The following is a 72,089-nucleotide window of genomic DNA, read 5'->3' on the forward strand; positions in this document are numbered from 1 at the left end:
ATTATTATTTCATCAAAAGAGTGTGCAGAGTTGACAGTGTTTAACTGCATTCCACGCGCACTAGCGCTCACATGAATATTAGAACATTCCAATAGTTTTTCCAGGCTGATCGAACTGATTTTTGAGACATTCGTTTGATATGAAAACTAATAGAACGTATTCAGTTTTTGTCTCTTATCCTGTATTCAATATTACTTCAATGCAATCATTTTTTTTATCTCCCATGGGAAATAACGTTACTACAATGCAAAAAACAAATATTCAAAAACAAGGATATTATATAGAATGAAAAGTATATTGTTTTTAAACATTCACATAGAAATCTGAAAAAGCCGCCAAAACAATGCAGATATTGATTATTTAAACTGTAATGAATATTCGATTAGCATTCAAATAACGAATTAGAATATTCAAATAGTAAAGGTGGCATTCGATGTAACCACTATATCAGCTTAAAATAAACGAAAGGAAATGGGGTTTAACGTCCTACTGCTGCACCGACTAGGCTGATGAAGGTGGGAATTAAAATAAACCACTGCCTCTTACTTCTTTAATTAAAGCGCGGCCCTAACGTTTGTAGGTTAAACATTTAACTTGTTTTATTTTATTCTATAAGATTGGTGCCACTAAAACCATCACAATGATTCGATTCCGGTGTTCCTCGGGATTTTGTCATTGTCATTTTCTCAGAAATACACAGGACGAAGGGGTGGGGTGGGGCTGGCTGTCAAGGAACATCGACTCATTTTTCGGACGGGACAAAAGCCACCCCACGCCCTCAACCCCAATTCGTACGTCTATGCGCGTAAACACTGACATGCACGTAAAATTAAGATGCACAGAGCAATCGAAATTTAACAATCTCAAGCAAGTCTTGTGGGTGCTCTGGACAACTGCCTGATGCAGACCTGCGGCCAGGTGTGGCGTGTGTACCTGCCATCCGAGGCTATGAATTGGTTATATATAATATCAGTACGGCCGCCTGTTGTATAGCAGTAAACCGACGACAGCCACTTGTTAATATTAAGTACTGTTGTATGTAAACGATAACTAGTGTAAACCGGGCTGCAGAATAATTTGGAAATACAGTCAAATATATGAATGTAAGTTTTGTTTGCAATTTTTAAACAGTTTATATAACAGAAGCTATGAAATTCAGGTGTTATTTCTTTCGGGTTGTCCCGGTATAGTCTATACACACTATGTAATGTTAATGTTCTATTGTTCAGTGCTGGCTATTTTATAAAAGTCAACCATTGTATTTCCAAATCCTGAATAATTTTATATCTTGCTGGCATTGCCAATTGTCTTTTAAACGCAAACATATATATTGACCTACTTGATTTTGTTTTCTTTTTCTTTTCTTTCAAATTAGAAGGTGAGCACTCATACAGGTGTCCATTTATATATACTCTTATTTCGAATTTGTACATATACTGAGGTAGAATGATACTTGCAGGGATGGAAGTTATTCTAATATATCCCAAAATTTTTTCCACAAAAAGCAACTTAAATTTGCAAACTTTAAGATTTTGAACAAAGTTTTTTCTTTTTACACAAGATTCTCTAAAATACAATGTTTACTCTGTGTAGTGTAACCTATTTTTTTTTTATTATGATGGTATATTTTCCATCACACCTCAATAAACAAATTATCTTGTTGAAAGATTTTTAGATATATCACAGCTCAGCTTTACATCGAGGTACTAGAATGTAGAAAATATGAAAACATAGGTTTACAGGAAACAATTTAAGCACCTATGCATATATGCTACAGGGAGATGTCTGTTTAGAATCTTATAAAAAAACACAACACAGTATCATTTGCACTGTGATTCAGGATGCTGGAATGGTATTTGACGGGCATTTTCATGGACATGGTTTATTCAGCAGCTCGATTTCATTCATTGTCCCTATTAACACCGGCCCCGCATAATACAGTGTTTAAGTGATTTCAATTTTTGTTTTAGAATTTCCACCATATTTTCAAGTTTTAATATATACTAAGAAACATTTGTATTAATATTTTTCTTTACTAGACATATATCTAACAAGGGTGGTTTTTGTCAGGTGGGCTAGCTATAGTAGAAAACATGAATAAATGTAAACATATAAAGGAATTTGTAGAATGTTGGACAATTAAAGTGTACTAGGGACACTAGGGTGGTAAGATAATAGCCCAGGTCAAGGCAAACAATAGAAAGGCTATCAAATTGTACAGTATAGAGCCATTATGGGGTCATGGAAACTGATACATAGGTGTAGTTGTACAAATTATGGTCCAGATAAATTTGTAGACAATTAAAAATATAAAAAAAATGTTTTTTTTTCTCTCTAATGCACACTGATGGTTTTGTCTAAAGAAAGTAAAGAAATTTAAAGTGTGACACATCATAGATGTAAAATATATTTAATTTTTAGATGGTATCATTATCAATGGACTATTTCAAAATGTGCAAATTGTTTTTTTTTTTTACATATACAGGGTTCTTTACCACACAATATACACCATGTTTGTACCAAAAGGCATGACAATTTAAAAAAAATTCAAACTGAAATTCCCAGCAAGCTCACAAAACTGATGATGTTTTTGCTACATTCACATTAGTGGCTGTGTGGGGGTTCCGAGTTTATTCATCACACACCCAATAAAGTTGTTCCTATTGAGGCTGGGACAGGGCAGCATATCACAATTTTAGTACTGTACTCCCAAGAAATAACAGGTGACCTGTCCTTTATTGCAGTCCCCTCGATCAGTTATTCCAGGTTTGCAGACTATCTCTGGCCAAAGCCCGATTATTTAAAGTGTCTGTATGTCTGATACATGTAAGGACTCATGGATAGCCATGAGTATAAAATTACATACAAAAGTATAAATTTTGTAAATCATCACTTAATTATGTATATTTATATGAAGAGACCGCAATGATTAAAAGATTCATATTCTGAACACAGCATATTGAAAACATCATTTATGACTATATTTGACATTTATTCTGGCATGTTGCCATTTATTGATTGCTGTTACCAAATTCAGTGAAAATTGAATTTATTACATTTTTATTATAAGTTAGATTAGAATGTCATATTGTGTATGATAATTGTGTACACATTTTTATTTAATGATAAGTAGTGTCGTCCACCTGAGAACAGATTGTATATTTTCAATATAAGGAAAAAAGTTCGATGACAAAAAAAGAAATACACACCTATTTATTTTACCACAGTGAGCTACAAAATATATTTATATGCAATTTGTATAAACTCTTAATCTTTAGAGCAGTTATTATCAAAGAGACATTATCGATACTTAACCCATCCTTTGCTGATAAATGAAACAAATTATGGAGCGGATTGTAAGAAATTCTTATTTCGGAAAGGACACATGGTTGTCGGCATGACTAAGATATGTTTTGCTAGGTTGCGTGCTGTGATATGATTGGGAGGGCCAGATATTCCGGTACTAGGGGAAACTGTGATGTGGGCTCACCAGCTTCTATCGGAATTGTTCGGAACTCATTCAATGCATTTTACAAAACTGACATTTGTTGTGTAGGGGTGGGGTGGGCGGATGAAACCTGGGGCTCACACCCTCCTAGGCCTCATTGTCTTGGAGACATTATCGTCTTGTAGATCCTTTTTTTTTATTTGCCCCGATAAGTAGGCCAGTTTGGTGATTTTCTATAATTAGGCCAGTTTTGTGGGTTTGTTATTCCATATCAAAAAAAGGCCAATAAAACAAGTCAAATTTGATTAGTTTATTGTTGCCTTTAAGAAATATTTTATATAATATTAATTCAGGGAGAATAGCTAAAATTCAAAAATAAATGAAAGCAAAAATAAAACGATATTGAAATATTCACATAAATTCTAGAGATCTGGAAAGACACCTGGTATCCAAATATTGATCCTGTAAATTTAGTTGAATATTTGAATATATATTCAATTATTAGAATCATCATTGGATATGTGATGACTAATTTTGAATATGATATTATTTTCTGGTTACTGAAATACGGGTGAATGTACATGGAACAAGAACCACAACCATGTTGGAAATGTGATGTGACATGCAAAATATCACTACATCAACATGCCTCTTTACAATTAATCTCATTTGTGCTTTTAGATGTTTTTATTGTAAATTTATTCACAGATGTCATCGTGACTATAATGTGACTTAGTCTCATTAGATGTTGATATCACTTTTACCCATACACAATACTGGCCAAATTAAAATATTTCAGGCACTTCTATATTAATTAAAGGATGCTTAATTATAGTCACAGCTTCCGCTTGTGCATTTTGTGTACAATATTTAATTGATTATTTATCAGAACCATTATATCAATCTCTTACCTTAGATTCAATCTCATTTTTACCCAGTATTTACAGCTGAGATCAAACTTTCCCAATATTTTAGTTTACAAGGTATTCAAAATCTTCCCAATAACAATCAGCATCTTTAAGAAATTATCAAGATTAATTAATTGGTTTGTTTAATTTAGTTTTTGGTCAGTTATGTGTCCAACAAGTCAAAGGGATTACATTTTGCCAAAATAAGTAAAAGATAAGATAAGATAAGATAAGATGTTTATTGCATCAAAACGTCCATTAAAGGATGACTAGACGAACATAAAATTTTGCTTTTCGAACAATATAGAAATCTACTTTAGAAGTTGATGTTGATATTTTTGATTGTATTATAATTTTAGTGAATATTAATGCTGTTAAAAAGATTAAATGCACATCACATCACAGTTTCAGGTGAATATGTTACTTACAAGTGTAGTTGTTCAGAGAGAACCATTGACCTGAGAGAATTAAGTGACCTATGGCAAATAGGGAAATAGTATCCTCTAAATATTCAGGCAGTCGCAATAATTTGGGCAAACATTGCAATTTATTCCACTGAACACTTTTTGAATCTTACAGGTCAAATTAGAGCAAGATTCTTCAAAACTCATATTCCAATCTATGCTACCAAGAATCTCATATTAAAATACTATTAATATTCATTTTCTTAGAAAAAAAATCCCTTTGAAAATCACATTATTGCATATTTGGTCAAAAGGGTTGATAATGAGAGAAAGAAATGGGGTTTAATGTCAACTCGACACAGGCTAGGTCATTTTAGGACTAACATCTAGTTCAATTTTACTTCATTAATTCACTTGCGCTTCGGGTTCTTAGGAAAGGGGGAGGAAACCGAAGTACCTGGAGAAAACCCACGAGTTTGGACAGGTGACCCTACTCCTTGTTACGTACAACCAGGGAATTGACAGTAAGGGTTAGACTCAGTGACAGACCTGATGATGCAATGCACATCGGTTAACCATTCGGCAACCCAACCACCCAAAATGGTTGATAGTTAGTTATATTCTGACAAAAGTAGAAAAATTTGGGTACCTGTCACAGGATGGGAGAGTTGTGACCACACTTGGGAATAAATAAGACTAAACACAAAACTAAGAATTTACTTTATACCCTACATCTATTTTAGTGTGATACATTGAAGTCTTTCACGGTTCGTGCACTGAGTAGACAAGTAGTCAATGACAGCACATACAGACCAGCAATAAAATTGATGATAACATTCATTGGCGACCATATAAAACAGTCCCATACAACGTTTCTGACTGAACTCTTTATATTCAGCTAACTAAGTATATAGACATGTTGATAATGTACTGTTTAATAAAACAAGGATTATAAATGATATCATCCATCTGTGACATTGCTAGAGTTGTCTAAGCTCGATTGGAGCAGGTGAGACTAAATAGAATCAACCTATTCTGGGAGAATTAACACAGTTGTGACCAGTGTGCACAGTCTGAAAATCTGGTGACCTCATATCATTTGAGTAAGGTAATTACACTAGATAAAATTAATTTGACTGCAGTCCATTCACTTAATTTGATATGTTCGTTTGTTTGTGATTTCTGCGTATTGTGTCTTGTCCGTAGATTTGTTTTTTTTGTGTAAATTATGTGTGGTGCAGTCCCCCTGCACTTACTATTATAATCTGAGCATCTGCTGACTTCATATTAGGTAATAAAGACAGAATTAGTGTAGTGGCTGAAATAGACACAGAAACTAAAATAGAAGCAATAAGGGTTAGAGAGACAGAGAGAGAGAGAGAGAGAGAGAGAGAGAGAGAGAGGGGGGGTTAATGTCCACTCAACACAAACTAGGTCATTTCGGGACTTACATATGGTTCAATTTTTATTTCAATTATTCGTTTGCATGTAGGGGTCTTTAGCAGTGGGAGAAAACCGGAGCACCCAGAGAAAATCCACGAGGTTGGGCAGGCCTAGGCCTTTTGATGGTTGATGCAATGTATTGAGGGTGGTACGGAGCAGCATACTCATTATATTGCAATTTTTTTACTGTTTCGCTCGTGTTTACTTGCTACACATTTTTCATCAATTGAAGTTTATATGCATCTAATGTATGTACCAATGTAGCCAATTATAATATACTCTTCAAAAAAAGAAATGCACAGCCCATTTTCATAACTTGTTATTTGAACGGGATTGTTGTTTCCATAAATCTTACTTGTTTTTAATGTCATTATGTAAGGATAAAAGAAATTCATTATTGGTTTTAAATGTAGGGTCACTAATTGTGACTGGTCATACTTTTTGCTGAAATTTTTTTTTGCTTAATTGCACCAAGACACATGAGTTTAAGAAATTCGCAAGCTTTTCGCATGAAACCCAAATCTAAGGCCTTTAAAATCCTGGGGTTCTCGGTTTCAAAATCAGTTACACATGTAAACACTCAACGAGCCAAGTGATGCCACATCTGAAAGGAGACCAATGCAACAATGCTATCGGTTGGTTACAAGCAGGTGAATACCAGACAGATGTAGCCAAGCTATTAAATGATTCCCAGAATACCATTTCTCGCCTTTGGGATAGGTACCGACAGCGAAGATCAACAAGTGACCACCCAAGATCAGGCCAAACAATTGTGACACCACTTGCCCTGGATCGTCACATCTGGTTACGTGAAACGGTTCACAACAGCGACCTCTACTGCAGCAGCAATTCCTGGACAGCGTAGGATCTCAGACCAGACAGTCCATAGACGCCTACGTGAAACCTTATTACGAGTCAGATGTCCCCTTAGAGCTGTTGTTTTGAAATACGCTGACACTGTCAAATCCGACTTCAATGGGTTCAGACACACAGGGTATGGCCACAGCAACACTGGAGAACAGTTTGGTTCAGCAACGAGTCACGGTTCCTGTTGCAATGAGGCGATAGTAGGGCGAGGGTATACTGACGACGAAATGTCACATTGCGTTTCTTTACTTGAAGAGTATATTACAATATCCGTTATAAAAACTGAGAAAGTAACTTTCTGGTAAATTTGGCTAACAAGACAAAATCGGAAATGTCATTTTTGGCATGATTGTAGGCAGGACACATGTAAAATCAACAACCCATGGAGGCCATGCCAACACCAACGCATGGAAGAAACAATTATTAAGCCTCTAAAAGACTGCTTGAGGGATCCTTCTTCACTCTCGTTGCAATAATGTTGCTTTCAGTGGCCTCTTGAATTAACAATTAATACAGAAATGAAATGAAATGGGGTTTAACGTCCTACTGTTCTGCTCCGAACTGGGCTAATGAAGACGGGCATACGCCATACAGTGTGCTACTCTTATATCAAATTCCAGCTGTCAAGGGATCTTTTATGTGCACGCCAATGTGTACACAGTACCTCAGTTTTCCGTCCCATCCAAATGAGCAGACAGCTGTCCTTGTCAGGCCCTCCGTCCTGCATCACTGACAAGGGGGAACCACGCCGGAAAATCTGGATGAACTTTCTCAGCCAATGCAGGAATCAAACACCCGACCTCCAGGCTAGCGAGCCAGCATCTTACCCACTTAGCCACCGTGACCCCAACAATTAATACAATGATGTGTTCTCAATTATACGATTTCATAAACAAGTAATAAATGAATAGGATTTAAATGTTAAATTCCACACCACATGGAATGTACTGGGCACAAGTGATAAGCAAGTAATCATCTTATTTTAAAAAGTATATTAATTCACCTCTTTCTACATCTGTAATATAAAGTGGTACCACTTGCATACACAGACAAGTGATTAATTTACCTTCTCATATGTTTGTAACACTATGAAACATTCCAGATACACTTCTATTACCATGTTTGATGGAAAATACAAGTCAATCAATAGAAATCTAATATTAAATTAATTGATCAAACAACACTGGATGGTAAAGCTATTGATATTCTATGTCATTTTCCTACACTGGTACGTTTTTTTTAGTTATGGCTTTCTTTTATATTTGCAACGATTCGATTAACACAGTCATTATTAATCATTTTAAATTGAAGGCTTGTTTTATATTTGTCTTTGTGTTTCTACAATATCTGTCATCAATTTCAATTAACAAAATTATTGGATAAAATAAAGTTTCTGTTTGATTATGCAGGAATTGAATGTTATATTGTTTAAACTGGAACTGTGAGATAAAGGTGCATATTATTTCAAATCTGTTACCTGACTAATTCACCCCAGCACCAGATTACCCTTGGGGGTGAATTAGACAATGATATATGACCCAGCAGTTTTGATGAACCCTGGAATCTGTGAGGAAAACACATTGGTGACTGTAGTTTAATGTAGATTTTAAATATATTTTGTTCTCCACTTGACTCTATGATGTATTCTGCAATTAACCCAATATACTGTACAAAGTCTTTTCTATAGTAAAACATAGACATTGCCTTATGTGGCCAAGAAGTTCCTTAAACGATGTCAACAAATCCTGCTTAGCAAGAGGGAGAAATTGGGTATAACATCCACTTGACACAAACTACCGTAGGTCATTTCGGGGATAACTTATGATCGATTTTATGTCTTTAATTTACTTGCACATAGGGTTCTTTAGCAGTAGGAGGATCCGGAGAAAACCCAACCGCGAGGTTGGACAAGTGACCACTGACCATACTTGTCACATACAATGACTCAATGACAGACATTATGATCTAAAGGCCACCCAACCCCCTGTTTAAGAATCCATGTAATCTTATGATGTTCACAAGCATTGGAAGTCAAAATCTATGCTTTATAATTGAAGAAATTAGTTTTTCTTATTCCTTTTTTTCTCAGTGGACAATCTCACCAAGTAATACAAAATTACATAAAGAACTTCATCCAGTATAACTTTCACAAATTATAATGGTTGATTCACAAATGATAAAAAGATAATTAAAAAAAACGTGAAGAATGGGCTAATTTGGCGTAAACGATTGTCGTTCACTTTGGACTGTTTGCATATTTCACCGAACATAATTGATTAGAAATTACAATTGTTTATTAAGAAATTGAATATAAATCACTTAATATATATACTCAATTACATTAATATGTGCTTTTAGACCCATTTACGGTTACGAAAAATAAAGTCATACACCCTTTAATCAATCTTCAAAAGACATAGCAGACTTTCATGTATTATCAGATTGTGCAGTTTTTGTGCAAAATTTGATCTTTTTAAAAAGTCTTTCACCTTGTGCAATGGTCTGGCCTTATATGGTAATAGAGATCATAGCTTGATTGGTTGAGGAATGACAGAGACCTATTTTCATGCAATTTCATTGGAGAATGCCAGGTTCCCTGCGAATTTCAAATTGTGTCTTGGCAAAATGTAGAAATATGTCAACTGGTGGTTATTAAATGCTGATAATAGAGAATGCATTTGGATGGATATGCTTTTAGAATGCACAGCATATTTTGTTGCACCTGTAATAATCAACACTTTGCAATTGAATAAAAAAAAGAGATTGATTTATGATACCTAGTTGCCAGTTCATTCTTCTAGTAATTGGGTTTTTCAAACATCAAACGACTGCAGCCCCCCCACTATAATCAACCAATTAATAGAGATCCCTGGGTTTATTTCATATCAAATTACATATGTGCAGTTATGATTGATGGTACAGTAGCATGCTGACATTTACCTTTTGTAACTTCTGTGTTTTATTTCTAATTTAGGTAGGAGAGATATTGTTTTCTGTATTGAAGTATTTCTGCTTTGAACATTATCGTTTGAAGTTAAACAACTTAAACTGTTTTATTTAGGTCAAGATAAAGTATTGGATTGTGTTGATCTAACAGTTATTTTGGTTATTGATTGGACAAGTTCTGGTGTAGGCCGAGAAAGTGCCGCAGGATTTTCCAGTGTGGTTTCCCCTTGTCAGTGGTGTAGGACAGAGCGATTGGCAAGCAAAAGTACAGTACCTAGTCATTAAAATAATACAAAAAATGTTGGCATGCATGTAAAAGAACCTGTGATAGTTGGAATTCAAAATTTAAGAGTAGGCCATAGCAGGCCCGTAGCTAGCTTGCTGGTTGCGGAGGGGCAGTGAAGTTTTTAGGGGGGGGGCACACCCGGCACAGTCTACAGTAGGTATTTTAGAGCTATGGTCGGCAAATTTTTTTTGGGGGGGGGGGGGAAACATTTTTTCAGGGGGGCTGGCTACGGGCCCGGGTCATAGTACTACTGTCTGGGCAGAATGTCCCTTATAGCATGCTGCATGAAATAAGACTGTCTTCATTACCTCGGTTGCTGCAGAAAAGTAAAACGTTAAACCCCATTTCATTTCATTTTATTTGTACTTAATTATAAATATTTCATAGTGATTACAGCTAATATTTAAATTGTTCTGTGCATAAAAATATTACATTTTAAATGCAATATTTAGTCATATTTGTTTTTCCTAGTATTTTGTGTACTTGAGAACTTGACTGCCAGGCTGAATGATATAGCAGACAACTTATAGTAACATGTCATAATGCAACCAGCTAATGGTTGTTCTAAATATTTGTTAAAGCTAATCATTGTTTTTCACAACTGTTTGTTTGAAATGTATGCCATTTTTTACCCTTCACGATAACCAAAAGCTACACCTATCTGAAATCAGACAAGCAGGAAAATGCTTATTCCAGATTTTAAAATGTCACTAGATATCCAGTTTGCGTGTCATTTAAAATTATGGTATTAGTAATGTTGGAACCTGTTTTTATCAATGTGTAACAGATGTTAAGTGCAAGAAAAAATGATTTTATATTTGTTATTATTGTATTGATTTTTCGTGTTGTATAACTCGTAATAACTGAGATAAAACATTTTATTACTTATATAAACAAACTTCCAAATTGAATAAATATATTTTGAGACTACTGTTTTGCACAGGAAACCTCAAAAGTTGAAGGCAGTAGGATTGACTAAACAATATATAGATAATATTTTTATTATTGTCCAATAACGCATCATTAACTGGCTGCAACTAACTCAATGCCCGTCCTGTTCTCTTCAATATGCAAATGAGGGGGATGGCCGAATGGTTAGCGTGTGCGCACTGTATCATAAGGTCTGTCATTGAATCAACTGGCGTGGTTTCGATTCACCGGTTGTACGTGACAAGGAGTAGAGTCGCCTGTCCAACCTCGTGGATTTTCTCCGGTTTCCTCCCTCTGCTAAAGACCCCCATGCGCAAGCAAATTATTGAAATAAAATTGAACCATATGTTAGTCCCAAAATGACCTAGTTTGTGTTGAGTGGATGTTTTATTAGCTTATATGCAAAGGTTTTATTACTTGATCAGGCCTAAAGGGCTTGTATCATAATTGCTGTCCGACTAGCTGGTTGGTGTAAGCAATTAGTCATTTTTGAATACTCTGCAAGCACTTTTATGGAGTTCACCAAAATTTGGTTCATCAAAATTGCCAGGGTGGTGTTTATTCAGATTGGTTTATAATGAAAATGCTTGTCTTGATAGGGGCTGGGTAGAGGGCACCTTTTATGGAGTAAATTTAGATTAACATTTGAAAAATCTTCTTCTATAAAAGAGCTGAATAGATTTCTTTGACATTTAATGGGAATCATCCTTAGATGTTGAAGTTTGTTGAAAGAAATGGGCCCCAAAAGGGTGGAGGAGAATAGAAGCACCGCAGAGTAGTAAATGGGATTTATTCACTTGACAGATTTTGATAAAAATTTATAATGAATGTTACTTAGCTTGCAGTGATTGTGATTCAGAATTGTTCAAATGAAGTTGCTTGTGTTCGTCCGTCCATCTGTCTGTCTGTCACACATTTCCAATATTTTCACTATATATCAGTACCTTGACTTAAGTTCAATAATGAACATTTTATGCATCAATGTTTAGGGATGTAACTTTGATTCCAAGTGAGTGAGAGTGGTGAAACTCTGAGTATAGTTTCAGTACGATCAATACCTTGACTAAATTTGATGATGAGCAATTTTGATTGGTTGAGACTTTGGAGTTTGACAACTTTGATTCTAATTGAGTGAGAATGGCGAAACTTAGTGTATATCATTACATCAAAATGATCGATGCTATAAAAAAGAAAAATTTGAAAGTAGAAAATGTATGTCATCTAATTACTTTTTCAATTTGGTGGGGGACATCAGCCTCAGTTGGCTTGTTTCAACCAAATTTGGTTAGTATGGTGATGTTTCTCTGGATTTGTTCAGAGAGGCAGAGCAGGCATCCATTATAAAGGAAAAGTTAGAAACTGTTGCTAGATGGCAATGCTTCTGCTTATTTAGATTTGTTGAAATGAATTAGGGTTTAAAAAAAATATTTTTTAAAAGTTTTTTTCTCTTTAAATATTTCAACAGTTTTTTTTTTAAGATCATATTTTGTCATTTTATGATGTTTTGAAAATGTTTGATGGTCTCTTTAATGTAATCAAGAAAATAAAAATGGTTCTCATTCTAAGTGAAATCTTCAGTGCACATTTAAAGTCCTTGCAAACTACAATTTTGTGAAAACTGATTTTCTCAAAGGAATATGAATCGAAAATGGTTCAATTCCAATCAAGTTATGATGGTCTGAAAATTTGGCATCAGACGATGTAAATAGAATATAGTCAAAACAAGCACCACTTATATTTATATTCTTCATTGAAATCTTTGAAGGACCTCTTTTATATCTGATTGAAATCAAGCTGGGCGATTTTCTACCATTAATATTTTGAGTTTGTTTTCTTTAAACGATTTTAGGACATTTTGACTTGGATTAAGTTGTTGAAAATTAGATGTCGGAAAATTGCTAGCGACAATCATCTGCTTTAATTTTAAATTTTAATCAATTAGGGATTAAGGTCCTTGGGCCTCATGTCTGTAGTCAGTGAAATTTGAAATTTTATAAAAAAAACTAACTATAATGCTAGCTCAGCATGAATATATTACAATGGAGAACACCACTGACCACACCCACCCAAAAAAATTTTGATCTGGCACCAACTCCGTGCAGCTGGAAGGTAACCAAATTAGACAAGTACATAAAGGTGATGTGAAGCATATTGTAATGGAGGCTCACCACCCAAGAGATTTTGATCTGGGAACAACTCTGTGTAGCTGGAAGCTGACCAAATTAGACTAGTAATATGTAAAGTGATGAGAAGAATTTGATCTGCCAACAACTCCAGGCAGCTGGAAGGTGACCAAAGTAGACAAAAGGTGATGTGTGCGACTACTATGCCGAATGTAACATAATAATTTATTATCTGCCAGATGACTAATATAATAAAATTCATTTCATTATAAAAAATATATATTATAGTACATTGACTTAGCTAACAAATGAAAAATTATACGCCGCTAGGCAGAACATTCGCTGAGATCTGGCCCCTTCCAAAAAAATTATAAAAAATAAATGTTATAGTATATTGCCTTAAACTTAGAAATTCAAAATTTTACCTTTCTAGGTTGGAAACTCGCTGAAATATGGCCATTTGAAATCAGGGTACTGAAATGGATCATAAATTCAGTAACTTTTTTAAAGTTTTCAGGTGCTTTAAACTCACATTTTTAATAGGAGTAGAACTCTCTAACTTTGTAATCTAAGACAACGTAGTTTATGAATTTAGCACTATTAATTCAAAATTTTGCATTTATGCATTGATTGAAACCAACAAGTCATGTGGTCATAGTCTCTTGTGTATCAAAAATGAACCTTTTATTTAACCTTGACAATGTGTGAAATCCAGATTTCCCAATGATTTCACTGTTTGCTTTTTATTATTTACATACATATTTCTGACATTACATATGGATAATTATTCATATAATTATTCATAATTCATATAATTATTCATAATTCATATAATTATTCATTACAAAGTATCTTATTTTCGGCTTGTTAAGATAAGATAAGATAAGATTTTATTGTATCAAAACGTCCATTAGTATTTTTATATACATGTTTAAGAATGATGGTATAATATATATAATGTATATATCCTTATTTCCATAAATGTATAATAGGTAGCTTAAAGTAGGTCATTGGTAAAGTGTTAGGGCTGAATGGTCATTAAGGTTATATCATATTCAAGATGTTTTGCACCCACAAATATAAGTGTCCCCGTATATAGTTGGTTGTGTCAGGTTTTTTTTACCAAACAGTTGCTACTGAAGACTGCAAAGCAATATTACTAAGAGGCTGACATACCTTAATTGATTTTAAACACCATTTGGTATTCAAATTGCAAAATAACCTTATATGCTTGCCTTATAGAAAAATCAAGCATTGTCCTTCTAGAGCAGTGTTTTTCAAAGTGGGGAGATATCAAAGATGTAAGGGGGCGATGGCGAAAAATGTGCAATAGGTGGGCAAGGATGAAAAACAACTGGAGTCTTTAGAAGTGTTATCCAGTCTTTTCCTGTACAAGTTTGGTATCGAAACTATACCACTTGACTTCTTAGATCATGCAATCACCCTACCCCCTTAAGTTTCAGTCATCTTTGAAAAAAGACCTTTAGTTCTTTACTCGTCGGATACCAAGTGGGAGAGAGATATTGGGTTTAACACCCACTCGACAAACAGGACTAAAGTATGGTTCAATTTTATTTCAATATTTAGCAGTGGGAGGAAACCAGTGGAACCAGAGAAAACCCACAAGGTTGGGTGGTTGAACCTATTCCTCGTCACACATACAATTATTGTGGGATCGAAACCACACCGCTTGACTCAATGTGTTAGACCATTTAGTCACCCAACCCACCCCGCTTACTCTATATGTTATTGATCTCAGAATGTCTTAAAGATATTTTTTTTATTTCTAGAGTAGATGATAAAACAGTGTGGTTGGGTGGGGGGAAATAGCTAAAAAAAAATGTGGAACTGCTGTTCTAAAGTAAGGTATTTCAGACTGAAATCATGTATGCATCTCACTACGGCTTCACGTCTTGCAGGCCCGTAACTAGGGGGTGGGTGGCCCTGCAAAAAGTTTTGCCCCCCCCCCCTATTGTCCGTCAATATTACAGCACCCCCCGAGAACACTTCCTGCTCCCCTCGTTGCTCTGAGCTAGTTACGGCCCTGACAGTTTGGTTTTAAATTTTGTACATACCGGCGATGGATTATTTCACATATCAACCCTCAATTAGGGTTATATTGATCTCATACACCAATGAATATCTGCTAATGTCAATGGACATAACAATGATTTTATGTTTTATTGTAGTCATTCAGCTATTTACATTATAAGTAAAAACTGTAAGTAATCAAACACCCCTTGGCTTTTCATAAATGCCATAATATTATAAACATTTAAAGCCATACATAATATTGCTTGGTAATTAATGTTAATAATTTAAGGTGTGGTAGATTTAAAATAAATGATTCAGCATGGTATATATTATCATATCTAACATCAGTTTTTACATGTAAAGCCCAAATGTGCAATATTGATCACTACATTATTAATGCATTTAAAATTTCATAGTTATATGCATGTATGTATATACCATTTATAATTTATGCTGTTGAGTAATCTATTGGAAAAGTTGATTGTGGTAATGTTGTTTATAGAGCTGGGTGTGAATTACACATAAGTATTGGAATATAGCTGGTTAGACAAAAGTAGACATTGAAATATTACTTCAGATATATTTACACATTAAACAGATGTAGACTTGTCCAGACTGATGATCATAGGTAAACTTTAAACATACATATTGCAGGTCTTTCTTTAGGCCTGAAATGTTATCTAAATTATTAATTAGACGTTAATTAACTTATCCAGACCATAATCAACTCTCGATGTCATTGCTAGTTTGCGATATTTACTGGATTAGAACCTGATCTGCTGCTGATTAAATCAAAAAATGGATAATCAAGACTATGTTTTTATCGTACCGACTTTTGTAACGATGATCGAGGCTAGGCCCAAAATTCAATCGCTAAATTCTCAGTTCAGAGTGGATCAAGTTGACTGAAATTTTCAGCAAATTCCCTTTACATTATCTAGCTTTTAACTATTATAGTGAGAACTGCCAGCTCGTTATCTAATCTCCCTTAATGTATCTTTAATATTATGATACAAAAATAAAAATCTCGTTGATTCCATGAAGTAGTTAGGTTTTAGAACGTTAAATACTATGTGATTCAACATGGCGCCCAAGGGGTTTAATATAAAATAGGTACGAAATATAAGTACCAAATGGTTTATTGGTATGAGAGTCAAGGTTTAGACTATAATGCCTTGGAAATCGGAAGTTGGAGGCGACTAATATGTGTCTCTCTTATGTGGACCGATGTGAGATTGTCCGTTGTGTTAACTGGACGAGTAGGCCTATTCACCTTCGGTTATATGTCAATGTCAAATAAGCAGATTCTTATAAACACGATCGGCTCTGGACCGGTTTGATTCTACGTATCTCTCGTAGCTGAGAGAAAAACCCTGCCAATTAGTAACCATAGAAACCCCACTGGGGTTTCGGAATAGAATAAATAAAAACGCCCAACACGTGAGTCCAATCAGTCTGAAGAGTTCAATACGAACTAGTCACTGATATTCGGGATAACCAGGTCTTTATAGCCACCTTATCTCTTATATTATCTTTAATATTACATATTGAAATGTATGACAGTAACTTGATGGTGTTTGTGCATACATGTATGCATTTAAAACTTCATTGGGGTTTTATACGCCCACATGGAAATGTGGACATATATTGCTGTCACCCCGTTGGTTGGTCGTACGGTCAGTCGGTCGGCCCGTCCATCCATCCGTCATCCACAATTTCTTGTGAATGCTCTTAACGGCAAAAGTTATCATCCGATTTTTGTGAAATTTAGATGCATTATTTAGATTATCTGATTTATCTGCCGATCAGTATGAAATTTATATGGGTCATTTAAATTAGTAAAAGGAAGAATCAGCATTTTTGTTTATTACATCTAGAGTTATGGCCCTTGTTTTACTTTGTTGAACCTTGTGAACGCTCTAATGCTAAAAGTTATCATCCGATCTGTACGAAATTTATATGCATCATTTAGATTAGTGAAACGATGAAGCCTATTGAATTTCAGCAATTTCCGTTAATTACATCTAGAGTTATGTCCCTTGTTTCACATTGTTCAACCTTGTCAATGTTCGACCGACAAATGTTATCATTCGATCTGTATGAAATTTATATGCATCATTTAAATTAGTGAAATGAAGAAGTCTATTTAATTTCAACAATTTCCGTCAATTGCTTCTAGATTTATGGCTCTTGTTTGACTTTGTGAACCTTGTGAACATTCGAATGACAAAAGTTATCCAATCTGTATGAAATTTATATGCATTATTTAAATTAGTAAAATGAAAATGCCTGTCAAATTTCAACAATTTCTGTAAATTACTTCCAGAGTTAAGGCCCTTGTTTCAGTTTGTAGAACATTTTTTTGTGAACCCTCAAACAATGAAAATTATAATCTGATCTGTATGAAATGTCTTGTAAATGCACCAAATTACCTACAAAAGAATATGCAACAACCCTTTTCGACTGCTCGGACGATTTAGCTGCTGTGGGCGTATGTTTCATTGCATGGCAACCTATCTTTATTCCTGTTAGATTTTTTGTTTTCTTATTCTAACACGGTAGAAAGTTTGTCTGTGTCTTTGAGATGCGACTGTTCTACGAATGATCTTTGGATCCAGACCACTTGTTTTTGTTTAATGATCTTTAATTTAGTGAATTAATGTAATTTTGCAATCTAAATATGGCTACAACCTGTGACAAATATGTTGCACAAGGATGTTTTAGATACTATCTCGGATGTGTTTGTTTTATATTAAATATGTTAAGTATATTGATATTTCAGCCATAATGGATTTCAAAATATTTAGCATAAATTTCAAACTTGTTTTGAATAGTTATCTTTCCGTTCACGCTTTGACTTGAAAATGCAAACTATTGCAAACTTCAAAGTGGAATTTTATTAAAACAAAGTAGAATTATTCACTAGGGAATGAGGTGGAACACTATTTAAATTCAGAATTTATTGATGTAGATCTATTAGATATCACAAGTTTTGAACATGTTTTGTGGACTCATCTTTCCATTCTAATGTTGAATTTATAGGCAGAGTTCTCTATGGTATTTAAGATAGTTTAAAAATGTATACTTGGATTAATTAAAACTAATTCTGCAGATTTTTGTTGGCAGTGATTTCAGAGCTAATACGGATATCTGTCATGCTTGTGGGGGTAATTAGGGGATTTGACAAAACCCCATCTATGACTTATTAGACCTACTTAAAACTAAATGTTACAGGTTTTGAATATGTTTTGACTACTACCGGCAGATTAAGGGGTGTGCTGGCTGGGCTGAAGCGAGGCCTCCGATTCGGGAGACCCAAAATTAAAAGTTGACAGAAAACGATTGATCAGATGGGAATGGAGGGATACCGACAGTCAGCATTGTGGTGTGAAAATGAAATGAAATGGAGTTTAAAGGCTACATTTATTTTGAATTAAAACTTCACTGGTTCTTTTATGGGCACACCAGTGTACATGTAAATGGGACTTAGTTCTTTGTCACATCTGAACGACTAGACAATGTCTTTGCCAGGTATAAAATTCAACTATATGTTAGTCCCGAAATGACCTGTCGAGTGGACGTTAAACCCCATTTCTCTCTCTCTCTCTCTCTTTGCCAGGTGGGGGATCACGGTGGCAAAGTGGGTAAGACATTGGCTCGCTAGTCTGGAGGTTGGGTGTTCGATCCCTGCAGAGAAAGTTCATCCAGATTTTCCGGCGTGGTTCCCCCATGTCAGTGATGCAGGACGGAGGGCCTGACAAGGACAGCTGTATATAGTCATTTGGATGGGACGGAAAACCGAGGTCCTGTGTACACATTGGCATACACGTAAAAGATCACTTGACAGTTGGAATTCGATATAAGACTAGGCTGTAGTGCCCAGTTCGGAGCAGAACAGTAGGACGTTAAACCTCATTTCATTTCATTTTATTTCTTTGCCAGGCTCTCTGTCGCATACCCACTGACAAGGGTTAATGGAATAAATTATATGATGGTAGTGATAAAGTGAGAATTAATGGAATAAATAATATGATGGCAGTGATAAAATGACAGTTAATGGAATAGAAATTAAAGTACACACACATATATATATATATATATATATATATATATATATATATATATATATATATATATATATATATACTGTAATGTAAATATACATGCATAATGGTATAGAAATAAAATGCAACATGGATCGATTATTTGTAAATCTCCTGATTTCTTGCACTGATCTCTGAATATTGAGTGTCCAGAGGTTGACAAGTCTGTTTCAGATTGTGCTTAACCAAGACCATAATTTTCATGACCCTAGATATTGTCTATCAGGCATGAACCAGTTCTGATCTGACTACCTCCATATTTCAGCCTTATTTAATCTTCTTCATGCTTGATGTACCTGCAAGTAACAGCTGTCAAAGCCACTTTTACTATAATGCTTGCCAACACATTTGAGTTAAGACCAACTTTCACAGTGTCATGAATTTTCAGACCTGTGCCAAAACTTACTAACTATGGATGTTACAATTATTATCTAATCTTTTTGAATATTGTGACAATTTTCCATTTCCATACAAATGTCGAAATACGACAACAAATGAAGAAATATGAATTAAGGTCTATGAATTAAGAGCTAAGAATTAAGAACACTGGATAAAGAGCTGTTTGGTCTTCCATAGTAATGACAGGAAATACAAAAATGTTGGTGGGTAAAAATTTGTTTGAAAACCAATCTTTCGTTAATTGCACTGAATTTAAAATCCTATGGGAGTCAACTTACAAAATGAAAACTTAATTTCAGACTGAATATTCAAATATAAATGTCATTTTTGTTGAAAACTCCAAAATACTAGACAAAATGGGATATTTTTAGGGACCAACAATGCTCTGTTTTAAATGTTGCTCGGTACTTTGTGTAGCAGAGATGTAATTATGTGATGTGCTGTGTGATTATTCGTATATATCTAGGGACGTCTAGACTGTTCTGTCCTGTGGTGTCACAAGTTTAAATACTTGGTCATGGAGAATTCCCTTAGGCTCACTCATTAAAGGTGTAGCCTATGGATTCTGAACTAGAGGTTTTAAGTTCAATTCCCGACAGGAGCATCCTGTTATACTTGTACAGCATTTATAATCTCTATCCTACATTGGAGCTGCATTGGATCAGTCATTGGCCAAGATAGTTTCTCAGGATTGCTCGGTGTGGTTTGCCCTTGGCAGTGTTGCAGGTCCGAGGGCCTGACAAGGAATACTGTCTAGTTGATCGGACACATTGGTGTGCACGTAAAACTACCCTTGACAGTTGGAATTCGTAATAAGAGTAGGACATAGTGCTTCTATCTGGGCAAAATTTCCCCCACAGCTCACAGTATGGCATATGCCCATATTTATTGGCCCAGTCGGTGCAGAAAAGTAAGACATTAAACCCCCATTTCATTTCATTTTCTATCCTATATGAATCGCTATGCAGTCCAATGTTTATTTGGGAAAAAGTATGATGAATATCCAATGAATACAAGAGCAAGTTATTGATTGAGAAAGAAACCCTCACTTTTATGCACATTATATGAATCTATATGAATGTATTTTTTAGGGGTGAGGTGTAGGGAGGTAGAGGAAATTTGACAGTTGAAATGTCCATCTATAAACCAAAGGATAGTCCTGTTAATGCAGGAATGGAGGTGGTATTTAGAGACATCAATGTTAAAAAGTCCAATGAAAGAATTTTGAGAAATGTCAGTGGAATTGCAAAACCAGGGCGATTGTTAACTGTTATGGGACCAAGTGGTAAGCATTCTAATAATAATAATATTGATGTTTATATTGTTTTATAATGTTTTTATGTGTAGAATATGTAGGTCATTTGGCACTTTCTACCGTATATAACATAATCAAGAGAATCAAACCAACAGGTTGAAAGACTTATATACAATCACTTCAGTCCTGTGGTGGTAATGATTTATATATTAGACTATGGTAGCGGCAGTCATAATTCGGATTCTGTCTGTAAGTAATTTCCTTAAACATTGGCTAATTTTATGAAAAATTTACTACTAAAAAGAGCCAAAGAAAATTTCATAGGTTGATGTGCAAACCTATATTATTTAATGGTAATTTGGCTTTTCTCATGAGTTCCTCTAGTACTGATGACTATAATTTAAACCTACATTATGCAAGAGCTAAATCTGCCAATTGCAGGTCTTTCTGTAGGCCTGAAATGTTATCTAAATTATTAATTAGACATTAATTAACTTATCCAGACCATAATCAACTCCCAATGGCATCGCTAGCCTGCGATATTTACTGGATTATGATCCCGTTTGCTGCTCGACTTCCATTCATAATTTAATCATGAAATGGATGATCAAGACTATGTTTTTTTATCGTACAGACTTTAGTAATGATGATCGAGGCTAGGCCGAAATTTCAATTGCTTAATTCTCGGTTCATAGTGGATCAATTTGACTGAATTTTTTAGCAAATTGCCTTTACATTATCTAGTTTTTAACTATTATACTGAGAACTGCCAGCTCTTTATCTTATCTCCCATAATGTATCTTTAAAATTAACCTTGGTATTATTTAAGTTACATATATGTTAAGTCCTTAAATTTATTTGAATAGCCCAGTTCAAAAGAAATTATGGTCAGGCCATAATTTTTTGTTCGGGTACAAGTTTTAAGATTCAAAAGTTTTAAGATTTTTTAAATTAAATTTCTGTAGTTTAAGCTAAAACAAACTCTTTCTAGAACATGTGATGTCACTTCTACCAATCTTTCCTTTACATACACATAAATGTGTACTAGTGTGGAACTTGTTTTTTTTCATTCCATTCAAACAACTACAATTTCCTTATCGAATTACAAATATGAATATAGATACCGAATTATTAACTATGTGAAGATGGCACTCAATTGTGATTGGACAACACCAGTTGGCCGATAAAATGAAAAAGAAACATACCAGTTTGTCAAACGTCAATTTATCACAAATTTATTGTACACCATATTATGGAGATTAAGTGATTCCCTGTGGCTGACTAGATTATTAAATATTAATTATTACTTTTATGTGACACAGCTCTACACAGGCTTTTATATTCCCTTTAAACTCGCTAGATGTCACAACAGGTAGGCATTATATATTATTTATATTACAGGTTGTGGCAAAACAACATTATTAGATGCCCTGATGGGAAGAAATGCCTACCAATCTGGTGAAATTACGCTCAATGGACAACCATTTAATAAACAGATCAAACGTAAACTAAGCTATGTTATAAAAGATGCTGTGTTTTTCCCTAATGTTACCTTACGAGAAACATTAAGGGTAAATATTATTCTCAATTATTTTAATAATGTGTATGTATACTGTCGTCTGTCAGTTTTTTGTCACTTGGCTTATTAATAAAATAGGGGACTATTAATCAAATGTGTTTGTCTGTGTCTGTGTAATTAATTACATTACCATTACTTTTTCAAGAAAAATGAGGCAGAATGTTTCAACTTTGTGAAGGTCTTGTGACCCCTCTATAATTCAGTATTCTTGACAGATATATTTCAACCTTATAGCATTTCAAAATATTTAGTATAAATTTCAAACTTGTTTTGAATAGTTATCTTTCCGTTCACGCTTTGACTTGAAAATGCAAACTATTGCAAACTTCAAAGTAGAATTTATTAAAACAAAGTAGAATTATTCACTAGGGCATGAGTTGGAACACTATTTAAATTCAGAATCTATCAATGCAGATCTATTATCACAAGTTTTGAACATGTTTTGTGGAATCATCTTTCCATTCTAATGTTGACTTTATAGGCAGAGTTCTCTATGGTATTTATGATATTTTAAAAATGTATACTTGAATTAATTAAAACTACTTCTGCAGAATTTTGTTGGCATTGATTTTAGAGCTAATACCCACTGACATATTATTATAATTTTAGTTTGCTGCCATGTTACGTTTGCCAGATGCCATACCAATCAAACAGAAACTAGCTAGAATGGAATCAATAATAGATACACTAGATATCAGAAAATGTCTTGATATAGGTAAGTTATGGAATAAATCTCAATCATCTCCTTTGGCATTTAAGCCTAGGTAGGTAGTCCCAATCCTTTGTTGTATCGTTCCTCGAGATTTTCCTATGGAAACCTTTGAATTTATCAGCATTGCCTGAAAACGAACACCTGTAAACAGTAAACTTTGATAGAACAAAATGTTTCCTAGAACATTCGTCTTTGGCGTTATAGGACCGACCCACTTGTATGTGACTGTCCAGATTCTTACATGCGGCATCAGTAATTGTTTGATAAGAGTACCCGATGATTATGTTTTATATATCAATAACGATAGAATGGGTAGAAAAAGAGTAATTATTGTAATAAAGGGAAAGGTGAAGTAGAATCAATACAAGGTAAATATTGAACATGATCTATATATAGATCCAATCTTAGTTAAAATATTAATACACCCACAAAATCTACAAGTTACTACTGTCAATCAATGGCCCAGTCATGTTCATATGGCTATACAATATTGAGAGGCAAACTTTATATCATATGTACCGGTATATGTATTATTTAATTAGAAAATGGTAATATGTGTCGCAGTTTGGGTTGAGGTGGGGGATTCTTTACTATGTACTTAGACATTTCTAATGCAATGTTTCACTACAATATGCCCAGATGTGCTTTCAGTTCATTTAATTTAAAAACATGAAAAGAATTATAAAAGTACAAGACTATATTTGACTTTAAGTAGAGACAGGTGTTACGTATAAAAAGTATAATACATGGTTTATAATAGTGGCTATCAAGTACAAAAAGATGAATATACTAAATTAAATAGTCACATGATTTCCCCAAAAGAAAGCATTCTAGTGAAAATGATGTCATTAACCATCAAACAGCCATAGAGAGAGAGAGAAATGGGGTTTAATGTCCACTCAACACAAACTAGGTCATTTCGGGACTAACATGGTTTAATTTTATTTCAATAATTCGCATGCGCGTAGGGGTCTTTAGCAGTGGGAGGAAACCGAAGGACCCGGAGAAAACCCACGAGGTTGGACAGGTGACCCTACTCCTTGTCACGTACAACCGGGGATTCTAAACCACGCCAGTCGACTCAATGACAGACTTTATGATACCGCGCACGCACAAACAGCCATAGCAGATTCAAACTGACTATGTTTTTGTTCATATATAGCTCGGTAATGAATGACCCCATTACTAAATTTAATTGATCTAACTTATCTTTGATGACTGTGAAATAGCTCAATATAAAAGGTCAAACATTTTCAAAATCGGATAAAAATTGTGACTTCTAGAGGGTCCACAACTTTGGTATTACATACTTTTACACTATCTGTGTACAAGGAGCGGCCATTTTTTCCTTGCAGTTTGGGTCAGATTTGTACGAAATTCAATAGAACCTTTATTGATGTGTAACGGTAATATATTTAAATGTTTTTTTTAAATTGAATACAAATTGTTACTTTTAGAGGATCCACAAGCTAACAATGCGATTTTGTGAACAATCAGAGAGAGGGAGAGAGAAAAATGGGGTTTAACGTCCACTCAACACAAATTAGGTTACTTCGGAACTAACAGATGGCTTGCGCATAGGCGTCTTCAGCAATGGGAGGATACCGGAGGACCCGGAGAAAACCCATGAGGTTGGACCTGTCACGTAAAACCGGGGAATTCGAACAATCAGGAGCCATAATCCAGGAAGTTATGTTTCGATATGTGAGATTATCAAAAGCAACCAAGATCTTTGTGATATAAACATAAATTTAAAGTTTCCTCAAAATTGGATCAAAATTGTGGCCTCTAGAGGGTCCACAACCTTGATATAATTTACACTATTTGCGTACGAGGGGCGGCCATTTTGTCTGGCCGTTTTGATCCGATTTTCATTAGGGTGTAACTGTGATGTATTCAAACGGTTTTATAAATCGGATAAATATAGGGAACTCGATTTTTTGTATCATCAAGGGCAATAATTCAGGAAGTTACGATCCGATATGCGAAAATATCGAAAAGAACCAAGATCTTTGGGTTATAAACATGTAATTCAAGATTCATCAAAATTGGATCAAAATTGTGACCTCTGGAGGGAACCTTGATATACCATATTTTTACACTATTTGCCTATGAGAGATGGCCGTTTTGTCCATCAGTTTTGGTCACGAAATTCGAACTCAACCGATATTACGGTGTAACGGTGATATATTCAAACGTTTTTTTTAAATTGGATAATAATTGTGATCTCTAGAGGACCACAAGCTAAAAACAAGGTTTTTCGTATAATCAGGGGCCATAATTCAGTCAGTTACGATCTGATATGTACAAATATCGAAAGGAACCAAGATCTTTAGGTTATAAACATGCATTTCAAGTTTTATCAAAAGCGAATGAAAATTGTGAGCTCTAGAGGGTCCACAACCTTGATATTCCATATTTTTACACTGTTTGCGTACGAGGGGCGGCCATTTTGTCTGGCAATTTTGGTCCAATTTTCACGAAATTCGAAACTCCTAAAAACGTGAATTTTCTCACAATCAGGGGCAATTATCCATGATATTATGGTCCGATACATGCCATTATCGAAAGGATCTGAGATCTTTGGGAGATAGACCTATATATAAATGATGACCTGTAGAGTATCCACAAACAAATTGTGGACGGACAGATGGATGTCTGGACGGACAGGGGCGACGAAAATATACGTCTTCATGAAAATGTGGGCGTATAAAAATCTATATTCAATGAATTTTATTATTGACATGTTTGGTATAAGTAAAATGTATTTTGATTATAGAAATGGGTAATAGTACTACAAGTGGTCTAACTGATGGTGATAGAATGAGAGCTAGTATAGCTTGTGAACTTATTACTAATCCTCTTATGATTGTCATTGATGTAAGTATTCAGTAGTTTGAATTTAAATTCCTTCAAGGGTTCTTTTATGTACACAGGACCTTTGTTTTTTCATCTTATCCAAACTACTAGACAATGTTCCATGCCAGACCCTCCTTTCTACTGCATACACCACTGCCAATGGTGTATAATTCCAAGGAGAACTTTCTTGGTCAGCACCAGGATTAAATTCTGGGTATCCTAGACTGTCATTGAACCAGCACCCTACCTACTTGGCCATCCTGTCACCCTAATAGTTTACAAGGATAATAATTATGCTTATCCTACTGTGTAATAAATATTCAGGCCTGGAAATAATCATATTAAATGCATGTGACAAAATGTCGGGTCCTAGTGACATTTTTAAATGTGATATTATATTGTCATCACACTGGTCCGTACATCAGTCTATCAATCCTTCAATTGTGGGCACTCATGAGGCTAAAGTTATCATGCGATTGACTTTAAATTAAACACAGTGTTTATGTTCATGGGACGAATAATTCTATTGATTTTCAATGATTTCCAATATTAATTGCCAGAATTTATGGCCCTTGATCAATTTAAAAAAAGTTGACATGCAATTGTCTCAAAATTTATTCACCATATTTATGTTTAAATGGGACGAAGAAGCTGTCAGAGTTAAGATATTTGATCAATATGGAAAAATCTTGTGGAAGCCCTAGAGGCTAGGAAGCCTTAGTCCTAACTTGAAATTTATATATAGTGTTTATGCTTGTGAGACGAAAAATCGTATTGATTTAGATAATAACTGTGACCTATCATAATCTGATTGATCTGAAATTTATACACAGTGTTTGTTGATAAGACCAAAAGCCTATTAATTTGTCAATGATCACATTACCTACAAAAGAATAGATATGCGACAACCTTTGTGGACTGCTTGGATGACTATGTTTCGTTGCCTGTGCGATTTTCTTTTATTTTGTGCTGGACATGTATTAAATACATCAATAAAAATGTTGAAAATCAACACATGTGTTGTCCCCAATAGCATGCGCCCTATTTTCAGGCTTGTAAATACTACATGAAGAGCTTGTCTCTAACAAGTGATCCCAAATTTAGGTTATGAATTAACACTTTTATTCGAAATCCCAAAAGCAAATTATTTAATAATATATATCTATGATTTTAAAACAGTACTTCATTTGTGCATTTGCTGTTAAGTACTTTTTAACTTACGAGTAGGCCTATGTGATCTTTATTTAAGATCAGTTCTGTATGCCATTTATCTCCATGATATATATAATAATATATTTACAGGAACCCACAGCTGATTTAGATGCTTTTACTTCCATTTCTTTAATAAAAACTCTTAAAGCTTATACACAGAAATCCAATAAAACTGTTATTATGACTACACAAAAACCATCAAGTCAGATATTTCATATGTTGGACCAACTTCTCCTTTTGAGTGAGGGTCAAGTTATCTATTTTGGAGATTCTCATAAAGTTATGAATTTCTTTGAGAATATTGGTTTACATATCGAACCCAACTTTAATCCAGCTGATTTTATATGTAAGTATATTTTTTAATAAATATTCGTTCGTTCGTTTCTGGGGTTTTACGTCCACTTCCACCTAAGGTGATATCGTAGACACCTTATAACATAATTTATCAACTAAAATCAAGACCAAATAATTTTATTTTCAGTTGTTCAGGGACTTAATAAATAAATAGCCACCAGATGTTTTGTTTAAAATTCAAAACTTAAAAATTTGGTCTTAAATCAAGTTTCTAAAAAGGTCAACCAAGTACTTTTGGTTTTTAAATTAGTCTTTTTGCTGAAGAAATAAGAAGCAAAACTTTAACAGGTATTCCTGAAGAACAAAAAATCAAATTGGTGTGGCCTAAATATTAAAAATCATTTGGTGTAGAAAGCATAAAAGACAATTGAGTTACGACGTAAAAGCAAATGTTAATATAGTATATGCTTATTCCAGAACACCTGATGCCACTTCAAAAATGAGATGTTCAAATTTTATTGTACTTTTGTATTTAGACCACAGGATTTAACTGCTGGTGACCTTTGACATATTTGTATTTATTTTGCCTCATCCCTCCAGTTAGGTAGTGACAGATGAAATGTAGAAGGCAGAGTATACTGTATTGACTCTTTCTTAAACATCTGATATTGATTCTTGTCTGAGGAGTCATATAGGCGACAATCTGTTACTTGTACTGAGAGTAATAGGAATTATGTAGAAAATAGATAGTGTACGTAACTATAAATAGATAAAATAATATTAGACATTATTGGTATTATGCCTTTTTTCAATTTACTTTTTCCGTTTAATTGTTCGATAAGACATTTCAGTAAGGATCTTACTATTTGTACAAGGGACCAAGTCTAACTCTGTATAAATGAAAAGCCCTAGAAAACCTGCAGAAGACGTGCAATGTTTCTAGACTACGATACTTTTATTTTTACAGTAGAAAAATTAGATGGTGATAAGGAAACTAGAGAAAAAATATCTGATGCTGCTTTGGATTTTAGGTAGGTTTAAAATATAACAGAAAATTAAGTATTGTAAAGATGCATTATGTAAGAAATAGATAAAGAGCTGATCATTCTTGCTATAATAGTTAAAAAATGGATAATAAAAATTAAAATTTTGAAAATTTCAGTCAAATTACTTTTGGGCAATCTGTCTTGTGAATGCCGCCCCCAAAATTTTCTCAGGGGCTCCGTGGACTAAACGATTGATTGGTTGTTTATATTAAGTTAGACTTATTAGACCACATTGAAGTTGCTGTATTGACAGGCTGGACTTGCTGGACGAGCTGGACATGCGTCTGCGGTCGTCAGGTTTTCCAAACTTTCTTGGGGAGGCTCTTACACGGTGAGCTCTGAGATTTCAGCGCTTGCTGACGACCAACACAGCTGTCTGCAAACAGGAATTTGTTTGGGCATTTCAGGTCTGCCCTCCCTAACAGCCATCGGGCCCAATGTATCTGCAAAATAGGTAGAAACAAATCATGTCAACAGAAATTCTGCTTTAAATTTTGGATTAATAATTTTAAAAGATATAACGATAGGTGACTAATACCCATGCATGATCTTGTCTATGTGAATTCATCCTTTTCAGAAATTCTGATCAGTGGCCAGAAATTTTGTCTAAATCTTCTACAAATTTCTCATCTTTGCAACTTAATCTTGAAATGATAGAAGAAGCTAGAAAGAGACCAACACTAGACAGGAAAAATCCCATCATTAATATCAAACGTAAAATATCAAATAGGGGGAAAAAAGCTACAGGAGATGAAGAAGGTACCTGAAATTGATTTTTTTTTTTAAACAATATTTTATTCAGAAATTGAAAGTGATTGAGGAACAGGCATAACCTATATAACCTCTCTCCTAAATCGATTTTATTTAATACATAAACATACTTACATGTATATAAATTCAACAGTAATATTCAATAGCTAGTTTGAGAGGGGTTCACTAGTCCTCCGCTATAAAAAATACTATAAATATGGGTATCAAAAAAACAGCAGGTAATATCAATGTCGCAATGTTGCGTAAAAATGTTGCATTGCCGTGTTAAAATGTTGTGATGTCAGCCATCTTCCTCTCAATATACAGTTTGATTAAGTACACTGATCCTGGTGTTGGTCAAGTAAGTTCCCCTGGATTTTGCAGCGTGCTTTCTTCCTTTCTGTGGTGCAGGATGAAATGGGGTTTAATGCCCTACTGTTCTGCTCCGAGTGGGCTAATGAAGACGGGCATGCACTATACAGTGTACTATGAAGGAAACTTTGCTCAGGTAGCAGCGCTAACAGCCTACTCTTACATTGAATTCAATCAATTCTTGGAAAAATGGTTACATACCATTCAGTGTGGGTGTGCTGCAAACATAACATTGGTGTATTACATTTCATGGTCAGTCGGGATTTACAGTTCATTTTCAGTGTGGGTGTGTTACATTTCGTTGTCAGGGTGGGTGCATTACTATTATTTCCAGAGTTTGTTATGGGTGTGTGTGGGTGTTGGGGAGGTTGGATGGCTGAATGGTTAGCGTGTGCGCATTGTATCATTAGGTCTGTCATTGAGTCAACTGGCGTGGTTTCGATCCCCCCGGTGTTGTACGTGACAAGGGGTAGGGGCGCTTGTCCAACCTCATGGGTTTTCTCTGGGTCCTCCGGTTTCCTCCCACTGCTAAAGACCCCTACCCGCAGGCGATTATTGAAATGTATTTAAACCATGTGTTAGTCTCAATCGTAAAAATGGCAATAATAGATATCGGTTGACTAGTGCGCCCCCCAGACTAGCGAGCATTCCCCGCTTGTTTATAGTTAAACTAGCTGTGAAAGTGCCAAGGTGTATGGTTGCAAAGCATCTGTATATCCCTTAAGTGTGTTAGTAATAGAAGTGTGTGAATGAATTTAAGGACTAGATACCCTTCTGTCTGCCAGCAATAAATTGAAAAATTAAATTAATTAGATTAACAACATTCGATTAAGATTCAATTCACTAATAGTCACTCATAATATTATTACCCATATGCCGGACTATTTGATGAAATTGTATGAAATCCTTCAGTTTATACCACTGTTTACACATGATACATAGAAGCATGTACATCGCAGTTGTCCACTGTGATGCATAGAAACACTTAATTGTGAAATTACATATAGTTATTGTTAACATAGCTAGTGGGCTAGTATGTATAACAATAACTAACACAGAAGCTACAGTGTCCAGTGAGTAAGATGTTGGCTCACTGACCTGGAGGTCCTGTATTAGGCTAGAAAGTTCATAGAGATTTTCCGGTGCGATTCCCGCTTGTCAGCGATGTAGGATGGAGGACCTGACAAGGGACAATGTATAATTGCTCAGATGGAACGGAAAAACAAGGTCCCGTGTACACATTGGTGTGCATGTAAATAAACCCTAGACAGTTGGAATTCAATATAAGAGTAGCCAGTAGTACTGCTATCCAGGCAAAATTTCTCTCATAGCACACTGTATAGCATATGCCCATCTTCATGCAGAAAAGTAGGACGTTAAACCCCATTTCAGTTCATTCATTGCTTGAGGTTTAGTGTTGCAAACGGCAGCAGAGGTTTGACCTCCCAAAACATGAAGAAGAAAATGATTCCATACACTACATAAAATAATAAAAGATGATATTGTAATTATTTATATATTGAATATTGACATTTTGAAAAATATTAAATGCAGGCCCTGTTATATTTATTAATATTGAATGATTACAGATATTGGAAGTGTTGATATGAGTTTAATGGAGTTGGAATATCCAGAACTATTTGTAGATAAAGACAAATGGCCAACCAGTTTCTTTACTCAATTTAAACATCTGACTGTACGAACATTTTGGCAGTGCAAGTCACGTATTTTCAGTAAAATGAAACTGATAGAAAGTGTATTATTGTGTGTAATAGTCAGTTTAGTGTGGTTTCAACTACCTAGAATAGAAGAAACACTGAGAGATCGTATGGGAGCAGTAAGTAGGCATTTTAATCCAATCTGATTTAATTCAGATGTTTTTCATTCAGTATTTTTATATGTCCACATACATGATGTGGATGTATATTGCCATCGCCCCTGTCTGTGTGTATGTGTGTGGGTGGGCGTGTGGGTATGTGTGTGTCGCCTACAGGCCGCAATTCTTAATCGATTGTCTTGAAAATTTTTCATACTTATTCCTTATACTCTATTATTTTTGCTGCATGCGCAACCCGCTGGGACAGAGCCACACCCAAATTTTATACGCCTACATTTTCATGCGGACGTATATTGTCGTCGCCCCTGTCCGTCCGGTCACAATTGTTTGTGGTCACTCTACAGGTCACAATTTTTATCCAATTTCAACGAAACTTGAAATATAGGTTTATCTCTCTTTCAATATTGGCATGTATCGAACCGTAACTTCATGGATTATGGCCCCTGATTGTACGAAAAATCACGTTTTTAGCTTGTGTACCCTATAGAGATCACAATTTTTATCTGATTTTGTTGAAATTTAAAATGTAAGTTTATAACCCAAAGATCTTGGTTGCTTTCGATATTCGCGCATATCGGACCATAACTTCCTAAATTATGGCCCCAGATTGTACGAAAATCACATTTTTTAGTTTGTGGACCCTATGGAGGTAACAATTTTATTCCGATTAAAAAATTCATTTGAATATATCACTGTTACACCTTAATGACGGTTGAGTTCGAATTTCGTGAAAATCGGACCAAAACTGCCAGACAAAATGGCCGCCCCTCGTACGCAAACAGTGTAAAAATATGGAATATCAAGATTGTGGACCCTCTATAGCTCACAATTTTGATCCGAGTTTGATGAAACTTGAAATAAATGTTTATAACCCAATGATCTTGGTTACTGTCGATATTTGTACATATCGGGTCATAACTTCCTGAATTATGGCCCTTGACTGTAAAAAAAATCGCGTTTTTAGCTTGTGGCGACTCTAGAAGTCACAATTTTTATCCGATTTAAAAAAAAACATGTGAATATATCTCTGTTACCCCGTAATGATGGTTGAGTTCAAATTTCATGAAAATCGAACCAATTATCATCCAATTGCTTTAAAATTGATATATGTTGTTTACATTAGTGAGATGAAGAAGCCTATTTAATTTCAATAATTTCCATTTATTACATCTAGAGTTTCACTTTTTTTAGCCTTGTGAATGCTCTAATGTCAAAAGTTATCGGCTGATCTTTGTGAAATTTATATGCATTATTTAAATTAGTGAAACCATGAAGCTTATGGAAATTCAACAATTTACAATAATTATTTTGCTTCACTTTGTTCAACCTTGTTAATGGTTGATTGATGACAGTTATCATCCGATATGTATGAAATTTATATGCATCGTTTAAATTTGTGAAACAGAGGTCTATTGAACTTCAGCAATTTCTGTCAATTATTTCTAGAGTTGTGGCCCTTGTTTTTACTTTGTAAACCTTGTGAACGTTTGAATGATAAAAGTTGTGATCCGATCTGTATGAAATTTATATGCATTATTTAAATTAGTAAAAATAAAAAAACGGTCAAATTTCAAAATTTTCTGTAAATTACTTCCAGAGTTAAGGCCCTTGTTTCAGTTTGTAGAACCTTGTGAACCCTCAAACGACAAAACATTATAATCTGATATGTATGAAATTATCTTGTAAATGCTCCCAATTAGCTACAAAAAAATAAATATGCGACAACCTTTGTCGACTGCTCGGACGATTTAGCTGCTGTCGGTGTTTCGTTGGCTGGCAAGCTATCTTTTATCTACAGGCTGGAATTCTGAATAGATCATCTTGGAACTTTGCATATTTATTCCTTATACCATAAAGATAGCAACTATTTATTTTGGTGGATGACCTGCCCCTGTGGGCGATGTCACACCCACTTTTTTGTTAATATTTAGTTTGTAAATTTGGCAAAACAAACCCAACGCCTAGCCTTCTTTGCCTCTTGCCATATAACAGCCATTTCATATTTCATTCTCTTCATTTTAAAAAGTACCATATCAATCAAAGCAGGAATGTGGACATATATTACAGTGGTAGCGATGCTCTTGTATATTTTACCATGACTTAATATTGCTTAATTTCTGACATCATTGTGTTGTGTTCATACTTGTATAATATAAAGAGCTAATGAAAATACAGCTCCTACTAATCACTTATCGTTGAATGCTGCTTGCATCGGTAGTGTTTTTCCTTGATACACAACTGTAAGATTTGTTTCTTCCCAGTGATTCAGTTTCATTGAAGGACAGTGTGGTTAGATATAGTAATATGTTAGATGGGTGTTTTATTGTTGGATGGATTGTGGTATCTAGCGAAATTCTTTTTTAGAACCTGTTATCCTTACTTATTCCCACAATGGAAAGTCCTAAAAATGTTTCCTTCTATCCTGATCAGATATTATGATACATGATTTCTTGTGAATTTGAAACTGTTTAGGCTCTCTTATTTTTAAAACATTTTCTGAAAATTACAATGGAAATTCTCATTTTCACAATGATCCAAGCAAAAATCACTGAAGTAACATTTTTGGTGTATGGAATACAATCTGGACTGGTGATATCCCATTTTATTGACTGATAATTACCTCTATGCCTAGGTTCTATTAAGGTGAAGCCCCCAAATATTTATTTTTGCTATAATACTCATTTCTAAAGAAGTTGTGGCATATAAAATGTCTAAATTATCATGGTCTAATGAAGCCATGTTATCTAAATAGTATATAATATAAGAACAATTTCTTTTTTACAGATATTTTTTATTGTGACTATTTGGGGTATTATACCATTGATAGATGCAGTAACATCATGTAAGTATGGAGGGTTGGGTTGTGGAATGCTATAGATCATATAGGTCTCTCATTGAGTCAAGTGGCATGGTTTTGATTCCCAGCTTGTACATGACAAGGTATGGGGTCACCTGTCCAACCTTGTGAGTTTTTTCTGGGTCCTCCGGTTTTCTCCCACTGCTAAAGTAATGAAATTGTGTTTAACATTTTACTTTTCTGCACTGAATGGGCTAATGAAGACGGGTGTAGGGTATATGCCATACAGTGTGCTATGGAGGGGATTTTGCCTGGACAGTGGGAATATGACCAATGCTAATTTCATCTGTCAAGGGTTCTTTTATGTGTACACCAGCCTGTACACAGGACCTCTTTTTTTTTGTCTCATCCAAAAGCAAAAGACTAGATGATGCCCTTGCCAGGCCCTCAATCCTGCACCATGGACAAGGCGAAGCGACACTGGATAATCCCGAAACTTTCTTAACCAACACTGGGATCGAACCCCGGACCTGCTAAAGACCCTTACATGCATGTGAATTATTGAAATAAAATTGAACCATATTAGTTCCAAAATGACCTAGTTTGTGTCCATTGGGCATTAAACCCCATTTCTCTCTCTCATGTAAGTATATGCTTGATGTTTAGTTTACATAATTTGAAAATTATTTATTGTTTTTGTAGTTGCCACAGAGCGAGCAGTTATTGATAAAGAAAGAACAGCTAATTGGTATCGTCTGTCAGCTTATTATGTTGCCAAGATGACCAGTGAGATTCCACTTCTACTAATTCCACCAATTTTCTTCCTCATATTTACCTACTGGATAATTGGTTTAAATAATGTTGGTGGATTTTTTGGCATGATATTTACCATTATTATAACAGCCATTACAGGACAGGTAAAGTTTACTCACATTATGGGCATGGCTCACCCTTGTCAGTGGTGCAAGACGGATATCCTGGCAAGATACAACGTATAGTTGGTCTGATGGGACGAAAAAGCGAGGTTCCATGTACCGATTGACATGCATGTAAAATAACCCTTGACAGTTTGAATTCGAAATAAGTGTATAGGCCATAGCGCCACTGTCTGGGCAACAATTTCCCTCATCGTACACTGCATGGCATGCCTGTCTTCATTAGGCCAGTCAGCGCAGAAAAGTAGGTTGTTAAACCCCATTCCATTTACTCACCTTATAGAAATACTATTATGAGACCAGAGTTACCAACTCGAAGGGCTTATTTCATACAGTGTCGATATTTAGTCATTTTCAACTCTCTTATAGCACAAAATTTGGTGTGTATATTGCCAGAATGATGTTTATTCCGATTTGTTGAAATTAAGTTTTTTGGCTCCCAAGTAAATGGGCAGCACATTCTGGGAGAAGATTCGTAAATTGTACAATTTGTTTGTATTATACGCATATATATGTATGTATTTGCAAATAAACTATATTATATTTAAAAAAAAAAAGCAACATCTGCAAGTTTCGGTTATCTTAATCAAATCTTGTGAATAGATATTTTAAACATTTGGTAGGAATTTTCCTTAGATGAAAGGGCTGTGCTTAATAGGGGGCTGGGAAGGAAAGGAACACCTCAGATGGTCAAATATAAACTTATTTGACTGCTTCTCTGAAAGCTCTTGAAGGACTTTGATGAAGATATATGTATGGATAACGTTCCTTAGCCTCTCTTATTTGAATTTGTTCAAATGAACAAATAATAAAGATGTTACAGCTATATAGTTGGTTATAATGAAAGACCTGGACCCCATGTGTCTGGAGCAGGACATGAAGGCACCACAGAGGGGAAAATTTAAACATATTTGAATACTTCGACTATGAAACTCTTGGTTTTTTTTATGTCAATTAAACATGTGAATTTTAAAAATGTACATTGTCATTGTATGTGTTTATATTTTCAGAGCCTGGGTTTGTTTGTTGGTATTGCTTTTACCAATGTTAAGACTGGTGTTTCGGTGTCTGTTATAGCAATGACAGCTATTATGCTATTAGGTATGTACAACTTGGTGGCTCAGTGTGTGAGGCACTAACATGGAGGTCCTGGATCTCATCCAGCTGTTGGCCAAGAAAGTTCTCAGGATTTTTGGCGGGGGGTTCCCCATGCATGTCAAGGTACAGGAGTGCAGGACAGGAGATCTGAAAAGGAACAGTGTCTAGTCATGCAGATGGGACTGAAAAACAATGTTCTGTGTAGTTTAATGGTCGAGTGCGAGACATTAAGTAATATATTGATATTGCACGAATGCGATTAGCACGAGGGCTATATCTATATATTATGCAATGTCTTGCACAAGACTATTAAACAACTTATAATACAGACATTATCCAGCACATGCATTTCAATGAAATACGTCCCGCAGGTCCAATATTTCAACAAGTATAAATAATGTACGCCAACATCAAAGGATGATGTCACATCTGTATTTTAAGTGTACATATTGGTGTGCACATAAAATGATCCATGAAAGTAGGAATTCAATTGCAGTCCGGTCAAAATTTTCCTCGTAGCACAATGTTTAGCATATTTCTGTTCTCATTAGCCAGGTAGGTGCAGAAATATAGGACATTAAACCCCATTTCATTATTCATATATAACTGAAAGAATGAACTTTAAAATATTCTGTCACCTTAAACTTTATATTATTTATTGAATGACATAGAAAGAACTTACATCCCAGCAATCTGTTTCACAGAGTATTATGAAAGTCTTCTAATATCTCTGTAAAAGATGACTGCCTTGTTTACATAAGACATTACTGATTCGAGCAGAATGGCGCCTTTTACTCATTTTAATACCAATTTACACTAAAATAGGATATAATTTTTACCTACAAATACTTCAAACGTCTTTATTTATTTTTCTAATACATAAAAAAAATGTTTTAGAATTTAATTTGTCGGAGGAAAAAAGGTAATATTTGTGGCTCATTAAGTCGCATCGATGTCTTCCTTGTAAGTGATTGTCGCAGCCTAGCAAATATTCACTGCTGATCAGTGTGACATCCCAGTTGTTCAACACATTTCAGTTAATTAAATAAAATTTTATTTAACACGCTATGTTAGATATGGCAATCTGGATGTTTGACAAATCTTTGTTTTATTATATTATAGGTGGTTTTTTCACCAGAAATTTGCCTTTTTGGTTGGATTGGGTGAAATATTTCTCCTTTATTCACTATTCCTTTCATTGTTCCTTAGTGCTGGAATTCTACGATGGAGAGGGTGTACAGTAAGTATATTAATTCATCACATGGGTGCAGACTGGGCTAAATTACGTGATTCCAACTGGGCTTATCACATGTGTCAGACTGGGCTTATCCGAGTGTCAGACTGAGCTTATCCAAGTGTCAGACTGGGCTTATCACATGTATTAGACTGCACTTATCACGTATCAGGCTGGGTTTATCCCATGTAACAGACCAGCCTTTATCATGTGTATCTGGCTGGGTTTATCACTCTGGTCCAGGCTGAAAAGGTCTAACTTTGTGAGCCATAAATAATGCATGAAAGATTTTAAAAAGTAGGCATTTCACAAGATTTTGTTAATTGGATGAACCAGGTGCTGCCAAGGCTATTGATCTCACTTTGTTTCATAGATATCTTGTGTTTTATTTTAGTGTTTGGACGTGTGGGGCAACGATAGGAAACAAACAGACGTGGTCATATTAGATTAAAGCCATGCAGAACAAAACCTTGCTTTTTCATTTAAATATAAAGGAAATCTATGTCATAAAGTAACAAGTTCAACACTTTTAATCTGAAACAGTTCACCATGTTCATAATTCTTATATAATTACTTTTTCAGATGTTTACAGGCAAAAAATGAGTCCAATTTTATGATTTGTAAAGATGTTAATGCTACCCATATTCCACCAGAAGATATTCTCTCCAATCTCGATATTCACTTGTCTTACATTGAATATTTCTTACCATTACTATTTTTTGCCGCTTTGTTTCGTCTTTTGGGATATTTACTTTTACGTTTTGTTCATTATCCTAAATTGCTTTAAAGACAGTGGTTCCTCTTATTTCAATCCTAAATAGAGATTTACCAGGGTCTGGTTAGTTAAATACGAGTCCAATGCTAGAGTGACCCACAGACTGTTTTAACACTACAGCATCTTGTCACGTGGATCAAAACAGCGTTTATGAGAAAAGTGCTCTCATGGGCTCACTCGTGCACTGTAGGCAGCAAACAATCGCCCAAAATAGACATACACGTGACAATGATTCATTCACTTATTTATCAATGAAGCCATGAAAAAAAATTATTTGTTTATCGTTGGGACTTTTAAAAATAAGTATTTACGAACTAGATTAAAATTTTGGCTAAAACTCAGCGATTTAATTTCTAAGTTTGTTGATTGTAACCAATGACATATATATTGCAACGGTTCTTGGTTCGGTGTCAACTCATGTAGTTTCGCCTTTTACTAACTTTTAAACTCACTCTTGCGGCAACGTACCGACACTGCAAGACTGTGAAAGTTACTTTTATTTAACCGTAAAACCCTGTTGTTAGTTGTCTGGGGCTTATTATGCGAAAATTGAACGTTTCCTCATAGATGATGCGAGCCAGAACCTTGTGATTACCCTACATGTTTAAGTTTGGAGAGCAGACTTGAAATGAGTTTGACAGTATTATGGTAACACTGAACCTGTATATGTCTTTAATTCTGTATTCTCCATCCAGATCATCATGTACTGTTGAATTACTTTTTGGTAGGTTAGCAAGAACTTTTTGTCTCCCGCCTTTGGAACAATGCAGGGGACTATTAAAATGGGTTCGTCTGTCTGTCATTCACACTTTTTGGGACACAATAACTCTCCTAATTGAGCTAGAATTAGTAGAATTTTCAAACTTAGCGTCAGTGTTTATTAGGTCGATGCCTTGATGGAGTTCGAAGATGAGCATTTTCTGTTTAGGGTAAGCAGAGACAAGCAATTTGGTTGGTTGATGATTTCGGGCACAATAACTTTAGTTCTGATTAAGTGAGTGATCAAACTTGGTGTATAGTTTCATTACATTAATACCTTGACATCAATAACTCTCTTTTAATTGAGGTGGAATATTCCAACTTGGTTAGGCGTATATTGTGAGAATTGCAACGTGGTTCCCCCTTGTCAGTGATGCAGGACGGAGGGCCTGACAAGGACAGCTGTCTAGTCGTTCGGATGGTATGAAAAACCGAAGTCCCATGTACACATTGGCATGCGCGTAAAAGATCCCTTGATAGTTGGAATTCGATATAAGAGTAGGCCATAGTGCCGCTGTCCGGGCAAAATTTCCCTCATGCCCGTCTTCATTAGCCCAGTTCGGAGCAGAACAGTAGAAAGTTAAACTCCATTTCATTTCATTTCATTGTGTGAAAGCCTTGGCGGAGTTCGATGATGAACATTGGTAAGCAGAGATAAGTAATTTGAATGATTATGGTCACACAGTGATGCTCTTAAGGCACTGATCAGTGGGTCTTTTTTTTAAGGGTGCCCACATTCCAATGGGTAACTTTGCTGCACCCCCACTTTTAAAATCCTACATACGGCCCTGTCATTATACCTTGACTAAGTTTGATGAGAATTTTCTGTTTAGACTAAGAAGTAATAAGCAATTTGATTGGTGAAGACTTTAGAACATAACAACTCTGCTTTTAATTGAGGTAGAATGTTAACTTGATGTTCATTAGGAGAATGTCTTTACCGAGTTCAATGATTAGCATTTCCCGCTAAAGCTAAAGAGAGCTAAGCAATTTCTTTGATGGAGAGTGATGAAACTTTTAGTGAATAGTTGATAATCAGTTTGATTGCTAGATACTTTTGAAAAGGATAAACTTACAATTAATTAATATGTGTCATCTATTTATTTCGGTATTTCATCGTGGGACATCAGCCTCACTGTTGGCTTGTTTGATATACTAGAATCCTACTTTTACTTAGAATTATTTAGAATCTATTTATTCAAGTATATTGATTTTATTGTTATATATTATCGAATTAACATGTCAATAATGGTAAATAAGCAGAAAGGCCAAATATCCCGATAATATAGAAATTTATTTGTTTGTCCAGTTGTGGAAAATGAAGAAAATAATTTTATTTTTCCAATTTCACATGGGACATTTTTGAGGCCATTAAATTTGGGAATGAACAGTAGTGAGTAGACCTAATGCAGATCAGTTTTATTTACTCTTCCATAACAGAAGCATCTATTTATTTGGCTACAGACATCTTCTTTGCATATTTTTTTGTTTGATATGTAAAATGAATTCAAAGGGACCTTTATTTCTGTTTTGAAAGAGTAAGTTTATATTTTCGGCTAGTATACATCTAGATACAGTAGTTAGTTTAAAAATGTTTTCATGAAAGTCCTACCAGTAATTAAGATATTACTAATTTACATTTATTCAAAGTATTATTGTATCTTTTGATTGAAGCATGTGAGATGGACATGGGTAGGCTATAACATTTTTTTTTTATCACTGTGGCAATTAGGTTTGTGTCTTAGGACATTTTTATAGCAGATTTAGGTATGACCACATGAAAAATTGAAGCCTATAATCATATATTAGTCAAATTTTTGTTAATTTACACTACAGTATTTAGTACCCTTGTTTATATAAAATATTTATCTTTTATTTAATTTAGAGTTGTCTTTAAACTCAGTGTTCCTTTTAGTAATTTATGATATAAACTATAGTTACTAGGTATATCACAACAATCTATCTTATTTATATGATATAAACTATAGAATTACCAGTCTATCAAATTTTATTCACTTTACTCAATAAAAAGTTGAAAACCAACAACAGTGTTCAACTTCTTGTTCAATTACCGTAAGAGACAATGTTTCATGATGGTTTAATAGAAGCAAGGTTATCACTTAAGTTTTGAATTCTGAATTGCTTCTTCCTTTTGCAACAACTTCAGCAGCAAATAGTTCATGCTAATTAACTTTTGTCTCTAACAAAACTGGACACATAAAAACATAACGTATGCAGATAAGGGTTGTCTCATATTTACTCTGTTGTAGGTAAATGGGAACATTTATAAAACACTAAAAACTGATCAAAAATAAAAAAAAGATAGGTTGCCAGGCAACGAAACATACGCCCACAGCAGCTATATCGTCCGGGCAGTCAACAAGAGTTGTCGCATATTTTTACTTTTTTCTGTAATGAAACATTTATAATACATTAAAATCTGATTAAGAGTAACAACTCATTAAGTAATTATCAGAAAACCATAAAGTTCTGACGAATGCTAACGTTTAGTATACGAAACTTTTAATCATGGATTTAGCTGTTTAAGTCATAAAGATTCATTGAAAATCAATATACTTGTTCGTCTCAAGACCTTAAACACTGTGTATGAATTTAAAATCAATCGGATATTAACTTTAGTCTCTAGAGCGTCCTCAAGATTTTTGGCAAAAATTATCAGAAATCGCTGAAAATCAATAGGATTCTACGTCTCATGACCTTAAACACTGTGTATAAATTTAAAGTCAATCGGATATTAACTTTAACCTCTAGAGCGTCCACAAGATTTTTCGAAGTGATCAAGGGCCATAACTCTAGCTGTAATTATCGGAAATCGCTGAAAATCAATAGGATTCGTGTCATGACCTTAAACACTGTGTATAAATTTAAAGTCAATCGGATATTAACTTTACCCTCTAGAGCGTCCACAAGATTTTTCGAAGTGATCAAGGGCCATAACTTAGCTGTAATTATCGGAAAGCATTGAAAATCAATAGGCTTTTTCGTCTCATGACCTTAAACACTGTGCATAAATTTAAAGTCAATTGGATATTAACTATGACCTCTGGAGTCCACAAGATTTTTTGAAGTGATCAAGGGCTATAACTCTGGCAGTAATTATCGAAAATTATTGAAAATCAATAGGCTTCTTCGTCTCATGACCTTAAATACTGTGTATAAATTTAAAGTCAATCGGATATTAACTTTGACCTTTAGAGCGTCCTCAAAATTTTTAAAGTTATCAAGGGCCATAACTCTGGCAGTAATTATCGAAAATCGCTGAAAATGAATAGACTTCTTCGTCTCATGACCTTAAACACTGTGTATAAATTTAAAGTCAATCGGATATTAACTTTAGCCTCTAGAGCGTCCACAAGACTTTTTGAAGTGATCAAGGGCCGTAACTCTGGCAGTAATTATCGGAAATCGCTGAAAATGAATAGACTTCTTCGTCTCATGACCTTAAACACTGTGTATAAATTTAAAGTCAATCGGATATTAACTTTAGCCTCTAGAGCGTCCACAAGACTTTTTGAAGTGATCAAGGGCCGTAACTCTGGCAGTAATTATCGGAAATCGCTGAAAATTGTGGATGCCGGACCGACGGACGGGGGCGACGACAATATACGACCACATTTCAATATGGGCGTATAAAAACCCATTAAAGATGCCATCCCATGTACAAACTGGGTCATTTGATAATATATACTCAGCCAAATTAAAAACTTGACACTGATGAATTTCAACAAAAAATTTTTTCTGGTAAGTCAAATAAATTTTAAAGTGTTTCTAACGATAGTAAGTAGTAAGAAGCCTTTAATTTCATAAAATTGTAAAGTCACGTGGATCACGTGACTTTTGAGCATATAAAGATGAAAAACCTGAAAAACACGTGCAAACACAAACTCGTGAGGTCAATCGATGCAAGTTTGCTTAAACTGAACACGCACACGTAACTTGAACAGGAAAAACAAATTAAAATTGTTATTTTCATCTTTGTTAGAAAATGCGCGCCTTTCAAATGTAGAATGTCTACGTGCTATAGGTAGGCTCTATGCTGGTCAGTCTGTGGTCACTGTTGCAAGAGCCTTTAATTGTTCACGCCAGACAATAATTAATCTTAGAATGAGAGTGCTTCAAACTGGAACTATTGCCGACCGCCCAAGGGCGGGAGCGCCACGTGTGACGTCCATCCAGGAAGATCAAGCAACACGATTACGTCATCTTAGAAACAGATTTGTCACTGCAACCCTTGGTGGAAGGGTAACTGCACAAACTGTTCGAAATCGCTTGCAGACTGCTGGTCTTCGAGCTCGGAGGCCCTATAATGGACCAATATTGACACCTCTTCATCGCCGTAACCGACTTGTGTGGGCCACAAGACACATAAGATTTACTCAAAGACAGTGGAATTCGGTTGTCTTTAGTGACGAATCTCGATTCACTTTGAGATTTGCCGATGGCAGGGTCCGAGTGTACCGCAGACGATCGTGAACGTTACGCTCAAGCATGCGTCAGAGAAGTTGACCGATGGTTTGGGGTTCTTTTTGTGCACATGGACGTTCTCCTCCTGTTGTTGTCCACGGGAACTTAAATGCTGTCCAGTACAGGGATCAGATTTTGCAACCTGTTCTTCTTCCGTTTATGCAGAGACATGGGCCTGGACTAACGTTTCAACAAGACAATGCTCGACCCCATACAGCAATTGCTACCCAGAATTTTTTAAGAAATGCCGGTGTCCAAGTCCTGGATTGGCCGTCGCTTAGCCCCGACCTTAATCCTATTGAACACATCTGGGACGAACTAGGTCGACGTGTTCGTCAGCAAGTGAATCCACCACTGACGTGACGTTGCAGGACCTTCAACATGATCTTGCTGAGCCGTGGCGACGTCTTCCTCGGGTAGTGTTTACTAATGTTCTGAGATCCATGAGAAGACGTTGTGTGGCAGTACGAGACGCTCGAGGAGGCCACAACCATTACTAAACACTTTATTCCGATTGTTCTCCAAGTCTGTAATTTTCATATTGGGGGGTACTGTGATATTACGAACTTTATCAATGTCAAGGACTTTCGGCGAGACGTATTCTTGCTTTCTGTTGATGTCAAAGTCGTCTGTGCACAACATAACACTAAAATAGTTGCCTTAAACCAAATATTAAAAATCTAGTCCCAAAAATCCTGAGTGTCAAGTTTTTAATTTGGCTGAGTATAGTTGATCTTAAAGGACAATATTGGTGCCAGTCATTATCACATATGTGATAGAACTAATTAAACACATTCCAAATATAATTTTAACTCAGAGATCATTGCTACGATAGCTGAGTTATACAGGATTCCTGAATCGGAAGTGACGAACGCCAAAGGAAAACATGAGGCATACCTCTATATAACTGGCTGAAGTGCCGGCTGATAACAGATACATGGGCGAATTTCTGCTCACTAATAATTCCTTCGAAGACTAAAAGTTGTTGTGTGAGAGGATATCTAACAATTTATAAAAAGAATTGACTGCCAGTAGATAAGAGAACACGAAAGAAAAGTCCGTGCATTACCATGTTTTTATAAGGTAGGGGAAAGCGGGGTTAGTCCGACCCCATTCATATCTCGCGCCCACTCGGCCAAACCTCAGCAGATACCAGTACCCTACATCTAGCCTCGGCTGTATGACGAAGTGCGCCATTGGGACTACTTTCAAGTTCCTGATTACCAACGCCGTTGCCCATGACGACGCATTTAAAGAATGTTTTACCATACAAAGATTTCAAAGTCTGAAGCTGTTTTTCTTTCAAGTTTATCCTATTTCCTTTCGACACGGACCAGTTTGAACACATCCGTGATTGTTGTGTAATGAACATATTTGAACGATATATTAAATCAAATATAGATCTGAATCTAAAAATTCTACTTGGAAATCGTGTTGGATAATTATAAATTTGTGTCCGATATTGCACGACTGACAATTTTTTAGACGGTAGAGTAGTATTTCTGTATTGCAGGAACGGTCAGTTCACAAATAAAGAAACTAATGTAGGCCTATTTTGGCGCAGATTGTATTTGCTGTATCCAAAGAGTTAATACATTTAGCAGAAAAAAAAAGGTTGCATGGGCACCTAGGTTTCAGTCTATTCAGCCTTTGGCATAATATGGCACTGGTGGCCCCTTGTGTACAAACGCTGTCAATGACATAAACAAGGGGCATACTTATGAAAGGTATCTTACTTCAAAGACAATCAAAAGTACTATGGTTAGCTAGTTATTAAGTTTCAATCAGCTTGAACCAAGTCAACTTTTATGCTATCCTTTGTATTACTATTGTGATATGCATTTCATAACATCTGATATTGTAATAACACCATTTTTCGACACCCCCAACATCTTCTAGAGAGAAATGGAATTAAAGGTCCACATAGAGGTCTTCAGCAGTATGAGAAAAACAGAAGATCCGAAGAAAACTCACAAGGTTGGACAGGTGACCATACTCCACGTCATGTCAAAGCTGTGAACTAAAGCGAATATTCATAACCTCTAGATTATATACAAATATGATTAATGGAAATCGATTCTGTAGTACACAGCCTTGAGTTATGGCAAAACTATAATTGTCTAAGATAAACTCATTCTATGTTATTTAATTTTTTTTTATTGCTTTTTTTTTCATTTTTTTCTTTTTACAATTTTCTTACTGCTGTTGAGACGGAGGAGCACCACGCCCAAATCCACCTCTCTGAAGAAAAAGAAAAAGTTATAATTATTACATAAAGTTGTAAACAAGAAAAAAAGTGCGCTTGATCACCCATCAGTTTACCTTCCCGCAAAACCAATATCACTAAAAGATGACTAGTTATCACCATCCCGCACCCTTGCACTTGTTTGGCAGGCATATGGAAAGATAGGTTGCAAGGCAACGAAACATACGCCCACAGCAGCTAAATCGTCCGGGCAGTCAACAAGAGTTGTCGCATATTTTTACTTTTTTCGGTAATGAAACATTTATAATATACTAAAATCTGATTAAGAGCAACAACTGAGAAAACTATTAGAATTTGTTTGGTTTTTATAAAGTTCTATCCCATGCTAACGTTTTGTATACAAAACTTTCAATATCATGGATTAAGCTGTTCCAAGTCATAAAAATTCATTGAAAATCAACATACTTGTTCCTCTCAAGATCTTAAACTCTGTATCAATCTGAAGTCAATCGGATGATAACTTTAGCCTTTAGAGCGTCCACAAGATTTTTCAAAGTGATCAAGGGCCATAACTCTGGCAGTAATTATCATCTCATGACCTTAAACACTGTGTATAAATTTAAAGTCAATCGGATATTAACTTTGGCCTTTAGAGCGTCCACAAGATTTTTCAAAGTGACCAAGGGCCATAACTCTGGCATTAATTATCGTAAATCGCTGAAAATCAATAGGCTTCTTCGTCTCATGACCTTAAACACTGTGTATAAATTTAAGATCAATCGGATATTAACTTTGGCCTCTAGAGCGCCCACAAGATTTTTTGAAGTGATCAAGGTCCATAACTCTGGCAGTAATTATTGGAAATCGCTGAAAATCAATAGGCTTCTTCGTCTCATGATCTTAAACACTGTGTATAAATTTAAAGTCAATCGGATATTAACTTTAGCCTCTAGAGCCGGCCGGACGGGGGCAACGACAATATACGACCACATTTAAATGTGGGCGTATAGAAACAACTTCTTGGAATATCAATGGGACTAGTCAGAAGATTCATGCTCTGATCACAGTAGCTGGGCAAGGCAGGGTATCTATTCCCTATTTTGCTTATCTCAATCAGCTACTGTATGTTAAACAATAAACTTATAGGGCTACATCAGAAAATAAAATACTATAATGGGTTGATGTTTGTACAAAGTTTCAAAAGGATTTCTTGAACGGATAATGAAATATGCTCTGGAAACTAATCGGGACAGAAGGACAGTCATCAGAAAATAAAATGAGAAGTTGATGAATGTAGAATTGTTATAAAAGGTATCTTGAAAAGTTTGAGATATATGCTCTAGAATAATAATTATATATCAAAAACTTGAACAGTTTCTGAGATATGCACTAGAATAATAATTATATACCAAAAAGTCAAATGTGTAGTAAAAATCAGAGAAATTTGTTTCCATGGAAACAAATTATTAAATCTGGGAAATTATAAATTGGCAAAAGGTACAACTACTATAATAGGTTAATATTTGTACAAAGTTTCATGAAGATATCTTGGTTTATGAGATATGCTTGTGAAATAACATTGTACACAAAAAACTTAAGTCAAATTTGTTTCCATGAAAACACAAGAAGTTATAAATCCAAGAAATTCCAAATTAACAAAAGGTACAACTACTGTAATAGGTTGATGTGTGTGCAATGTTTCAAAAAGATATATTAGCAGTTTATTAGATATGCTCCGGAAACAAATGGCTACTCGGTTAACTGGTTACGGTTGCTCTAGCGAACCGGTTCAAAAAATTACTGACTGCTCCATATTTGTTTTCATATCATGTCTGACCTTCAAACCCAGGAATGGTAGTCACAACAATGTTTTCTTTCACTAAAGACCACATATTAATTATGTACTTGATATTGTCATTTGTAATAAATCATAGGAAGTTAACATCTTTAAATTCCGATTTGATTATTACTCGCTGCCAAACATGAGATAGCCTCAACTGATCGACACATTGTTTTACAGTATTTTATTAACCTTGAACTTCATAAACAGAGTCTCAAAAGGAGAGAGAGAGAGAGAAAAAAAAGAGAGAGAGAGAAAAATAAAGAGAGAGAGATGGGGTTCAACCTCCACTGACACAAACTAAGTCATTTCGGGACAAACATGGTTCAATTTTATTTCAATAATTTGCTTGAGAGTAGGGGTCTTTAGCAGTGAGAAGAAATCAGAAGACATGGAGAAACCCTACGAGGTTGGACAGGCAACCCTACTCCTTGTCGTGTAAAACTGGGTCAGTTGACTCAATGACAGACTTTATGAAACAATGCTCACGAGCTAACAATTCGGCCATCCAACAAGGGCTCACATTGTCGGTCGCCAAAGTCGCAATTTGCGATAAAAATATGAAATATATCATGTTTTCCTGACATGACTTAATTATGGGTTCTAGTCACAAAAATATGACAATTTGACTTAAGTTTAAATATATTAATAAACCTTTCAACTTACGAATTTAAATTCTGGATTAGCACCAGCACCAACATCTGCTTTTTTATCTGCTCCAGCTGAAATAAATTTAATCAAAATTCAACATTTTGAAAGTTATATCTATAACAAGGTTCCGAATTTTGTGGTCTAATTATTGTTGGCGTAAATATTGTTGTGAAGTGAAAAAAGAACTCAATAATAGAATGGTAAAGGTGAGAAGTCGTGATTTGATTTTCAGTTTATTGCATAAATTTTAGAATTTCTTAATGGCCTGGTCGCCATGACAATATTGGAATACAATTGGATTCAGATTGCAGGATTGTGTGAATGTATAGACACCAGAGTCCTAGCATGCCTATGTGAAAAGTTGTTGCAGTTTATATACTTTGGCAAATTGAAGGCGCATAGATATATGCACACAGGATCTCAATCAGTTGGTAATTTGGTAACATGGTGGGAGGGAGAGAGGGGGAGAGCTAACATCCACTGGACACAAATTGGGTCATTTTGGGACTAACATTTGGTTCAATTTTATGTCATTGATTCACTTGAGCATGGGGGTCTTTAGCAGTGGGAGGAAACCAGAGTACTCAGAGAAAACCCACAAGGTTGACATGTGACCCTACATCCACTGGACACAAACTAGGTCATTTTGAAACTAACATTTGGTTCAATTTTATTTCATTAATTCACTTGAGCGTAGGGGTCTTTAGCAGTGGGAGGAAACCATGCCACTTGACTCGATGGTAGGCCCCCCTGTAGCATGGTTGGTCTTTGATAACTGAGTGAGCATGCCAGTTACTGAGGCGAGAAATATGAAAAAAAAAGTTACCTAGCTTTTTCTTTTAATATTTCGAGGTCGGTCTATACATATAGCCATACTCAACAATTAGAAACATTTAAAATTGTTTGTAGATTGTTGTAAGATTTATATTGTAAGATGTTTAGTCAGCGTAGTTGATGTAAAAGGAAATAGCTTCTTGAATCTAAACTCAAGACCCAGATATCCAGTTGCAGAATGATTGGTTAAAAATAACTCAAATATTTTAACTTACGTGGTCCTGTCATCTTTCTATATTCGCCTCTATCAGCATGTGCTCCACCTCCACGTCCAGCTCCATCACCTGCTTCAAATATTAATCATGTTCATTTTACTAAACAAAATCAGAAATTTGTCATAAACTTTAATTATAAAGTTTTCTGTCAAGAAAAAATATTGACTTCTCTCCTATCATGTATTTCACTAAGACCAAGTTTATGTTCCTTTCTTGTGTTAGTTTGCCAAAGACATAAAACAACTTATGTGGCAGACTAACAATGCTAGCTATTGTATAAAGATACTTACTAGGTTTAGTAGATACTCGTGGCCTAGCAGTATCTGGTCTTTGTTGTCGTTTCAAAGTAGCTGGAACAATTTCAGGTGGCAAATGAAGAAAATCACGTAAAAATTGGATTCCTTCATTTGTCAAATACCAGTAATAATGACGCCAGGCAAACTGTTCTCTTACTAATCCACGAGATTTTAAACTCTGAAAATAAATAAAGAAATTAGTGGAATGGGATTTAAAGGAGAGGCTTCAAAATGATTTAATGCTTATATTGTGGTATCCAAATGTGCATAGGATGATACAGAACAATCCAAAATAATATTCAATATATGATGTCAATGTATATATGAAGCCAATGTATATATACTATTCAAAAAAAGTAGGGGATATTTGATTTTGGGGGCATAATACTAAAATATGCAAATGACTACGAAAAAAGTCACTATAGAACCTAACAGAAGAAACATTTCCAGTTACATGTGACGCCCAAACGCACCAATAGCTACCGCTTGGAATGCAGGTGATGCTTGGGATCATCATGGGGGTCCAACCCAAGATTTGCACGACTCTGACTTTGAATGTTACAGTCATTGTGGCATTGAATTCCAGGGTGGAAACATCAGTTTAATTGTTTTAGTGACCAGAAAACAAATTCTGATATGCGTCGGCTTACCCAAAATGAAAGGTTACGTGCCCTTGGCATGCTACAGATCGGCACAACCCAGGCGGTTGTGGCGCGGACGATGAATGTTTCTCAGTCTGTCATAAGCAGGCTATGGTCCAGATACCGTGATACACAATCTGTACAGGACAGACCACGCTCAGGTCGACCCAGGGCGACAACTCAAGCCCAGGATCGATTTATCCGTACCTTGGCCTTGAGAAATTGTGTCATCACAGCAAATCAGATCAGCGCTCGTCTTCAAACAGACACTGGTGTGAGAGTGAGTGGCCAGACGATTCGGAATCGACTGCATAGGGGTCACCTTCGCGCCCGACGTCCTCGCGTAATCCCTTGTTTGAGAGATCATCACATTCAGGCAAGACGTCGTTGGTGTAGGGATCGTCAACACTGGGATAATCGACGCTGGAGCAATGTGATGTTTTCAGATGAGTCAAGGTTCACTGTTGATTTTTTGGACAGACGTAGGAGGGTGTGGCGTCGTTGAAACGAGCGCTTCCAAGACGTTAACGTCATCAGACATGATCGATTTGGGGGTGGTTCTGTTATGGTGTGGGGAGGCATCACTGTTGCTGGAAGAACGGCTTTACATGTTGTTGCAGGGCGTGTTACAGGCCAGTACTACCGGGACAACATCTTGGCAGTCCATGTTGTGCCGTTCGCACGACGTCATGGCCGCCGTTTCATCTTCCAGGATGACAACGCAAGATGTCACAGGGCCAGGATCGTTACAGGTTACCTCCAACAACAGAACATCACCACATTACCTTGGCCAGTACTGAGTCCCGACCTCTCCCCCATCGAGCATGTCTGGGACATGCTTGGACAGAGGTTACGTCAACGTCAACAACGTCCTGCCAATGTCCAAGAACTTGCTGCTGCGTTACAACAGGAATGGGACAATCTGGACCAAAATGACCTTAGACGTCTCATTAGGAGTATGCCACGTCGGATCAATGCTTGTTTGGCAAACAGAGGAGGATTTACCCGTTACTGACTTGGTTGTGATGCTGTGGTAACTTTGCTGTTTGACCCCGGGTATCATTTTACCCTTATAATGGTCAGTCTGTGCCTTACTTAGTCTAACGATCATTTGGAATAAATCGATGAATGTGAACTTCATTTCATTTTGTCATTTGTTTCTTCGTCCGTTTCATTAGGTGACTTTAATAACACTTAAAAATCAAATATCCCCTACTTTTTTTGAATAGTATATAAGTATAATGTAACCAAACAAAATATAATAATCATTTATACAACCCATTCTATTCTTGCCCAAGACGCTAGATCAGAAATATCAATTGTACTAAACCAAAAGATGCCGCCCCTAACGCTATAGTCGGGGCTTACAGTCGCGGTCAAAGTCGCAATTTGCGAACAAAAATCTGAACGTGGCGATTAGTAGTTGAATTTTGCAATAATGTTTTGTGGTACAGGCGATTCTTTTTGAGAACTGTCGGGAAAAAAATCTTAAAATTATAATCAAGTGTCAATCACATGGTGGCATACTATAAATTAATCAATTGGCCGATAATCCGGATTGTGTCAATGAGTAATACTAATCAGTTGTCTTGGATTAATGATTAGTTGATTGATAATTGCCAATGATATAAAGCCTAACTCAAGTTATTATTTACTCCTAATGATTAATCCAAAGGTGATTATTTCATGTTTTGTCTTTAAAAACAAGAGCATCGCTACCGCTGCAATATACGTCCACATTCCTGCTTTGATTGATATGGTACTTTTTAAAATGAAAAGCATGAAATATGAAATGAAATGGCTGCAATGACTGTAATATGACATGAAGCAAAAACAGCTAGGGTTGAGGTTTGTTTTGCCTAATTAAAAGACTAAATATCAACAAAAAGTGGGTGTGACATAAAAAATGACCAAAAAACCCGCTTTATTAACACACTGAAGAGTGTAACAGGGCACTATATATCTAAGTATCTAATCATGAAAACTGAGCTCACAATTACACTGTTAAAACTTTTAAACAATGGAATTTGGAAAGCTTAATTTATTGTAAATGCCAAAAGAGCTGTTCTTGGTAAATATAATTAATCTCTCTGCTTGTCATGTTTCATCAAAATCGGAGGAAAATTGTGATCTCTAGTATGTCCACAAGCTAAAAACGTGATTTTTAGTACAATCAGGGGCCATAATCCATGAAGTTAGGGTCCGATACATGCCAACATCGAAAGGAAATGAGATCTTTGGGAGAGACCTATATTTCAAGTTTCGTCAAAATCTGATAAAAATTTTGACCTCTACAATGTCCACAAACAAATTGTGGACGGACAGACTGGGGCAAGGGCAATATACGTCCACATGAAAATGTGGGCGTATAAAAACACTTACAGAAACAATACGCATTTCAACCGAAGGTTTGAAACACGTAATTAAAAAAACAAAACTGATGTAATTTTCCAAAGCTGCTGTAACAACCAAAAGGCTAAATTTAACTGTTATTCAGAATCATTAACAGATTTTTTATGGCTTTTATAGTTGATAGATGTGCAGAAAAATTTCATGTGAGATGGCTATTTATGGGCTAATACAACTTACTCCGGAATATGCACGTGCTGCATATCTACCCTGTAATCACTTGGGAAGTTGTCATTTTAACACGAACATTCGCTGTGGTGAATTCAACTTTTGACAGGCCACTTGACTCAATCACAAACCTTGTTCTAAAAACACCATATTGGAGAATGGACAAGGTAACACTACATATACATATGTATGCCCACTTTTAGGGTTATACTTGTAATATAATTATATTTATTTATTTATTATGGTCCTTGACTTACAGTGAGAGCTTTAATTACATGAAGATTAGGTACATTGATGTTAGGATGCCTTGGTGCAAAAAAGTCTTTTTTAGCTACCATAACTCCCTCTTTAAAGAGGTATTCATAGATCATAACACGGTTCTTCTTCGGCATCAACATCCTGAAATAAACAAAGATTAAATAAGATGCCAGAGCCTGATCTACCCGTCTTTGAACATCAGATTTGAAGTGAAGATATGAGTTTTTAAATCAACTTACAACTCTTCCCCCTCTCACTCTCAAGACTTGGCCGACAACTAGAATAAGGTCTATATAAATTCTGGCTAAAAATGTCTTGTCTAATTTATCCATTCCAATAAAGTTGGAAAAGGGAACTCTTTCATTTTAAAACAAATTAGTATTACTATTTAACAGCACGTGACATAGCTGTCCATGTCCCCGATTAACATGACTGAAACTTATATGGTCATTTTAAGTTCGTTCTATACGCCTAGAAAAGGTTTCTTTGCATTAAAATAGTAACACTACTGGTTCTGTGAAAGATGTAATGTCATTGATTGTTCGTTCTTAATCACCCAATCACAGTCAATATTACATAACTCCATGGCAATCTGGGCTCAGGCTGTCGGTCGCCAAAGTGGCAATTTGCGATAAAAAACAAAAAATGGAAGTGGTGATTAAAATTTGATTTTAGTAGGGTGACCCGTGCACTCTACAGAAAGTTGGTCTCGACACGGCTAAATGTGCACGCTTGAGTTGCATGTCTCAAACTGATTTCTGACTACCCCGCACTCGCTTTGAGTCGATAAATAGCCATGGCACGTGCAATTCTCTACAAATATATCAACTATTACAGCCGTAAAAAATCTATTGTTGACGATTTTGAATAGCAGTAAAATTTAGCTTCTTGGTTATTACAGCAGCTTTAGTAATTACGTTTGTTTTATTTTTTAAATTGCTTTATCATTAACTGTACCGTTAAGAGCGGAATCTTTTGGTTTAGTACAAATACTATCTCTGAATCACTTTCTTTAGCAGGAACATGATACTAGCAGTAGTTTCATTTCACTTTTACAAGTTTCTTAAAACAATTGTTGAGTTGTCTAAAGTGCTTATTTCTAAATTCAATTTCTTGTTCTAGCTTTCTGTTATGTTTCATAAAAAAGTAGTCTTGATTATCCCGACCTGTCAATCAGACGTAGAATAGTCGATAGACTGGTTAAGCGAGACTAATTTCAAAACAAGGGCACGTAACCTATCTTTTACTCAAAAGTGTCTGGATGTTATGGACGACACTTGGAGCCAGTTTTCAGTCTAATATTTATAGATGATTAATGGTCATAGCTTATTAAGTACAACATGATCGTTTATTTAGTGACTATAATTGTGTGAAACTGATTTGAGGCTTGGCATATATATAAATATTGTGGCGTAATTGTCGAGATATTTGGAGATATTTATTTATGGTGGGTCACCCTAATTTTAGCGTACTTGGCGGTAAAAAAAGCTTAAAATTCTAATCGTATATATCCTTGATTGACTATTACCGTGAAATTTAAATGTCAATCACAACCAGTACCACGTGTCGAACAGGCGGCATACATCAACTAACAACTTTTACTAACTAGCTGATAATCCGGATCTTGTCATTGAGTAATACTATACTGATCATTTGTCTTCGATTAATGATTATAGTTGATTGATAATTGCCAATGATCTATATAAAGCCTATTATTTGAGGTTTCATTTTGTCTTTAAAAATAAAAAGAAATATGGCTGACAATATTTCCGAAGAGAATTAAATATTTTGATAGTTGAATTCCATTTACTGTGGCTTCTTTTGGCATGGAATATACAAGCATGCCTAATTGTATATCATGTTAAATTATAATATCACCATGGGTCGGAAACGGAAGAACAAACGAGTCGAAATGAAATGAAATGGGGTTTAACTTCCTACTCTTCTGCACCTAACCTGGGCTAATTGAAGACGGGCATACGCCATACAGTGTGCTGTGAGGGAAATTTTAGCCCGGGCAGCGGCGCTACGGCCTACTCTTATATCGAATTCCAACTGCCAAGGGATCTTTTACGTGCACGCCAATGTGTACACGGGACCTCGGTTTTTCGTCCCATCCGAACGACTAGGCAGCTGTCCTTGTCAGGCCCTCCGTTCTGCATCACTGACAAGGGGAAACCACGCCGGAAAATCGAGATGAACTTTCTCGGCCAATGCAGGGATCGAACACCCGACCTCCAGGCTAGCAAGCCAGCGCCTTACCCACATGATCCCCCACAAACGAGTCGAATAGTGAAGATTCCCAAGTGAGAAAACGGTCTGTCATTTAGATCATTACCTCTGCCAAAATGTGTTAAAGTGAACACTAAGTCTGAATGTACATGTAAGCATCTTCTTACAAATGAAATTGAAATATAATAAGTTCTTTCTAATTCTTTTTAATTAACAAAAATCAATGGTGGCAACTTAAAATGACCAAGTGACAAGCAAAAAATATTTCTACTTGTCACCCGGGACAAGTAAAATTTTACAAACATATCAACCCCTGCTGCACACATCTTGTCAAAACTACAAACAGTGATAACGTGGCTCAGAATAAAGTAATTTGAATGAAATTTTCAATATTTTCATTTTACATTATCTATTTTTGGGCTATTAATTATAGCAATCTTAGAATGGTTAGCTCTGTATCTTACATAATGTATCTTTAAATATTCTCAAACATAAATGATTTTCAATTGTATTACGTTCTAGTCTGTTGCCGTGTAGATGACCTTGACCTCTGACATCGGAGGGCAACAAGGTCAGATGAAAGGTTAAAGGTCAGGTCATGATACTTAAATATACTCCTATATACAAAACAAATCCATTTTGGAATCCCTGTGTAATTCTCTGTGAATTGGTACCAATGTCATTGAGATTGGTCCATTAGTAGCTGACATATGGGCCTTTAAAAATTAGAAGAATCGTTCATTTTAACCCATTTTGCCCGTAGCAACCTAACCGTTCATCCGCTTTCGTTAAAATTTGGGAAATCAGCTTTACCACCCCACCTCATGACAATCCAAGGAGGTGGGGTAAGACCCATTGGGTGATTTGATATGGAATGACCGTCCCTACTGTGTAAATTCTGTGTGAAGCACATAGATTGAGGATGACAACAAAGATATTAATAGAATAATTTTACCGGTTATCTAAACATGATCTAATTATTCTCACGTCAGGAAATTTTCTGCATGTATATCATTATTAGGCAGCGACAGTTAGTTTTTGACACGATTGCGTGAAAAACGCGGAATTTTGCGCGACACACTGCATAGGCGATATCCCTCCTGGTCTGGCTGGTGAAAACAGATTCTGATAGCCTATCATCAGCCTATCGCGATATCAGCAGTAATTTTATTTCAAATCTCTAGGCTACAGGTCCCATCCTTTTCTTTAGGAAATACTATTCCTTCAAATCATTTCTTGAATATATTGTGGTTTTGCCTTTGATAGCCTTTTACTATTAGCATGAGCAAAAGAAAAAAACTCTCGGCCTACAGCCAGGTTGAGGTATTAGGTAAACATTGACTGTTGATATCATACGGTAATAAAAATGGAAAATCGAGAGGATAGGCCGACTCAGACACGTCTCCGAATTATTCAATAAGGTTCACGGTTTACTTTTTTTATTTTTATTTTATTGATTGTGCTGTATTTGATTTGATAATCTATCGATTCCACAACTTCATTTCACTCACTTGGTTCTAGCAGTATGGCCAAACCGGAAAAGAACGAATCTCGCCAAATCTCGTTGTATATATCCGGTGCAGCCATAAAGTTACACATTCATTGACGACCTGGATCAAACAACTGTTTCTGTATAAAGTGGAAGTCGGTACAAAAACATCGACTTCTTTGCCATTAGTCTAGTAGATAACCCTTATATACGCTTGTTCTCAGATGTTATAAGGCATTATAGTGTGTAACTGTAGGTGAGGTTAAAATTCATATAGACCAGTGACAGTGTAGACCATATTATACTTGTAACGTTAAACTGTGGCTGGAGTAAGGCGGAAGACAGAAGTGGAGGAACCATTTCTATGTAGACCACGGCAATGACGTCTCGTCATTGGACCACGGCACAAATGGCTCAGTTCATTCAATGTCACTGTCGTAGGCTTAGTTCAGCTCAGCTCTGAACGTAGGTCTCAATACACTCGCCCTGTACGTTTAGGAACTGTCCTATTGAATTCTTGTCGAAAATCTAATCGCTTTCCAGTCAATTTTACTGGGCAACTTTTTCCTGCTAAACGGTCGCGTGTCAGTCCCTGTGAACGCCTGAACAATATATATGAACATCTCAGTGAGAAAATAAGACCTTACTGACCTCGCTAGAACCTGTATGAGAGACACAACACGCTGTTAAAAAATATGTCCCCGTCTTCTAACCGACTTGGCAGACTTCATTAAAAGGGTAACGCACAAATTTACGAACTCAGTCATATAAGACGAACCGAAATTCGTAAATTTGTGCGTTTCCATTTCAATGAAGTTCGCCATTTATGGCTATTGGATTTCCCGAAAAACATCCATGGAGCACCAAGGGACACTAGAGGGATGTAAAGAGCACTTCGTATTTGTTGATCGAATGGCTAGTGGTTGTGAGAACATAGAAATACTTAAACTTTCAGTTCAGCAGGCATACTCTGCATTTAAATGACAGAAAATGAAGTTGGCAGTGGGTAATAATACAAAAGTTTACTTCTAAAGGCTTTGATATTTTAACAAAAAATCAAGCTAAAAATGTATTCTCCCTCAATCGAGTCACATGACAAATAAAACTGCTGCTTAAAATGACCTTTTCTTGAAATTAAAATGTTTTGAGAGGGATTTGAAGCAAACTTTTCATAGATAAATTGTTTGAATATGATTTTAGTCCAAATATATCATCAAATCACACAGGTTATAAGTGGGAAGGCATCTTTAATAACTTATCAAATAACTAATGCCATACAGAAAAGTATGATTTGACATTATGTTAAGAATATTTAAACAATACATTATGCAATCTTGAGCTAAATCAGCCTATTGCAGGTCTTTCTTTAGGCCTGAAATGTTATCTAAATTATTAATTAGACATTAATTATCCAGACCATAATCAACTCTCGATGTCATCGCTAGCCTGCGATATTTACTGGATTAGGATCCGATTTGCTACTCAACTTTCATTCATGATTCAATCATGAAATGGATAATCAAGACTATGTTTTTTATCGTACAGACTTTAGTAATGATGATCGAGACTAGGCCGAAAATTCAATTGCCAAATTCTCGGTTCAGAGTGGATCAATTTGACTGACAAATACCCTTTACATTATCTAGTTTTTAACTATTATAGTAAGAACTGCCAGCTCTTTATCTAATCTCCCATAATGTATCTTTAATTATTAGGATTGTTTAACATTAGATAAGATTAAATACTTACAGGAAGAAGATACTTTATGAAGAACATACTGGATGAGGAATGATGAAACCAACACAAAAACACAACCAAGCAAACAGGCATTTTGCCATGTTAATGTCATTGTTGGTTGTAACACAGGCCTTTTTACCTGTACAAGGCAGAATAATATCAGAAAATGAGCGGAAATCTTACAGGTTAGTTTGGATTTTCTTATGCAATTTTGTACAAATGTGAGCATTGCTTGAACAGGAAGACCCCCTGTCTTCATTAGCCCAGTTTGGAGCAGAACAGTAGGACGTTAAACCCCATTTCATTTCATGTACAGGAAGACATATCCGCTAAGTAATATTCAGAAGTGACATGTTTGAAATATTTCAGTTAGTACAGTATCATGAGATAACTGGGTATTTCCACAAACTGGAATCATTTCTAATCAATACAGTACTCTTTTGTTTACTAATAAGTCTTTTGTTTACTAAATTGGTCATATGTTGCAAAATTCATCAATTTGTATTCACTTATTAACCTGATTGTTATCTATTCCTTTTGTAGAGATAGAGTGGCAGCAATGTTTCATCATGCTTATGATGCTTATCTCAAATATGCATACCCATATGATGAACTTCGGCCATTGACTTGTGATGGACATGATACATGGGGAAGGTAGGATGAAAGTATATTTATTGGTTGTTAATTACCATATTTTCCTTAATATTCCCAATAATAATCATCAGGACAATATTTGCAAAGGTAGATCTCAAAATTTAGGTAGCCCCTATGAAAATTCCTGCTCTTTAAAGGCACATAATGCTATACTCTGCTCTAAAATGGGTTTGTCCGTCTGTCAGGACGTCCTTCTATCTGCCTATCTGTCTGTCCGTCACACTTTTTGGGACACAATAACTCTCCTTCTAAGTGAGCTAGAATGTTCAAACTTGGTGTAGGTGTTTATTAGGTCACTGCCTTGATGGAGTTCGAAGATGAGCATTTACTGCTTAGGATAAGCAGAGATAAGCAATTTGGTTGATGCTTTGGGACACGATAACTTTAGTTATGATAAAGTTAGAGTGATCAAACTTTGTGTATTTATTCATTACATCAATACCTTGATTAAGTCCGATAATGAATATTTTCTGCTGAGGGTAAGCAGAGCGATAAGCAATTTGATTGGTCGAGACTTTAAAACACAATAACTCTCCTTCCAATTGAGGTAGAATGTTCAAGCTTGCTGTAGGTGTTAATTAGGCGAATGCCTTGATGGAGTTCGATGATGAAAATTGTCTGGTGATGGTAAGCGGAGATAAGCAATTTGATTGGTTGATGCTTTTGGGGACGAAAACTTTGGTTATAATTAGGTGAGAGCTATGAAACTCCACGTACATTATAGATTCATTATATCATTACCTTGACTAAGTTTGATGAGAATTTTCTGCTTAGACTAAGAAGCAATAAGCAATTTGATTGGTCAAGACTTTGGAACATAACAACTCTGCTTTTAATTGAGGAAGAATGTTGAAACTTGATATTGATGTTCATTAGGTGAATGTCTTGACCGAGTTCAATGATTAACATTTCCCGCTAAAGCTAAGGAGAGCTAAGAAATTTCTTTGACTTTGATTCTATCTGATAGAGAGTGAAACTTAGTGTATAGTTGATAATCAGTTTGATTGCTAGATACTTTTGAAAATGATAAACTTGGAATTAATTAATTAATGTGTCATCTATATATTGATTTCGTGATTTCGGCGGGTGACATCAGCCTCACTGTTGGCTTGTTTTTTAAGCCTTTCCTGTATCAATATTGGTGTAACAAAGAGGCAAGTTTTCTTAGTGTGTTGAATGAGCTGAACTCTTAATTTATGTGGGAATAAAGAGTTAAATTGAGCCAATCTGATCACAGAAAATCTCTTTCAAAAATAACAAAAGCTGTATCTGACATATGCATCCTATCTTTTATTTTTTTTTTTATGATCTAGTTATTCTTTAACACTGGTGGATGCATTGGACACTCTAATTGTAATGGGAAATCATACAGAGTTCAGAAGAATTGCAGAGTTACTGATTGAAAAGTCTCAAGACTTCTTTGATATTGACATCAATGCATCTGTATTTGAAACAAACATTAGAGGTAATACACTAATTATTAACAAAAGGATGCATTTAAGACAAATAAATCCATTGAATTTCTTTTCAAGTGATTGGCCTTGATCACTTCAGGAATTCATGTCAACACTCCACCAAAAGTTTGTAATTACATTATATATTAGTATTATTATACAAAAAACTACTAATAGATTTTACCTTTATTTACACTGTATTTGCATGGAGAAATAATGCAAAATTTGGATATTTAAAGATAATTATGGAAGATTAGATAAAGAGCTGGCAGTTTTCACTATAATAGCTAATGTAAAGGGAATATGCTGATAATTTCAGTCAAATTGCTTTACTCTGAGCTGAGAGAACCTTATTTTATAATCACTGTAGCCTCGATTGTCATTGTTACTGCTGTCATGATAGTTAACAAAGTCCTGATTATCCGTTTTTGTGGTTAATCATTAATGGGCGTTGAACAGCAGATCGGATTCAACTCCAATAAAAATCAAACATATAAGATGGCATCGAGAGTTGATTATGGTCTTTTTATACTCCCTTTTTATTCGAGTTTGATGAAACTTAAAATAAAGGTCTATCACCCAAAAATCTCGGTTCCTTTCGATATTGTCATAAATCGGGCCATAACTTCGTGGATTATGGCCCCCGATTGTACGATACATCGCGATTTTAACTTGTGGACACTCTACAGGTCACAATTTTCATTTGATTTTGATTTTGAAATGCAAGTTTATAACCAAAAGATCTTGGTTCCTTTCGATATTCGTGCATATCGGATGTTAACTGCCTGAATTATTGCCCTTGATTGTACGAAAAATCAGGTTTTTAGCTTGGGGTTCCTCTAGAGATCACAATTTTAATCTGATTGAAAAAAAAGTTTGAATATCACCGTTACACCCTAATAACGGCTGAATGGGACCAAAACTGACGGATAAATGGCAGCCCCTTGTGCGCAAATATTGTAAATATATGGTATATTAAGGTTGTGAAATATATCTTTATAACCCAAAGATCATGTTTCCTGTCGATATTCGCACATATAGGATCGTAACTTCCTGAATTATGGCCCTTGATTGTAGGAAAAATCTCTTTTTGTTTAGTTGTTCTCTATCCATCTCTTGCAAAATGTGGGCGTATCTGCATGACAGCCGCTAGTTATGTCAATAAATGTCTAATTAATAGTTTATGTAACATTTCAGGCCTAAAGAAAGGCCTGCAATAGGCAGATTTACATTTTGCATGTTTAAGGAACACAATTTTTTTTGTTTTATAGTTGTTGGAGGTCTGATATCTGCTCATCTCTTATCAAAGAGATCTGGAATGATATTAGAGGCTGGTTGGCCTTGTTCTGGACCATTACTTCGTATGGCAGAAACAGTTGCCAGAAAGTTATTACCAGGTATAAATACTTATTTTCATTCACCCACAAGCAAATGTGGTCATATATTATTGTCACTTCATTCAAGGACAAAAGGACAAGTTTGTTTTTTTCCTCTAAGAATTTTTATTGTGAACGTTCTACAGACTATAGTGATGATTTGATTTTCAAATCTCAACAATTTCTTTTAATTACTTCAAGAGTTTAGTTACTTAGTCACTTTGTAAATCTTGTGAACTATCTAGCAACAAGTTAACTGCAATTGAAATTTATATACTTTGTTGAAATTAGTGATACGAAGAAGTATATTGAGTTAGAACTGTACGATATTGCAAAAAGGGACGATATCGATATTGGCTTTTTTTCCAACGATATAGTTAAATATCGCGATATTTAATAATAATGTCACTTTGCTATTAAATGAATTAAATATAAATGCATTAAAGCTGACTACAGTGTGAGTAAGAATTGTGGGTAAGAATTGCTTTATTCATACACTCTACAGGTCACAATTCTTATCCGATTTTGACGAAACTTGAAATATAGGTTTATCTCCAAAAGATCTCGGTTCCTTTTGATATTGGCATGTATCGGATCGAAACTTCATGGATTATGGCCCCTGTTTGTACGAAAAATCACGTTTTTAGCTTGTGGACACTATAGAGGTCACAATTTTTATCCGATTTTGTTGAAACTTGAAATCTAAGTTGATAATCCAAAGATCTCGGTTCCTTTCGATATTCGCGCATATCGGACCGTAACTTCCTGAATTATGGCCCCTGATTGTACCAAAAATCGCGTTTTTAGCTTGTTGACCCTATAGAGGTCATAATTTTTATCCGATTTAAAAAAACGTATAATTATTATACCGTTACACCCTAACGACGGCTGAGTTCGAATTTCGTGAAAATCGGCCCAAAATTGACAGACAAAATGGCCGCCGTTCATTCTCAAATAGCGTAAAAATATGGTATATCAAGGTTGTGGACACTATAGAGGTCACAATTTTTATCCGATTTTCTTGAAACTTAAAATGTAAGTTTATAATCCAAAGATCTTGGTTCCTTTCGATATTCACGCATATCGGACCATAACGTCCTGAATTATGGCCCCTGATTGTACGAAAAATCACGTTTTTAGCTTGTGGACCCTATATAGGTCATAATTTTTATCCGATTTAAAAAAACGTATAATTATTATACCGTTACACCCTAAGGACGGCTGAGTTCGAATTTCGTGAAAAACGGCCCAAAATTGACAGACAAAATGGCCTCTGTTCGTTCTCAAATAGCGTAAAAATATGGTATATCAAGGTTGTGGACACTATAGAGGTCACAATTTTTATCTGATTTTCTTGAAACTTGAAATGTAAGTTTATAACCCAAAGATCTCGGTTCCTTTCGATATTCACGCATATCGAATTGTAATTTCCTGAATTATGGCCCTTGATTGTAGGAAAAATCACTTTCTTGTTAGCTTGTTCTCTATCCATCTCTCGAAAATGTGGGCGTATCCTGCCTGGCAGCCGCTGATTGGATAAAAACGTTTCAATGCTTTTTAACACAATAACAGGAGACATTACTTATGCCTGTACATTCCTTCTACACATTAGAACATACCAATTTTTTTACCAAACTTGGTGATAAATAAAAGGCCAGTTCATCTATCATTATGACTGGTATTTCAAGTTACTGCCGAGAAATACCAGCATATTCACCTTATCGGGTTTTAAACATGTACGTTTACAGGTTACAATGTTTCCTGCGGTGCTGAAAAGCCTTTCAGAAGGCACACTAGTTGCAGGAATATTTCCATAAATAAATTTAATACAACCGCTGATGTTTACAAAGGTCTGCTTATGACCTTGTGTAAGAAAATGACCAAATATCACGTGCAGCGGAAGTAAGTAGATGCGGTCTTCACATTAGAACATTAGAACATACCAATTTTTTTACCAAACTTGGTGATAAATAAAAGGCCAGTTCATCTGTCATTATGACTGGTATTTCAAGTTACTGCCGAGAAATACCAGCATATTCACCTTATCGGGTTTTAAACATGTACGTTTACAGGTTACAATGTTTCCTGCGGTGCTGAAAAGCCTTTCAGAAGGCACACTAGTTGCAGGAATATTTCCATAAATAAATTTAATACAACCGCTGATGTTTACAAAGGTCTGCTTATGACCTTGTGTAAGAAAATGACCAAATATCACGTGCAGCGGAAGTAAGTAGATGCGGTCTTCAAGTCTTGTATTGTAAGTTTAACAAATACTAAATGATTTGGACTATCTTCCATTCAAGCATTCGATTGGCTGCGGTATTCTTGGCCTAACAGTGACAGTAATCTATTTATAGATTGTTTTATTCTTGCTTTCAGAAATTAAGTTTCGTAGAGTTTTCTAAAAATATTTGTTTTTTAAAAATATGACAACCTATTTATAGCCTGGTAATTAGCCGCAGAAATTTCAGGCCTTTAGTAGGCCTAAGCTTTACATGTAGTAACAACTGACAATTTATTGTCAACTAAAAACAAAGTAAAAGTAACGCATACATGATGCAGTGAAAAACGGTTGCGGACACTGCGCAAGTGTTTTCAACGATTCTCGAAACATTTGTTTTTTTATAGTTTATTTCCGTTGGCTAATTTCCACTGCTGTATAGTGTATTTATTATCTATTTTTATGATCATTTTTTTCGACGATTTTTGGCCACATAATATCGTAGTTGGATCTGAAAATACCATATCGCGATAAATGACTATATCGAGAATATCGTACAGCCCTAACAGGAATTATATGCAGACATTCCCAATAGAATACAATATAACAGCCCTATATTGAGTTTGAACATATTCCATTAATATCTTGTGAATACTCAAGTGACAGAGTGACAGTCCGATCTACTTTAAATTTGTATGTATTGTTAAAATTAGTAAAAATAAACAAGCATGTTAAATTTTAAAAATTTCTGTTATTTCATAGTTAGGTTCTTGTGAATATCAGGCCACAATTTTGATCCGATTTTGATGAAACTTGAAATACATATTTATAACCCAAAGTCGCGTTTTTAGGAAGTGATCCCTCTAGATGTCACAATTTTTATCCGATTTAAAAAAACGTTTGAATATATCACTGTTACACCCTTATGATGGTTGAATATATCACCGTTATACCCTAAGGATGGTTGAGTTTGAATCTCGTAAAAATCGGACCAAAGCTGCCGGACAAAATGACTGCCCCTTGTCATAATTTTTATCCGATTTAAAAAAACGTATAATTATTATACCGTTACACCCTAAGGACGGCTGAGTTCGAATTTCGTGAAAAACGGCCCAAAATTGACAGACAAAATGGCCTCTGTTCGTTCTCAAATAGCGTAAAAATATGGTATATCAAGGTTGTGGACACTATAGAGGTCACAATTTTTATCTGATTTTCTTGAAACTTGAAATACATGTTTATAACCCAAAGATCTTGGTTCCTTTCAATATTCATGCATATTGGATCGTAACTTCCTGAATTATGACCCTTGATTGTATGAACAATCACTTCTTTTTTTGAGCTTGTTCTCAGTCCATCTCTTGCAAAATGTGAGTGTATCTTGCATGGCAACCGCTTGTTGTAGTTTTTGTGGGCTGTTTCGTTGCCTTGCAACCTTGAAAGTGCAGAGTTAGACAACATTTGGTTGCAATATTAGTTTTGCAGTATGCATAAAGGGTTAATTAAATGAACAAATGAACATTTTCTGATAAAGAAATTTGTTAATATATTGATAGAACTTAACCAATACCCACTTGGCTCTTATTATATTTATTTCCATTGACTTATTCCACATTAATATTGCAGCATTTGATACACCTACTGGTATGCCATATGGTACTGTCAACTTACGACATGGTGTTCCACAAGATGAAACGACCATTACATGTACTGCTGGAGTAGGAACTTTTTTAATTGAGTTTGGAACATTGAGCCGTTTAATTGGAGATCCTATATTTGAAAAAGTTGCGATGAGGGCACTGAGGGCATTATGGGAACAGAAATCATCTATTGGAATGGTAACTGTTTTTTTAATTGTACACAGGATTTTGCTCAAGAAAAATTGTTACTAATGAATGAGAGCTAGGTTGTATATTTTCTGGAAAACAGCCCAATGGAGTTGGGCAGATGAGGGGTACCTGTATGGGGAAAAGTTGTGTTTGAATGCTGACTTAAAAGTTTGTGTATAAATAGGGGCATCTTGCACAGAGAAATCTAGAAATTTTCTCTGATGTGAGAAATTATTAAAGATACATTATGGAAGATAAGATAAAAAGATGGCAGTTCTCGCTATAATAGTTAAAAACTAGATAGTGTAAAGGTAATTTGCTGAAAATTTCAGTCAAACTGATCTATTATGAGCCGAGAATGAAGCGGGTGAAATTTTCGCATAGTCTCGGTCATCATTACTAAAATCATTAATATAAACAGAATAGTCTCAATTATCCACTGTTTTGATTTAATTATCAATGGCCGTTAAGCGGCATATAGGAATCTAATCCAGCCAACATCGAAGGCTAGCCTTGACATCGAGAGTTTATTATGGTCTGGATAAGTTAATTAATGTCTAATTGATAATTTAGATAACATTTCAGGCCTAAAGAAAGACTTGTAATAAGCAGATTTTGCTCTTGCATAATGCATGTTTAATATATTGATATTGGTGGGTTATTCAGGCCTACAGATGGCCATCTGTTCTGTATTGTTAATCTATGTTTTATTAAGCAGTTGTACCGCACCAGCAACATGAAATTAGTAAATTAAACATCTTGATATTATTACAGATGATCCATTTAGTTTGCTATGATGAAATTATATGTATATTTTAGATTGGTAATCATATTGATGTAGCTACAGGAAAATGGACAGCCTTAGATTCTGGTATTGGAGGTGGTGTGGATTCTTACTTTGAATATCTAGTTAAAGGATCTATTATGTTCAATATTCCAGAACTATTGGAAATGTTTAGAGGTGGTTATATCTTTAAATTCTTTTATGAATTCTTTCACAAATCCTTCATATTGAATTGAGATTTTCGTTGGATAACTTCTATTGTATGCCAGTGACATGATCACTATGAAAGGACAGGAATTATATTCAGACATTCCCAATAAAATATGCATGGTACCGATTCTTGCTAACTATACATTAACCCCTAATTAAATGTGATAAAAGTGGAAATCAAACCCTGTATTTCTTTCTTGCATTCAATTTATGCATGAAGGAATTTAAATAAATCTAGTAGAAATGTAAGTAAGTTAGGTAATAATTCAATCTGATTAAAATGTAGATCTATATTTCTATTTTTTTTATACTTTGGATGGCCTCTACCAAATGAAGATCTGACCGGTTTTAGTGGAAGGTCATGTCAATGGTCATACGATCGGCTTTTGACCCCATGTCATCAGACATTTGATTAACCAATCAGCGTTGATGTTTCTAGTGGATAACCCACAGTTCCATGCACCTCACGTCAACTCGCCGTAACAGACCATTTCATTGGCTAATCGTTCACATCATCCAGAACAAGGGTTATATAACAACTCTTCCAGATCTTAGTGTAGTAAAGACGAGTAAAACGAAATTTTGAATTAAAAAAATGAAATGAAATAGGATCTGTGTTTTAATCAGATTGGTAATAGTTTTTTGCCTAGTCACAGCTGCAGGATAGTGGTCTGATAAAAGATTAAGTGTTTATTGTTTTGTGCACAACTTCCAAGGTTAACTACTTGGACTTAAAAGCACAATAGAAGCTATGTATCTTTTTTTAAATTGACATGAATTGTCAGTCGCATTGAAATGGAAATGCTGATTGATTTTCATTGATTTTTGATAATGACTTTCAGAGTTATTCCCATTTGGTAGAGGATATTAAATTTATTATCTATCTTATTGAAAGAACTCATTTGATGCTCAATGAATTTTAATAAGATCCAGAGTTATTCCCCTTTGTTACAAATCATGTTAACCCATTAGAGGCTTTAATATGATCTGATCCTTTTGAAATTGTTATGAGTTGTTAAGCTTGTAACTGTTTGAATGACTTAGTTGCTGGTTGGCGTATGTTTAATTGCCTGGCAACCTACATTTATTAAAGATGAAGTTTTGTTATTATTTATAGAATATGAGAATGTGATAGTAAATCAGGTTAAACGTGACGATTGGTATATGTGGGCTAATATGAAGAAAGGTGGTATAACCATACCTGTTTTTACTTCTCTAGATGCATATTGGCCAGGAATACAGGTAATTAATCTTTAAGTTTAATTAGATTCTGGGTGAAACTCTTTAATTATAGCTTATGGAGCAAGGATCCTAGCTGTATCAAATCTTATGCTGAACGATTTATTACTAAAACCCTCCAATCACTCGTTTCAATTCTGCATATTGTGTATTGGTTTGTGAACAAATCAGAAATCCCTCAGTTGGACTTCATTGTCACTGTTCTTGCCAAGAGATATGGCCAGAGGTTCGTGAGTGGAAGCAAATCTGTATCTGGGCACAACTTTAAATGCTCATGTTCAATCCACCATTGTACCTAATAAATTACTATGTCCTGTAGCATCTCAGATCATTGTAAAATTCACGTTTGTTCCTTCTAGTGTATGTTGGGAGATGTTGAAAAAGGAATGAAGACAATACACAATTTTCATCAGGTTGCCAAACAATATGGTTTTACACCTGAATTTTACAATATACCAAAAGCAGAAGTACATCAGCAACGTGCTGGCTATCCTCTTCGACCAGGTAACTTAAAGACAAGAAACTACATTATTAGTTATTAATATACACTATTTAATTTTTTTCAGTAACAATGTCATTCTCCCACGCATTGATCTCTGTTAATATATAAAGCCCATACCATAAAAGGCAATGCATACTACGAAAGACGCAGTAAAAATGTTAAATTTGGTGCTAAAAACTGCATGATCTACATGCGTGTGTGAATAACACACAATATGTAAATGGATATGATGCACTTTAATCTTGCAATACTGAACATCTGATAATAAGGAAAGGTTTGGATGCCATCACACTACCATCCTGAGACTGGCCGATGTTTGGATATTTATCAGTGGGACCAAATCAAAATTTCCATGCATTTATTGAGTCTGTCACTCCTAAACCTCAGTCTCTCACTTAACTGAATTAGGTCTAGAGTTCACAGCTTTTAAGTTTATGTTATTGGATCATAACATATTAGCTATGTGAACTCCAGTGTATTGTTTGGCCCTTGACTTAAAAAACCTACTGAGTAGACGATTTATCATTCCTGTTTTGTCTCTTCTTTGCATAAGAGCAAAGGCTGAAAAGTTCTAAACCAGAAAAGAATAGATCAATTTTGCCACAATTAAGTAAAATCATTGAATAAATCATAGACATAAGATTGAACTGCAACTGTAGTGTTATTATTACCTGCAACGGAAAGGACTAACAATAACTTTTAAATGAAGATACATTTATCACTTTTATCGGTTTTAGAGCATATCTTTACGGCACTACGGACAGCGGAATTGTGACGTAATCCTAATAATATATAACTAAATAACTAATGGATAACTAACTTCGCTGCTAGCGACACAAGCATAATGTATAATAAGAGTAACCATATATACACAACATTTTTGCAACATGTGGAATTATCAGTAGCACTGGAATACGTAATTTTCTTAATTTTTCGGTAAGCTGGTTAACTAATCTCTAGATTTTATTTCTGCAAATCCCACAAGGCCGTAATACCGCTGTAAAAAAAATTATAATTGATTTTTCTCTCAACATGTCGTTGTTGAGGATTTACGTAGTTTCTATCCTGTTTGGATTCAAAGAGCAGTACTTCATATCTGATTTCTATTTTTTCTAAGATTGTAATAATCTTGTTTACATCGTGCGCGACTGTACTAGCGGTAAAGCGGCTTTGTTCTAGAAAATTCTTATGACACATGGACAATATGTGGGTGTTCAAATTGATAAGATTCCCAGAATATCAATTAACTTTTATTGTTCTACTACCAAACACTCAACATTAATTATCAACACAACACTCAGTATAATCTGTGGACGACTATGTGTACAACTCTATAATACCAATCATGAAATTATGTGGCTTCTATACGTGTGCATTATTCTGTACTGGCCGTACAATTTTATAGTTACATAGTGGAGGTCATCGTAGCCACGTTGGAATTTGGGTTTTGAAGAAAAATGGGTCAGATCTAGTAACAGTCATTTTCCATAGCCCTCGGTCTTGACCGGCAGATAGGACCAACATGGAACCAATGGAATAACCCCAACACAGATACATGCCCACAAGGTGTCCACTTTAGGGGATGATGCCCCTTCCTTTTCCACAGTAAATAAGTGGACTGTAGAATTTTATGTAGTACCATGCAGTGCTGGTTAGATGTGGAAAATACACAGGAAAACACCCCACAGGCGACATGTGAAACATACTCTCTTCTGCTACATATTTTAATATTTGTTTCTTATTCTCTTCTTGGACTCACTTGTGTATTTTCTTCTTACCATCTCAGCAGTCAAGACATTTATCTACCAGGAATAACAAGGCTACAGTTTGTTGCTACATTTTATGTCCAGCACTGGATACATAGGTTACAAACATAGATTACAATAAAGTCATTCTCTCAATCCCACTCCCATCCAAACTCGCAAGAGCAAGTCTGCTGACAGAACTTGCTACATCTTCCCCTCTAAGAATCTAGCGGCTGTCTACCGACCCTTGGGTTTCGGCTTTTAGTTATCTAATTGGTCAAATATGACGTTATTAATTATAATGATTGATTACTAAGCCAAATGATGCAATAGTAATTTTTCTATCACAAGTGATCTGGTGATATTTTGTTTTCAGAACCAGCTATGTTTTGGTTTTATAAATCTTTTTATGTGTCAACCCATTACTCATTCATTTGATATGACTTTTCTACAATACATGTATGTGAACCCATAGTACTGCATTAAGCGTGGCAGAGAGAAACTTGACGATGACCCGCGCCCTGGAAGGTCATCATCAGCAACCATGCATTTCACGAAAACATTACCCGGGTGCATGACATGGTGACGGCTGATCGACAATTGACCACTCAACATATTGCCGGTGCTGTAGGCATCTCTCAGGAGAGGGTTGAGTACATTATGGCCAACGAGTTAGGAATGACAAAAGTTTCTGCAAGATTGGTGCCAAAGTCTTTGACTACGGATCAGAAACGGATAAGATTTTTGGCCAGATTTGTAACCATGTATGAGATCTGGATTCGAGAATGAAAAATAAACTAGCCGGTCGTTATTTTCCTAGTCATGGTGTCTACACATTGAAAGGGACTATGTAGAAAAATAAATGGAAACCATCGACTTTGTACAGGTCTTTCACAGATAGGCTTAGAACTTTTCAGCCAGTCCTGGAACATTAACTCAATTATGTATAATAAATTAAATGAGTCCAAACATCTTAAAAATTGGTTCTGAGTTATCTATAACCATAGTTTTATTTTGTTTTATAGAATTAGTAGAGAGTGCTGTTTATCTGTATCAAGCAACCAAAGATCCATATTTGCTTGAAATTGGTATCGATCTTCTTGAAGCTATAGAACATAGCTCTCGGACAAACTGTGGATATGCTACGGTAAGATTTGAGATGAATTTTCAAAATTTTTCTCTTTAATATTTTAAAATCAATGTTTTATT

At 35.3% G+C, this 72,089-nt stretch overlaps 3 protein-coding genes across 9 annotated transcripts in view; 2 read left to right on the forward strand and 1 right to left on the reverse strand.

The window, feature by feature from the left end:
• The first annotated feature begins 941 nt into the window (after positions 1–941).
• On the forward strand, positions 942–41,451 carry LOC126824373 (uncharacterized). Of its 4 annotated transcripts, none has more exons than XM_050553588.2 (15): positions 942–1,103; positions 4,716–4,767; positions 20,983–21,176; positions 22,548–22,717; positions 23,335–23,440; positions 26,217–26,317; positions 27,599–27,854; positions 28,770–28,833; positions 29,426–29,607; positions 31,560–31,807; positions 34,592–34,649; positions 35,307–35,521; positions 36,550–36,640; positions 37,760–37,877; positions 38,454–41,451. In XM_050553588.2, the coding sequence occupies exons 3-15, from the start codon at positions 21,023–21,025 to the stop codon at positions 38,656–38,658; spliced, it is 1,968 nt and encodes a 655-aa protein (XP_050409545.1). In that variant the 5' UTR covers positions 942–1,103; positions 4,716–4,767; positions 20,983–21,022; the 3' UTR covers positions 38,659–41,451. The 4 variants fall into 4 exon arrangements, with proteins under 4 accessions (XP_050409545.1, XP_050409544.1, XP_050409543.1 ...); XM_050553587.2 differs by lacking the exon at positions 4,716–4,767 and adding an exon at positions 10,132–10,281; XM_050553586.2 differs by lacking the exon at positions 4,716–4,767.
• A 4,583-nt stretch (positions 41,452–46,034) lies between these two features.
• On the reverse strand, positions 46,035–57,266 carry LOC126824378 (40S ribosomal protein S10). Of its 2 annotated transcripts, none has more exons than XM_050553601.1 (6): positions 57,152–57,266; positions 53,408–53,549; positions 49,927–50,110; positions 49,637–49,705; positions 48,603–48,658; positions 46,035–46,131 (listed from the first exon to the last, which is right to left on the reverse strand). In XM_050553601.1, exons 2-6 carry the CDS (start codon positions 53,546–53,548, stop codon positions 46,087–46,089), a joined length of 495 nt encoding a protein of 164 aa, XP_050409558.1. In that variant the 5' UTR covers position 53,549; positions 57,152–57,266; the 3' UTR covers positions 46,035–46,086. The 2 variants fall into 2 exon arrangements, with proteins under 2 accessions (XP_050409558.1, XP_050409557.1); XM_050553600.1 differs by having other exon boundaries at positions 49,637–49,708; positions 57,152–57,261.
• Positions 57,250–72,089, forward strand: part of LOC126824371 (ER degradation-enhancing alpha-mannosidase-like protein 2) — a 16,516-nt gene continuing 1,676 nt past the window's right edge. The window contains exons 1-10 of one of the 3 annotated variants that reach the window (XM_050553581.2): positions 57,250–57,385; positions 58,881–59,051; positions 59,410–59,520; positions 60,834–60,985; positions 62,246–62,371; positions 66,198–66,409; positions 67,220–67,361; positions 68,512–68,636; positions 68,993–69,137; positions 71,906–72,027. In XM_050553581.2, coding sequence (XP_050409538.1) covers positions 58,918–59,051; positions 59,410–59,520; positions 60,834–60,985; positions 62,246–62,371; positions 66,198–66,409; positions 67,220–67,361; positions 68,512–68,636; positions 68,993–69,137; positions 71,906–72,027 — 1,269 coding nt within the window. In that variant the 5' untranslated portion in view covers positions 57,250–57,385; positions 58,881–58,917. Of the gene's footprint in view, positions 57,386–57,427; positions 57,595–57,614; positions 58,136–58,880; positions 59,052–59,409; positions 59,521–60,833; positions 60,986–62,245; positions 62,372–66,197; positions 66,410–67,219; positions 67,362–68,511; positions 68,637–68,992; positions 69,138–71,905; positions 72,028–72,089 lie in introns of those variants that run through there. The other 2 variants (XM_050553583.2, XM_050553582.2) reach the window with 2 other exon arrangements.

This window comes from Patella vulgata, chromosome 6, assembly GCF_932274485.2.
Source record: "Patella vulgata chromosome 6, xgPatVulg1.2, whole genome shotgun sequence".
Classification (NCBI taxonomy): Eukaryota; Metazoa; Mollusca; class Gastropoda; family Patellidae; genus Patella; species Patella vulgata.

Coding starts and splice junctions, on each gene's coding strand:
- LOC126824373 (XM_050553588.2), top strand. CDS start 21,023: ATGTCCATCTATAAACCAAAGGATAGTCCTGTTAATGCAGGAATGGAG. Junction 31,808..34,591: donor TGAGAGATCGTATGGGAGCA/GTAAGTAGGCAT, acceptor TCTTTTTTACAG/ATATTTTTTATTGTGACTAT. Junction 34,650..35,306: donor GATAGATGCAGTAACATCAT/GTAAGTATGGAG, acceptor TTGTTTTTGTAG/TTGCCACAGAGCGAGCAGTT.
- LOC126824378 (XM_050553600.1), bottom strand. CDS start 53,548: ATGTTGATGCCGAAGAAGAACCGTGTTATGATCTATGAATACCTCTTT. Junction 49,709..49,926: donor ACGAGTATCTACTAAACCTA/GTAAGTATCTTT, acceptor TAATATTTGAAG/CAGGTGATGGAGCTGGACGT. Junction 46,132..48,602: donor CTAATCCAGAATTTAAATTC/GTAAGTTGAAAG, acceptor CTTTTTCTTCAG/AGAGGTGGATTTGGGCGTGG.